Source organism: Gymnodraco acuticeps, unplaced genomic scaffold, assembly GCF_902827175.1.
Source record: "Gymnodraco acuticeps unplaced genomic scaffold, fGymAcu1.1, whole genome shotgun sequence".
Lineage (NCBI taxonomy): Eukaryota > Metazoa > Chordata > Actinopteri > Perciformes > Bathydraconidae > Gymnodraco > Gymnodraco acuticeps.
Genome location: NW_022992090.1, coordinates 2,128,803 through 2,200,435, shown reverse-complemented (window position 1 = coordinate 2,200,435; position 71,633 = coordinate 2,128,803). Strand labels below are relative to the sequence as shown.

Here is a 71,633-nt window from a genome sequence, read left to right as displayed (position 1 = left end):
AAATGTAACAACAAAAAAATATAAAAAATAATATTTAAAATAATTTTTTTTTTTTTAATGTTTTCAAATATTATTTTTTAGAATATCTTAGGCCCTCACAGAGGGCCTAGAGGGCCCTGACGGCTCGCCACTGTTCAACCCCCACTGCACTGCAGTCAGCATGTCGTTGTATCCCGGGCAAGAAACTTCACAACAAATTGCTCCTGTGGGAATTGTCCCCAGTATATTGAGTATGTAAGTCACTTTGGATAAAAGCGTCTAACAAGTAACATCATGTAATAAAAGTAAAGTATTTTTATTTCCAAAATTGGCTGCCTATCACCTAAATCTATTCCAGCGGAGTTGAACTATTTGTCCGCCTCTTATTCAGATCCTGCTGGTTGACATTTTCCAAACACATTCTTGAAGCTGTTTCGGAGCTGAAAATAAGCAGAAACAAAACAAATGTTTGCTGCCTGTATCAAGCTATGGTTCAAAGCACAAGTTTACATCTTTATCAAAGATGTACAAATTATTCAGGAACGATTAAATTGCACTTTATTTTCCAGGTATGAAGTGTGTGTGCGTGTATGTGTGTGTGTGTGTGTGTGTGTGTGTGTGTGTGTGTGTGTGTGTGTGTGTGTGTGTGTGTGTGTGTGTGTGTGTGTGTGTGTGTGTGTGTGTGTGTGTGTGTGTGTTACAGTATATAATTTGTACAGCAAGCAATTCAATATCACTTATTAAATCACACTATTAAATCAATACACAGTTAGAACATCAATTAAAGTACTACATTTTTGAGTGCACATCAACCAATGATTTTGGAAATCAACCACTCTCCATAAGTATAGCCTATATATTATAGAATTATGTATTATTGTTCCATACAGTTTCATAGTCATGTTTTAATCATGTTTATTTATTTGTGTTTTATATTGCTAACTGTGAGTAATAATGTATCTGTTTCTCTTCTATAACTGCAAAAAAAGAAAAAGTTATTAGGATGTCAATATTCACATCGATGACCCTGCACACTGGCCATAAACGTCCTGGAACTGCTGCTCCACTGGGCTTTCAATACGTCAGTTCTCCGACCTCCATTTGAACACCCCTGACCATCTGGCAATACCAAAGGACATTGACATACCTATCCCCCACAACAACAACAAAATATTCTTCAGAAAACTAAAATCTTTTTATTCGCCACCACTTTCAGTAAACTGTCCCCTGATTGGAATATGAGCGCACTAACCACATGAAATCCTTCTCCTCTGTCACAAATACTACTATTTAAAAATGTTTTTCAACACTTCTAAACAATCAAAAGTTTAAATTGTATCTTTATATTGACCCTGGTAAATGCTCATGTTTTTCAAAATGAATCTCCTAATTTTGAGAGACAGATTTTGTCATCTCTAAGCCCAAAAGGATGTGACTTAAAACATGATGTCACTTCTCACAACACAGTGTCACTACCATGGATGTATAATAAGAACGGTTGTCCCTGTCACTACCCGATCTGCAGCTCTGCCCGATCTGCAGTGCGCATGTGCGAGATGGTCCGCCATATTGGACAACTCCGGACGGCAACCCAAGATGGACACTTGACACAGTGGCTTTTAGCAAAGCTCAAAAATAAAACGAGAGAGAGAGATGAGTTATTGTTATTACAACGTGACTTCACTATTATTTAACAACTCTTTTTATTGGGTTCTTTTATTTGGGGTTAAGTACATTGTCAGAATAAGTGAGAAATGGATTTAACTTCTGTTAGACAGCTATCATACTGAATACATATTTACTGTGAATGTGTGCAAAAATGTATGGCATATGGCTGTCTAACAGAAGTTACATTCATTTCTCACTTATTCTGACAATGTACTTAACCCCAAATAAAAGAACCCAATAAAAAGAGTTGTTAAACAATAGTGAAGTCACGTTGTAATAACAATAACTCATCTCTCTCTCTCGTTTTATTTTTGAGCTTTGCTAAAAGCCACTGTGTCAAGTGTCCATCTTGGGTTGCCGTCCGGAGTTGTCCAATATGGCGGACCATCTCGCACATGCGCACTGCAGATCGGGCAGAGCTGCAGATCGGGTAGTGACAGTCACTACCCGATCTGCACCCCTACCCGATCCGCATTGGTCCGCCATATTTGACAACTACATACCGCAACTCAAATAGGCAATTGACACAGTGGCGTTTGGCAAAGCAGAAAAAGAAAAGAAAACAAAACCTGACAATATTAATCTGAACGAGAGAGATGATCTTTTATACAAATATAACCCGGTGTGGGCATGTATTACTCCTTGTGGTACATGACACAGCCTCAATATTACTGTCTCATGTGAACACAGTCACCAGCAACAAGGATCTCACCCACACACAGGCCGTTTCTCAATCGCGAGGTTGCTGGCTTGGTAGTCGCGTACTTCCAAGTCACTTCCTTCAGAAACGAAGCAAGTATACTTCCAAGCCACGGCTACGGAAAACGAAGAAAAATGGAACAAGCTAACAAGTGTGTCACTCTCTCTAACGGTTTCAACATAAACTGTACCAAAAATAAATACCGCACGATGTCTATCTATTTATGAACTTGCTTTACTTTCACGGAACACATTTTTGGTGATAACAAACAAATGTAACAAAGTAACATATTTACCAATGTTCTACGCCACTACATAGGCCTACTTACATTTAAATGTGTGCTGTGTCGGTTCAGCCATTCCCCGCAAGGGTTTTTGAAATTGGTCTGTGCGCAAAGCATTGTGGGGATTTTAAGGACGCGAAGTCTACCCATGTGATTGTGCAGCCTCGAAATTTCCCCCAAACCAAGGACGCGGCCTCGGTGGAATTCCAAGTGTAAAGGCCCTGACACTCCAACCCGATTTTGGGAGTCAGAGGCCGTCAGAGGCTATCGGGCATTCGCGGCGCCGTAGTCAGGTTGGTGTGTCCCGCACCGTCTGCCGTGACACGCCTCATTTGGACTGCCTGACCCGATGCATGGCCGATTCAACCATGCATCGGGTCAGGCAGTCGGACCAAGCAATCACTCTGATTGGCTGTTCAGCTAGCGAATCAGAAGCGAAACGGAAGTGAGGGACGAAAACAAACGATTTAAGAAGTCACACACAGACCAGTGTTGCCAACTTGGCGACTTTGTCGTTAAATTCGGCGGCTTTCCAAACCCTCCGGCTACTTATTTTTGTCAAAAGCGACTAACGACTGATCTAACGACTTGTAATGGTGTTATTAGGGACTTTTCTGGTGTTTGGAGACTCACGTATTGTTCTGCAGTTAACGAGCTGCCGTGAGCCCCTCAGCCCTCCCATAGTACTGACAGGCGCGCAGACTCACAGTTGCCTCCCGCAGCAGCTCAGCTGCAGTCAGAGCAGAGAGGAGACAGCCACACTCTCCCGCGTAGAGACAGCTTCAGTCACTTAATCACCTCGTCCACTGTGTGTGTGCCTCTCTGTGACAAGCTAAACATCCACGTAGGTCATCATGTCACAGTCTAAACTGTATTCACAAAAGTACAGAAAGGAGTGGGAATCAAACCCTGAGTTTAAAGGATGGTTGAAGCCATTTATTGGAGATGACACACGGGCATACTATACTGCCTTTATTGTAAGGGATATTTCTACTAAAAACTACTCAAACTATTTCTACTTTCTACTATAATACATGATAAAATATGTCTTGATTATATTTTGTAGTGTTCGGAATCTTCAAAGTTAACTGAAGTTATCAAATAAATGTAATGTAAAATTGAATCAAACCATAAACAAGGTGGCCTGTTGGGATTACTATATATATATATATATATCTGCATTATTTTATCCCACTTTATGCTTTGCTCTTGCTGCTTATTTTACACTGATTTTATATCTTATTTTTTACTGATGTAAAGCACTTTGAACTGCAATCCCCTGTATGAAAGGTGCGATACAAATAAAGTTATTATTATTATTATTCAGATGGATGTTTCTGCCCCTCTGTTCATTCTCCCATTATCCTCCTCAATCTGCCTAGAAGTATTTTAATGTTGTAGCTGTTACTATAACCAATACTAATGCTAGGGCTGCAACTGACAGTTATGTAGGCACATTGTTATTGTTTCTTATCGCTAACCCCTCTTATGGCTGATAGCTCCAGTGCCGCACGAAACATGTTTTCGATGGACGAGAGGGAAATGGAACCAAGCCCCCAGGAAGTGAGCCGGAGTCTGATGAGAATATTCGTGCTGGTCAAACGGCGGTACTACACTTCCTTTAGGTTGCTGGGCCCGGAAACACTTTTTCCCATTGACTTACATTGGGAAAGAGTGGTCTGTAACTCCTTGGATAATTTGTTTTAAACTAAATAAACAACCCAGTATGAACGTTTGTATAGCCCTTATTAAAAACATTCGTTCCTCAAGTTGTAAAAATGTGCTAATAACGTTATTCTGAGAGTTATTTCCCTCGGCATTATGAACGCGCATCTAACCCACGGGACCGCGCTGCCCGGCACGTTCATGTTACGTGTTCAGTACTACATGAGTTTCTCTTTACCCATGGATGCACAATAAGAACGGACCATATCGCCTTACTGCCAGCCCACGGAGCTGTAATAATGGATATATTGCACATGTTTGCTGTAATTCATCATTTGTAAAATATTATACTACATGGGCTGTATGATGTCAATTAAATTAAATTCAAAACCTTTATTTATCCAGGTAAAATCCCATTGAGATCAATGATCTCTTTTTCAAGGGAGACCTGAGACAATTTGTAAATCTTGTACCGTAAATGTTGTATTAAATAAAGTTAATATTACCGACGTAGATTAACGTTCCTGTAGCTTCTTATTGCACTTGCAATTGTTTTAGTTACTTGTGGGCTACTTAACATGAATAATCACAGTTACTATCCTTTTACTCCATCACATTTAAAAAAGAAATAGGATATTGTTATTTTAACTCCACCACAGTAATCCATCATCAGCTTTACTTTTTAGATAAAGTTTTAACTCACAATTGATCATAACAGGCTTCAACATATACATTTTTATATATTACCAAGTGGTTTCATGTACAACCCACACAAGTATCATGCTAAATGAAGCTCTGTTGCTTGGATATCACTAGATCCTGATGTCAGCGTAATATAAAAGTACATAACGATTGATGTGTTATTTAGCATCATTTACTTTCTAGCTGCTAACTGCCGCCTCGTTAATATAAATCCAGTACCATGCTGTCATGAACGCGCGGTGCTGTTACGTGTACGCAAATTCACGTGCTTAATGTGAACGAGCCTTTTGGGCGGCGTGGTTAAAGTTGCGCATGCTCTATGAGTGCACATACGGGTACTTCTCAGGCATGCCGGGTAATCTGTGACGTTTCGCTCTCTCAAAATGTGGGCCATTTTGTCATCATGCGCCATTGAGCAACTCTCATAGGAATGAATGAGGCCCCGCCTCCCACGATGTATCCAGTTCTTATTATATATCCATGAATGGAACGCACACGCTATTTGTTGTTTGTTTATATCATGCAGTCTGTTCTTCTTCTCTGTTTTCCGGTTGTTGCCTCTTTTGAATGACGAATACACACTACCGCCGCCTGCTGGTAAGGAGAGTTATTGCCACTCATGCACTGAAGTCTTTGTGGTGTGTTCCCGTGCGACACATGGCCAAGACGCAGGAGGACACGGCGACGCAACAGTTGGCGTCGGCTTCGGCGAGTTCTCTGGTGTCTGCTTGGTGTGTCAGGGCCTTTAAGGCCCCAGGGAAACTTCTGTGTAGCAATGCAATGGGAGTCACCGACTCAGGAAGGAGACACGGTAGAGCAGGAGCTTTGATGTCAAACACTGATGATTTATTTGGAGTTACGGCCGGAGGATTCACATCACAAGTCACAGCAGTCACGGTCTGACTGCACGGGTGGTTTGCCACGTCAATTCTCGAGCGCCTCTCTCTCGTTAGCCCATTTAACTGGTTTCACAGAGAGTAATCAACATATTTTGATAAGATAGTTTAAACAGTTGGGCACACTGAGTCACCTGCGTCCGTCACTTATGGCCTCGAAGATGTCATACCTTGGAGTCCACAAGAAACAACAAAGAAGGAAGTGTCCCAGTGCACCCACAACAACAGACCATCTGTGACCTAGTGTTGACCGGTCACAGAATGGGAACAATAACATTATGGCTGAAGCAGCCTATGTCCTTAAAGGAGATAAACAGACGTCAGGGTTGGTCCTGTACGTCATATCTAGGAGTCTAGGACAATTATTTCCCTAACACCAAGTATGCTGGAGATTGGAACCGTCCTTTGGCGGCACTCGATGACGTAGCATCCTTGAAATATTGGCTTGGAAGCCAAAATCCTCGCGATTGAGTAACGGCAACAGACTAACAGGAAAACAGAACCCTAAATACACACAGGACCAATCAAACAAACAAGACACAGGTGAGGGGGGAGGAGACAACACAGGGCACCAGGTGAACACAATTACCAACAATGAAGCTATACAACCCGTAACGGAGGCCGAGATCTATTAGACCCTCCAGAAAAACGCGATTCTGCGATCGCAGAATTTACCGCATAATCAGCAAAATGGCGCAGATTTTTAAAAGGCCGCATATTTATCAAAAGGCCGCATAATCCCCGCATTGTTCCACACAAAGTTGAGGGGAAAAAAAGTTAACTCGTCTTGATGTGAAGTGATGATGATGACGCAACGTCATCAGCTCCCGCATCACAGAAGGTAAACAACACCGTAGAGCAGTGCTTCTCAAAGTGTGGTCCGCGGACTACTGGTGGTCCGTGAGCGCCCCCTAGTGGTCCGTGAGTATATTGGTAAAATTTCACATTTGAAATTAATTAATTAATTAAAGTTTTCCGCACTCTCCCGGGAATATCTCCGCAATGGAGCGAGCTTAAGTTTCACTTTCGATTGCATGATATAGCCCAGATAAACACCTTCATCACACATGTGGCCACTTGTTTGTACCATTTTCAGGCGATTTGCAAAAAACGTTGTGTTTTTGGATATTTGTGGAGTTCGGTGGTCCGCAAGTGTTTTTGTATTGGTTAAGTGGTCCTTGGTATGAAAAAGTTTGAGAAACACTGCCGTAGAGTGAACGTGTGGAGCTCACACGAGAGAGAAAACACAGGACTTGTTTCTTTTTCAGAAACAAGTCCTGTTTCTCTTTTGAAGCCAGGAAAAGGCTAGTCACTGTGACCTTTTTACTTGTGCTGGACTATGGTGATTTGATCTATATGAATGCACCTGCCCATTGCCTGGAAAAGTTAGATGCCGCCTATCACAGTGCCCTGAGATTTGTTACTAACTGTAAAGCACTTACTCATTACTCAACCCTATATGCCAAGGCAGGTCTGCCTTCACTAACTGTACGGAGGCTCTGTCATTGGTACATGTTCATTTACAAAGTCATGTTGGGTAAACTACCTTTTTATATCTGCTCTCTGATCTCTCGACGAATTGAAAGTACATATTGCCTGAGATCTCATGATGTTGTTTTATTAAATGTGCCAAGTGCTAGGACTGTCTTAGGGAAGAAAGCTTTTAGTTGTGCAGCTCCACTAACTTGGAACAGTCTGCAAACATGTTTAAAACTGAGCACTTTCGTTCCCCTGCATCATTTTAAAACTCGGCTGGGTGACATGCTGTTTGATACTCATGGTACCTGTCACTGTAAATAGAGTTTGTAAACTGTACTGTTTTTATGTTACATGTGTCCTGCAGGTCACCCTTGAAAAAGAGATCTTTTGATCTCAAGGGGCTTTCGCCTGGTTAAATAAAGGCTACATACCAAGATGAAAAAATCTAATCCATCTCATTTACCGACGAACATTTCTGCTAAAGACCGGGCAAAGCAGTACCCCGATGTCTTGCACGAAAGTGGGGGGAAACTATTCTACACCCCGTGCAACTGTGTGTTGGAGCATAAGAAAAAATTGACGGTGATGACCCACTTTGATTCATTCAAACATTCGAAAATGCTTTCTGCTGCTGCGGACAAGAAAGCCAAACAACTCACGTTCACCGAGGCATCAAACTCCAAAACCCTTTCGAGGGCTACAAGAAACGAGGTGAGAAGCCTACAAGATTGAAGCTGGTCAGATAACGAACAAGTAAATGAAAACAGAATGAGGCGGAGAAGTGTGTGTGTGTGTGTGTGTGTGTGTGTGTGTGTGTGTGTGTGTGTGTGTGTGTGTGTGTGTGTGTGTGTGTGTGTGTGTGTGTGTGTGTGTGTGTGTGTGTGTGTGTGTGTGTGTGTGTGTGTGTGTGTGTGTGTGTGTGTGTGTGTGTGTGTGTGTGTGTGTGTGTGTGTGTGTGCAGGGTTGGGTTGTAACGGAATACATGTAACGGTGTTACGTAATCAGAATACAAAAATCAAGTAACTGTATTCAGCTCGCGTTACATTTGAAAAACGAGTAATCTGATTACAGTTACTTTCGTAAACCTGAAGTGAATACATTTTGGATTACTTATTGGCAGTGACATGCGGTGAGGTTCATGGCTGGTGAGGCACTGACTCTTTCAGAGTCAGATTTACAAATATTATATTCTGACCTTAATCGAAATATTCTGTTATTTTCAAAAGCTTTTTTGGTCTGATGTTTCGATTCATTTTAAACAGACCGTTCAACAAAAGGATACCCACAATCTAAATATTGGATTGTTCTTTCTTAGTAAGATCCCATTTTCATTACCAATGTGGTCTTACCTTGACTTGAAGATGAAGTCCATGCTATCCTTCTGGACAACAATCTCTATTACTTTTTTGTAAAAGTCCTCCTTATCTTCCTCTAGTTTCAAAAGTCTAGTTTGTTGTTTGCGTCTATACCGTCTCTACGTAGAATAACAGTAGCAACAAGGACCTGTGGGCTCACGTGCGCCCCCTTCAGTGCGGCAGAGGTTATGGCTGCCTCCCCTGGTGCTTTTTTCATTGCCGTTGTACGGCGAGCCTAAATATCATATACGTGAAATAAGTTATTTAGAGACTATGGATGGCGAGGATGAATGTAATAAAGGGATCTACAAACATTACATGGGTGACCTACAGTGAGATGGTAACAGGCAGTGGCGGCTGGTGGAAAATATTTTTGGTGGGGCTTTTGATATAGTGAGTAAAACATTTTTTTTTGGGAGAAATGACCCCTTAAATTAGGACTTCTGGTGATGTAATGGCGCGTTTCCAGTGCAGCGCGGAGCTCGCTTTAATGCTGCGTTCAGACCGGACGCGATGCGAATATTCGCTTCGCTTTAAACCAGGGGTGGGCAAACTTTTTGGCTCGGGGGCCACTATGAGTTTTAAAATTTGACAGACGGGCCGGGCCAGTAGCAGATCGGTGAAAAAATATTTAGCTGTCCACTCCTCATTATACACTCGGCACTCAATGTTGACATTTATTTTCTTTGGTCCACTCATTGTTACAGATGCAGGTTCTGAGGTGAATTATTGCATCATTACGTCATCGTTTACGTCATGACGTAACCGTTTACGTGCCTTCTTATGACCCACACAGCGTTTTACGTCGCTGATTTTCTCCGCAACACCGCTCACAACAACATCAATAGAGGACTGTGTCTGGTAGTTTTTAATTATACGAAGCCAGATTAAATTAAAGAACTACTTCTCCAACCTTATACCTTTCTCCAGAAATGGTTTATTAATGTGGTTCAGCTGCATTACTGCCCGCTGCAGTGCAGCTCGTCTACCGGAGTTACTCTCCCGTTAACTCGCGGCAGCGGCCGCTGTAAAGTTTTCATTGTCTGACTGTCACAAGCAGCTGATAAATATCCCCCATCCCCATAAGTGAATGTGTTTTAGTCTGAAAGCTGTTTGGCATCACAACGCTGTTATGAAAGTTTCTCTGGCATTCTACAGATGTTAGCTAATCAGACTATCTTGACTACTTGTTGCTATCATATTGACGATTGAAGAGGCATCTAGAAGCCCAAAGATTGTAAATTACACAAGCAGCAGACAGGTTATGGTAAACATACAGCAGCACACCGATTCATATAGGTTTTTAAGCACATGCAGGAATATGGTACTTTCGCTAACATAGACACACACACAGCCTTTCACAGTTATGATGAGGATTGTATTTTGTTTTTTTTTACTCTAAAAGAAGCGAAGGGAGACATTTGTAAAATCACTATTATTATTATTCTTTTTTTCTTTTTTTTTTCTTTCCAAGGAAATGGGGAATCAGAAAATAAGCTGTATGTCATGGTTGATATGAAAATCACTGTTTGAAGGGAAATTGACGCCGTACACAATTTGTATCATTGTCTTGTAATGTACTGTTGAATGTCATGTTTTATGTTATGTGTGGACCCCAGGAAGATTAGCTGTTGTTATGCACCAGCTAATGGGGATCCTAATAAAATAAACAAATAAACAAATATTGTGGCATAAGCCGTTTTCTACACGCATATTTTACCGGCGTAGTTTTCGTTATGATTTTATTTGTGATGGCCACATGTAGCCCATGTATTGATTCCATTCGATAGCTGCAATAATACAAAACAACAGGAAAACGTCTTCCTTTTCACAATGGTCAATAACAGTGAACGGATGGTTATTAAAGGTCAAATAAACAGAATCACACTAAGCCTGGTTAGTGTTGCCTGACTTTATATAAATGTTTTTAATAAATGTGTGGTCGCGTTCTAGTCACTTTGCTCAGCGCTACTGCTTGTTACAACTTGTATTCGCCGTACTCGCCATGAACTGTTATTGCTCAGTTTAATCTTGCCCCCTCCAATGTAAGCGTGAAATATTTGGTTCTCTGATCTTGCCGGGTTGCCGAGTAGGGCCAGAGAATAGACCAGACTCCAGCAAAGGTCAATTGTGTCTAGAGTGCGCCATCTAGTGGGATCAACTGAAATGCCGGGTATTGCAGGAAAAAGGCTAAATGAATGCGGTCTTTACTATAATTTGGACAATTTTGTACCAATATTCGGCGGGCCGGATTCAAAAGCCCAACGGGCCGTATATGGCCCGCGGGCCTTAGTTTGCCCATGCCTGCTCTAAACGCTCCTATCGCATCGCTCAAGTCGCTCGAGTTTCACCGCGGCTGCCAGCTGTGTTTACTCGCATCATTCAAACAAGACGCGCTGGCTCGGGAGCGACAACTACAACAAAATGAACATATTTTACCGTGATTAAATTGTAATACACGTTTCTAAATGATGCCGACGTAACAACATACTGATACCGGTTAGTAAAAACCATGAATTAATGCTTTGACAAGTCTGCAGACAGACAGCAGGCGAAAAACCTTTTAGAATGCTTGTTTTCTGAATGGAGCTTGGCTAACCTAACGTTATATATGCTCCGACCGTCCACACTCACAACAACGGCCTATACAGACATAAATAAACCAGCGACTGTATTCTCCATGACACAGACAGTCTGTGGTTTGTACTCGTTTAACTTTTGTCTAGTTTCTGAACAGATCTGCCTGTCCCCGGCTGTTTGAAGAGCAAGAATGGGAAACAAAAGATAGCATTTACCTGTTTGCATCGTTTGCATCCAGCTAGCCTCGTTGATACGTTTTGTCTTTTTCACGAGCTTGCTGTGATATATACAAATCGGGTTGGTCCGGTCCAAGGTCTTTAAGTATCAATTTATCTCCCAAACTTCTCCTTTGGAAAGGATTGGAGAGTAGCTCTTGCACGGAATTGGGTGCGGACCGAGGTCCGGCGACTCCACCTGCACACCATTCTAAATACTGCGTCACCTTGGTCACTCACGAGTCTAAAAAACAACTCACGTCACGTAAGAAACGTGGGCGCCAACGTGAGCGCCCTCGTGACCAAAATATTTGACGCCGCTGATTGGCTGAAATTATGTTTCGGCGGCACAGTTTACTATTGAGACTTTTGCAACGTGCTGGTTGCTGCTGTTTGTCTCGGGGGCTCCGCCCGGTAATGATAAACTAATGCCACGGGCAAGGCCAGGCAGGAAACATGTGACTTATCAGTAACTTTAGACATCGTAACACAATTTTAAACGAGATTTTATTGTAGATTATACATTTTACTGATACCAATTGTATGATATTTACCTTGTTCATTAAAAATAAAAATATAAAATATATATATTTTTTAAATATATATTTTTTTAATATATATTTTTTAATTTAATATATTTTTTTATATATATTTTTTAATGTGGAAAGAGGTGGGGCGGCGCCCCTAGCGCCCCTATGGGCCGGCCGCCACTGGTAACAGGCATGCGCTTAGTGCCCGCTTTCCAGACAGTTTCTGTGAGGTGACGCATTTTGAGGTGAGGCAGAGCTCATCTGTGCCTCACCTTACCTCACAGTAACTGGCTTGAGCGCGCTCACAAAATAAGTGCCCGCGCTAAATTAGTGCCCGCGCTCCAGCAAATTACTGTGGGTTTACGTGAGGCAGAGCTCGTCCCTGCCTCACTTCTCATCGCTACCCGCAGTTGTAGCGGAGATCGGCAAATTTGCTGATTTTGACTATAAAAAGCGATTGGAATCATACATAAATCACATTTACAACACAGATCAGTGGAGACATTTTATTATTATTACTATTTAGTTTTTCTTTAGTTGTTTTTCCGTTACATTGTGTATGGCCAGTCTATGAGTATGACAGGTGAGGCTCTGCCTCCCCTGCCTCCCCTGCCTGCACGTCGCTGCTTATTGGAATTATTGGTGGAAAGATTTCCTCTCAACATTTAATATGCATTACTAAAGGTACAGCCGAATCATCACAGCGCACAAAACCTATTACCGCCGCAGATGGACCAAAAAAGCTTTTGAAAAAAAATCGCGGGTCCGCTCGCTCAGTGAAACAATAACAACGAAACATGGAGGAACACAAGTCTGCGTTTAAATCGCGTGTGTGTGTGTGTATAGGTGTGTGTGGTTAAAACCATAGACTGTATATATAAATGGACGTAGGGTCCGTGACGTCACCCATAGGATTCTGCAGAGTTGCCGTGAAGCCCTTAGTAGGCGGAGTCGGCCACTAACGGCTCGACAGTGACGCCAGAGTTCAACTCCCGCCTTCTCCAGCCTGCTCCAAATAAGGGCAAAGAGGCGGAGCCGAGGCGGGACCTGCTGCCACCGAGCTGGAAGTTCCAGAGCTAGCTGAAGCTACCAAGCTAAGCTAACATTTACGTTTCTAAGGTAAGCGGACATGAAACTATAAATAATAATCTAAGTTATTGAGTTTTTAGCATAATACTTCAGAATCTTAAAACCCCTTAACGTTTGTATGCAATTGTGCTCAATTCAACACTGGAATCAAGCAAATATTAATATGTTTGCATGACATTAGTTATTTATATTTTGATATCACTTAACTATACGTTTAATACATTTAAGTCAAGCTAAGGTACATGTGATGGTAGCTAGTTAGTGCTCTTACCTGTGAGGCCTCCTCCAAACAGCATAATAACCAGACTATATCATTAAAACTAAGTAGGCTACCAGTTCTAGATCATTGACTTTAGACAAACAATTCAAAAGATAAAATGTATTTAAAGACCAATCTTTATTTGAATGTGCCTCTTAACCTGAGATATTAGTTATACAGTAATAGTATTGACAATCTAAAAAAACTGAGCAACTCAACAGTCAACTTTATGTTTCTTATTGTCTAAAGCATTTATTATTTTCATTTTCCCAATCTCATATTCAGTGTGGACGGATTGAGACAGCATGGTGTCCAGAGAGCAGGAGAGACTTCAGGGAGAAACCTCCGTGTGATGGACGTCCAGTCTGTTGGTTTGGAGAGGACTGAGGGTCTTTCCTCTGCGAGGAGGACTGAGGGTCTTTCCTCAGCGAGGAGGACCAGGGCTGATGGAGGAGCCCATGCTGGGCAAAGCTGATACCAACTGCACAGGCCTAGTCTGTCACTTTATTTGACTAAATGTGTTTACTTATACATTTAATAGGTTTACACCTTCTGTCCATATGTGCTTTTGGTTCACATTTCAATAAATTGTATTTGTATTTGCACTCCTTTTGTCCATTATTCTTACTGAAAATGTTAGATTACACATTCACATCTGACTGAAGATTGGCCCCATTTATTTATGACGTTGCAAAACAAGGTACATGTTGTGAAGCTCATAAAGTGAGGCAAATATAAATAATCAGCTGATGGAGTGTAGATGTGAAAATAGCTGCATCAGCTTTTAATGTTCCTCTTGGATGTTCTTCTTGACCCTCAGAGAAGGAGAAAATGTTGTGTCTTTCAGGCATGTCCTTTCCTAACAAAAATGACAGGAAACATAAAACATATTATTGCAGAACAAGTGTGTTATTTATGAAAGTGGTGTGTTTGTGTGTTTAGGGGCTGTAGATATAATTATTTTGTAATTGTAATGTTTTTTTTTTTATTTCAACAATGAGCTACAAAGACAATCAGATTATGAATGAACAGTATGAAGTTCATCAACATTGAAATATATGTTATTATCAAAATAATATTGAACTGTTATCAAAACGTAGTGCAACTGTAGAAGCTTGCTCTGTTGTCTCACTGAAAGAATAACTTTTACCACGTTTTTACAGACAATATTGAGAGATAAATAGTAGCAGTTCTCACTATGTGTTAAATATCTGTGCCTTCAATACATTAAATTAGAAAGCTGACAAAGTCATATTGCTAAATATCTAAATGTAACTTTTTGCATGGAATAAACCCTCAACTTCACAGATGTGTAGGTGATCTAGTATTTAGTATTGTTTAATGGAATGCATATCAGTGTATTCAAGTCAATACTTCATTCATTTAAACCAATATCTTTCTTGATTCTTTGTACAGTATGAAAAAATAGTCTTTGTACCTGAGCTGAAGTTCACTGCTGTGAGGAGTCCAGTTCTGTCTCTCACTCTCTGGTCCAGCCTGTCTGCATCACCTGGACACCTTAAACAAACAGATATATATATATATATATATATGTAAAGTACCATGTGTACAAACAATATAACTGATTCTCTTCTGTTGAACATGTTGGATTGTGTATAGTCCGAGTCAGGGGCCTTTTTATTTTACTGTAACTTTGGAAGTTGTGTTACCAATGCTTACTGTTTATTTGATACCCATTTGGTAATGCAATTAATAAAAACAACAAGGTTTGGGTTCGTTCTTCAGATGACTGTGACGTTAACGTGTAAGCTCAATAATGAACTCCAGCTCAACCAACCATATTGTAATATCTAAGTAATCATCTTGAAATATGACATTAATAATTGTAATTTACACACATCTTATTGTGAGGTTGATTTCACATACACTACTTCGACATTAGCTTGTCTACATACTTGAGCATAGCCAATTTAAATTCACCTTAGATGCATACAGTTCTACCTATATAATACAATATCTCTAAGTTACAAGGATGTAACCTTATTTTATCAACCTCAAACAGAAGCCGTTTGTTCAACAGTATTATCCCACTTAACACTTGTCTATTTAGTTGTAACCTTTATATATACAGTCTATAATTTTAACTTGGAGGCTACGATTACAATCGTTAGCACCGATGTAGCTACCACTAGCTTACATGATAACCCAAGCCTTACCATTCATTACGTAGCTGATTAAAATCATTAACACATAAATAAAGAACTAGAATTTCACTTACCGCAAAACCGCATTCATGCACCGTCTGTTTTAACCGCAGAGCGAGTCACAATAGTCCGATATATAAGCATGAAGAACAAACAACCACGGCCGGCTTCAAGTTGTGTTTCCTGGATGAGCTGAGCAGGCAGAGTCCCTGTAGCTTCACGGAGCAGCTAGCAGAGAGACAAGAAGCTAACAGCGGCAGGCACTTGACAGAGCCGTCACTCAATGTGACCACGCCCTAATTTATGCACAAACTTTAAGACCTAATATAAATAAAAGGGTCGCGTTAGAAAACAATTCACTCACAGATCCATAATCATGAAGGTGGAATCTAACTATATCGTTAATAAAATGTATGGAGCCAGGGGTAGAAACATGTTTTTTTCTGCTGTAAAGTTGGGCATTTTAACATGGGGGTCTATGGAAATTGCTCCTTTCTGCAGCCATCGCCTATCGGCCAATATATGAACTGCAGTGTGTGGCACTTCCGTATTGGCTTCCCGGCTCTACCCCACAGTTTGCCGCTTGGTTAAAACACATCAGCCTCTAATGATTATTTCTGAAGGTATACACAGTGAAGGCGGTGCGTGAAAGGCACTGCGCGGCGCGCTCGTCTGAGTTAACCCTCCCGCTGCCTCCTGGCGCTGCAGAGATTTCATGAAGTGAAGGAGGTTTTCTTTCTATAAAACAGCTGTGGGCTGGGCAGCAAATACTGTGAGTGTCACGGAAATGAATTCATAGATCAAGGCAGACTGGTGCACACACTCTCCTGTTTTGCCAATCCGGTGCTTAAACAAATATAGCTCTACACCCCTGGCCGAAATGTCCTTAAAATGAAGTCCGAGTTTGACATTTTAATTCATGTCCTGCCAACACTGGCAGGACAGAAGGCGACACGCCCTTTCTAAGCCGTGTCCCTCACTCCTCACATCCCAAGCTGCATCCCCAAAAAGTGTATTATGTTGTTACATCGTTTCAGATGTGATGTTTCAGTTGTGCTCTTGATACGCCATTAAAACAGTAAAACAGTTTCCTTTTGCTTTGTGTGTCTCCTGTTCACCAAAACATACCCATCTGTGATGGAAAAAGAAAGTAATCCAAAAGTAATCTAAAAGTAATCTGATTACGTTACTTTTTATGCCACGTAACTGTAACTGTATTCGGATTACTTTCAGAGCCATGTAATCAGTAATCAGTAACTGATTACATTTACAAAGTAACCCTCCCAACCCTGTGTGTGTGTGTGTGTGTGTGTGTGTGTGTGTGTGTGTGTGTGTGTGTGTGTGTGTGTGTGTGTGTGTGTGTGTGTGTGTGTGTGTGTGTGTGTGTGTGTGTGTGTGTGTGTGTGTGTGTGTGTGTGTGTGTGTGCGTGTGTGTGTGAGAGAGTGTGATTAAAATAGCCCTATTGCTTTTACAATAAATAAACATTGAATGTGTTTAATTGAATAGTAAAGGGGTTTAACGTTAGTGGCAGGTTGTGGGTGAGAGAGAATAAATAAGACAGGCCAATATTTAAATAAAAATATTCCGCATATTTCGCAACTAACCGCAATTTCACCGCATAAAATCACATAAAAACCCCGCATGTTTAATCGCATAATCAAGGATTTTTGCCCGCGTTTTTCTGGAGGGTCTAATCTATGGGCCCAGAGATCACCTCCGTTACAATCATAAATACACAAACAACAATGAATACTTACAGGTTGTGTACCCAAATCTCCCGCTGGTCCAAACAAAGTAGGAACAGCATCGTTCTTCAGTGCCCTACGCTGTACATATCCGGCAGGAATCGCTGAAAGGTTTGGGAAGTTTTGTTTCATGAAAGGCTGGCAGAGGGTGCGGCCATAGCTCTGGGCGTGGCTACTGGGTATCCCTACGTCACGATACCCAGGAAGAAAACATTGGAAAATGAGAAATCTCCAACGAGGCATTTTGGGGAGGTATTTTCTGTGTTAGAGTTTTACTCGCTACAGGGTGTACTTTGAGGGTTTGTGACTCTGCAGATCGTTTACATGCAGAAAAACCTTCATAACACACAAGGGGACGGGTAATAACTGGAAAAGCATGACATGGGACCTTTAAGTTCGATCGGGAAGACTGTCTATAGATTCATCCATTCATTCGCTCATTATAGGCATCCAATTTTAACCAATTATATGTTACTACAATCTCCAACAGAAAATCATTGTGCTGCAGTCAAACTTTAAAATTGTGCTCCTCTCTCCTGCAGTCAGCTGTGATTTCAGGCCCGCCTCCACACATTTATTGTCCCAAGAATTGGTCTAAGAGTGATCTTCAGCAATAGGAAATGTAAGTATGTTTACAAACACTCAAACAAATACTCAAACAAGATAAACATGGGAACTTCCAGAGGGTACTTGAGTAGCGAGAAAGTCATAAAGAGATAACAGTAAGTAGCCCTTCAGAAGCTGAATGCACGCAATATAGTCCTCCAAGGGTTTTTAAAGTTCAAATTGGGGTCAATAGACCCATAGTTTTGGTTTTACTAATCCAATCATCTTCGTTATGGCAAAACATATAATAATCTAACTTTCAATATTTGATATTCATGATTTTTTTAAGTTCTTGAAATGTTAAACGTATCTTTCCTTGCATTGGACAAACAATTTGCGAACTGTGAAAACAAAATATTTGTTCTTATTGGTAAAAGTGCTTCAGACCTCTCGTAAATGTAATGTATATCTGAGAGAAGTAAGAATAAATTAGGTACAAACAAAATAAGGACAAGGTAAAAATAAAATAAAAGTAGAAGTGTTCTCTTAACTGCTTACCACCTGAAGCCAATGTCTTTTTTTGTCTGTCCCTAATTTACAGTATATAATACGGATGATGAACAAATGCCAGTTTTAACTTGCATCCTCCATTGGGAGTTTCTCTCCCACACACTCCCCCCCCCTGCCTGAAACGCCTCAATTGTAATTTATTTATTATTTCAGTAACATAGTGACATCACATCACATGCGATTCTATGGGCTAGCGCTCCAACACATAATAGGCAAAAAGGCAGGATATCTCTAAGCTGTTGAACAATCACAGCAGAGCCGGCCAGCTAACCAATCAGAGCAGACTGGGCTCTGGTCTCAGACAGAGGGCGAAAAGAGGTGCAGAAGCACAGGCAGTATGAGAAAAACAAAGACCTTTTCGAACATTAAAGCATGTAAACATGTCCCAAAAGTGGCACAAAATACAAATATAAACCTGAAAAGGAACTCAGCTGTGGACATTTCTTTTTTTATTTAGATATTTCCATCTTTGGAAACCTGAAACTATGTTTTATTATGTTTCTACTAGCAGCGGATGCATTGATTAACCACATTTCATATCATCATTAACCCACTAACATTTCCCTTAAATCAAGGCCCCAGTTGCAGAGGAAGTCCCATTGTGGTTTACTATTTAACATGCTCAAGGAAGTGCTCACTTCCTCTATGTCCCACATGCCACTTGTTGTTTAAGTGGGTCATAAGAGACGTTTCTCACAATTTCTCACAAACAACATTAACCCTGATTGACACAGCAGAGTCAGAGCCATTACAGTGTCTTTAACCCGTGCCTGCATAAGTTGCATCAGGGTCACTAAATGGCATGTGCGAGGTAAGCATTATACCTCCAGAGAAGTTGTTAGTCAGTGAAAGAGAATAAAACATAATGGGAGAAAAATTATTTGAATGCCAACTATAGTCATATATATGTTGTAAGTCCGTTATTGGTTGACTTCTGTATGCTAACACTTTGTATTGATGGTGTATTTTCTCGTCATTGAAAGTTGCACAGCCACAGGTGAACATTTATTTAAAACCCTCCAGAACTCCAGCTAAATACACTAGGATGCATCTGAAAGCCACAGAAAAAGAACAGCATCTATAACCACAAAAATATAATGAATTTCTTAGAGACCAATTCAAACTCATTATTTTGCATAAGATGTCCAACAATCTGTGAAAAAGATGTTTTGTCAATGTTACATGTACACACAAGGACACACAAGTTGACACACGTTTCACATGTAACCTCAGAGTGAACTCTGCTGTGGACATGCTCTACGAATTGATTGGCAAATATTCAGTCCTGTTTATCACTATTCAAACACGTACAATGTTTACTTGCATGCAATTGAGACTCCCCACACATAAACAGAGGAGGGTGTCTTACGTATTAATACACACTCATACACAGATCAAATCTAAGCAGGCAAGAAGCCAAAATGCACACAAAAACAAACGTACAGGAAGTCCCACATGCTGAATCTACCACCATGCATTCACTTTGTACGTTTTAGCAAAAACCCCCAAGGGACTTTTGGATTTACAGAAAGAAACCATGTTCGGATGCAGGTCATGTCACTTTTACTGTCCTCAATGCTTCATTTAAATGTGTATGCAGACTTTAGAGACAAACATACAAGATAAACTTTGCAGTGAAGATTGATAATCAAATATGATAAGCGCACAGAAAATAACACATTTAGGGTTTTATTTACTTTTGCATTTATGATGTTATAATGTCACATTTTGCTATTTCATTTAGTTAGAATTCGTTTTTTGTTTTTTTTATCATTGACTGATTCTAAACAATTGATTGAAAAAACAAATGTAGTCATGCCTTTGGTAATGTGACATCAGCAGTGAGAGAAGGCATTAGCGCAAACAAACAGCACTCTGCTCTTTGTGTTTATGCTGCACCTCTGCAACTGTAGCCTTTAAACCAAACCACAAAGGCAAGGCAAGTTTATTTATATAGCACTTTTCAACACAAGGCAATTCAAAGTGCTTTACAAAAAATGAAAGACATTAAGAAAATGGCATTTAAAATCAGTCATTAAAAAGAAAAGCTAATAAAATAAACATTAAAAGAAAAAATACATGGATAACAGTTACAGTGATAAAAGTTACAGTGATAAAAGTTACAGTGCAGTCTAAGATATGAATAGTTCAATTAAAAGCAGCGACAAAAAGAAAAGTCTTCAGCCTGGATTTACAAAGGGGGTTAACATCTTGCCTACCCGTTAAGGGAAATCTTATGACCATATTTAGCAGATTGGTGTCTGTTATTACAGTACGAACCATTTTAAACTGCAGCCGGTGGATGTTAAGCTTAATTTGACAATCTAATTACACTTTTCATGCAATCAGCTGCAAGGTTCAAGGTTCAAGGTTCAAGGTTCAAGGTTCTTTATTGTCAAACTAACATAGCTACAGAGTAATTATGTCGTTGAAAATCTTAGGTCACAGGCTTCTCCAACAATGCAACACAATAATACAGATAAGCAGACAATATTAAAATATACTATATTAAAAGTAATACAAAAAGAAAAATGTTTTTTTTTTTTAAAGTGAGAAAAAAAAAAGTGGAATAGTGCAATACGAGTCTATATACAAGTTATTGGAATGATATATTAGATAATAGATAAATAATTACTAAGTAGCAGATGAATGTTATGAAATTGTTTCAGCAGATCAGTTGTTTAACAGTCTTATTGCCTGTGGGCGCAACAGCGGTAATTAAAGTTATATGTCTCAAAATGCTACAACTACTGTCACAAACTGGATGAATGTGAAGTATTTTGTTAAAGGAGGATGAAAGCGTAATTAAGGAGCACTATTGGAGTGACTTTGATGGTTATTGGACTCAGGATTAATTCATTTGGATTCCCGCTGTATGAAGAAATTAAAGGACGGCGCAAGTGGAAACAATTCACAAAGGCATTCAACTGTTTAAAACACATTCAATGCTGTATCAGTATTCCAACTAAATGAAAGTAACTGCTTGGTGGACTTCATTGCACCGCAGGAACCTGTTTTAATTTAACTTTTATGCAGACCCTATATGTTGCCAATGGGAGAGGACACATCATGAAAACATGTCAATGGTTATCTTATAAATAGGTGTGATATTGGTCAGACCAAAACAACATTCATGTTAAGTGGGGTTGAGAACCAAAATTCAGTTCAGAGTAAAAACCGATACCAATTCCCAGCACTGGGTGCCAAAAGAAAGACAATGAATTTCAGTGCTCATGAGTTCCTTAACATGAAATGGTGTGCTCTCTCTCTGGACTGGCTGGTGCTTAGCAAGGGAGACATTTTGTCTCTGCACTATGGTAGGATTTATCACTGCTGGGAGGACAGAGACCATGCCCCAGGGATTAATATAAATGAATATACATTTTAGACTCATTTTTACCCTCTGAAAGAACCAGGGGCGATTAAACAGAACCAACGTTGGGGACCGGATTCGTTTAAATCGAGAGACAGTGTTTCAAAAGCACATACCGTATAGCCCCATGAGGCAACCTCAATGGCTCTAAAACAAAACAATGCCCTCAACAAAGAATTTATCTCCCAGTGATAGATACCAGAAACTTTTTCAGCTTACTCATGAACAACTGTTGCTTGCAACTCCAGTGTGCTCCTGCTCGCATCTGACAAATCATAAACTGCAATTATATTCTAAGTGCCAAATACTTGCACGAGTAACTAAGACCTAATATCACAGCCTGCAGAGTGATGCTTGTTTGTGTGTACCTGTACGCCTCATTACAGTTTTGTTTATCATACTGAACGCAGAGAAATGAGACTGCTGGCTCAGAGGCTTTTCCCATGTCTGGTTGGAGCATGCAGGGGCAGAGAGGATTTACGGGAAATGGAGGAGAGGTGAAGAAACAGCGGCTCTGCAACTGCCAGAGCCTACTGCCAAGAAAATCATGGAGGCGTGTTGTGTATGAGGGTGTGTACACTTAATGTCCCTCACTCTGAGAAAAACACCTTTACAGTATCTCATGGTTTACGCACATTCATTCATTATTTTTACTCCCAATCACTTTGTCTCACTGTCGTGCCTCAACAAGACAAAATATAAAAAACATTTGTGTTATACTCACACAGACTGTTTAGCCTGGATCCATGTGCATCAAAATGTGAAATGTCTAATGTATTTTTTCAACAACAAATCATTTATCAAATAAGAAACCTGCACGGCAATGTAAACTCAAAATGTACATCATTTAATGTAATTTATCATTATACATATATACATATATACATTCCACTACATTCCACTAGTGATTTACAGATATTTCACCATATAATAACACACTCTAAAAAAGACAGATTGATACTAAATGTTCAGCAATACATGAATTAACTTCTCCATTCTTATTCATTTTCTTTAAGTTCAATTTCAGGTTTTGACGGTTAACATTTACTTGCTTGCTTTGCTGTAATGGAAAGCAGTGGGTTGATATGGCATAAGATGGAAGACCGCGGTAGAAATACAAAATGCGGAGGAAAATTATTTTTGTCCAATTTCAGTCTCTGCTGGTAACATCTCAATTTTATACATGGTAGTCCCAAAGTCTTCCATCTAAAAAATGGCACCGGACTGATTCAATCAGAGGACAAAGAGCAGCAATGCAGAGGAACCATAGACGAAAATAAAGATGGACGACAAGACAGCTCTATGGATGTATAAAGAGAACTGGATACAGCTCAGCGTACCCAATTGGGATTTGCTTAAGTTCTGCAGAGTCACGGCCGGTCACGGCTCAGTCAAATGAATGGAAAGGTAACATTTTACCTTTCCAACTTTAAGTGAATTTTACAACTATTAGACCCTAATGATTTAAATAAGGCCTAGTGTTGGTCCTGATTCAATAACTTTTTGGGCCCAATGATTTCACAGACTGACACAGAAGTGGTAGTACCACCGTATGGCCACTTTGGACATTTGCTTTAACACTTCCATGGGACTTGCACAGCTCCTCAACAGTGAAGCAGAATATCTTGATGGACGCCTTGTGTCTGGCTGCATTATAGAACATGAATCTGACTACGTTAGCTTATGGGACATGGGCCAAGCCAAATCTCGAATGCATCTAAATAAAGTAGTGTCTTGCGAGATGTAACCTAAACTTTCCATAACCTTCACAGAGTTATAGAGATATTATGTAAAGTTGCTGTGTTTTTCTAAACCAATCTCTACCATGGCGTTAACGTCTAAGTGGTAAATGCTAGCAAGCTTGTGTCATGCTCGGCTTGCGATTGGCTCATTCTTGTATGGGCGGGGCTTCGATACTGTGGCTTCAGCCCCTCCCATCTGATCACTACTGCTCAGATTCTGGCTCAAAATAATGCCAAAATCTCAAGATGGCGTTGCATAATAAATATAAATACATCCTGAAAAACTGAAATTGGTAACTCCTTGGAGTTCTGCACGTGTGTGTGCACTTGTAAAAGACTGAAGATTGCATGCAAAGGGTTGTGCTTATGCACATGTTTGCACAGATGCATTTATATATCTATCTTTTTGTCGTGTATGTGTTCACTTATAGATCTTGTCTGGTTGTCAGACTGGACACCGTCTGAAATTGATCTCCTCCATCCTACTTGACTTGTGTAAGAGCATCATGACTGATTGTTGACCCAGTATCACTGTTGTAGTCTCCTGCCCTGATACCTGAACATAAAGAAACCTGTGTTTAAGAAGTCAGTTTGTAACTTAGCAAAATTCAGTTCTGTCATTTTTATGAATTAAACTTATGAATTAATATGTTGTACTTTTACCCTACATATATGAATGAACAGAGAAGATTGTAGAAGGTTTGAATAAAAGATGAGGTAACTTTATATTAAGGTACACAAATTAACCATCAACTAGTTGTTAATTAACATGCATATTAGCAGTATATTGGCTCTTTATTAGTCATTATAAAACACTTATTAATGCCTTATTCTACATGACCATATTCTACAAGTAATAAGCCATTAGTTGAGAGTTTTTCCTCATTAACCCTCTAATTAGTGCTTATTTATTGCAAGTAAGGAACTTATTGTACATGAGTTTTGGTCTTAATATGCGCTGCTCAATATGGGCCTAATAAGGCCGTAGTACCACAAGAATAGTAATTCTCCCATAATAACACTTAACAAATATAATCTATTCTTATGGAACAAGACATGAAACTATAAGTGTTAATTGTGTCTAAATAACTTAAAATTAGGTATTTATATCTCAGAATATGTTCCTTATTTTAAAGTGAAGTCTTGTTCATAACCAATAAGCTATTAGTTTGACTCTAATTAGGTAGGCTATTTATATCTAAGAACATGTTCCTTATTTTAAAGTGAAGTCTTGTTCATAACCAATAAGCTATTAGTTTGACTCTAATTGACCTGAACAGGTTCCCTATTCTAAAGTTGCCTCCTCTTCACACTTTGTAAATACATTATAGCACACAACTACTGAAATTAACCTCAACAGTACATGAACAAAGTAGGCACACGTTGAAATATCTGTTTTATTAATGAACCACTAAAGAGAGGTCCAGACACATACATGTACCAACACATGTCAAGTTTCTCCAAGGCTGAGAACACATATGCAGCCTGTACTTTTCAATAAAAACAGATTTTTAACAGAGTTTATGTATTTGTGATCATACTGTGTGACCTGCTTGTATGTTCTTACACAATAGGTGTACTGTTCTCTCTCTGTGTTGTCTCAGTGTGAACATAGATTAAACAGCCAGCCAAACTCTTTTGAGAGCCAGGGAATGAGCAGCCATGCTCCTTTATCGACTTATTTGCAGTCCAGTGACATTCAAACGGAGTGAAACTATAAAAAAAGAAGTTACAAGGCACTTAATGATCTCATACATGCAAGTGTAACATACACAGATGAACACATTAGGACCGCTTAGTGTAAACAAGGTAAACATAGCTAATGCTAGCTGTACAATAAGCATGTATACAGGCTAGTATGTCTAACGCTAGCATGTATGCTAACGCTACCGTGTCTGCTAACGCTAGCGCGAATGCTAACGCATTTTCTCATTGAGTTTAAACATCTCCACATGTCATCACATAAACACAATACATGTTACTAATCCTTACAATGTAAGTATAAGGCTCATACTTACACTTACAGTCATTGCTTTCTGACGGACTTGACCCTTTTACTCTTCAGGTTGCATAGTGAAAATTAGTGGCAGTGTACTCATGGATGTCTACTGCCATTATATTCCGTTCACGTTCTCCTACTTCCTGTACCCGGGTCTAACCTTCAGTACACATTTTACAAAAATATAAATGTGCAAATATGAAACATACAGGTCAATATCACCTTGCTATTGGTAGCTGAACTGTCAATACCCCAAAACTTATTATAAGATATAAATACCTAATTTTGAGTTATTTAGACACAATTAACACTTATAGTTTCATGTCTTGTTCCATAAGAATAGATCATATTTGTTAAGTGTTATTATGGGAGAATTACTATTCTTGTGCTACTACTGCCTTATTACGCCCATATTAAGCAGCGCATATTAAGACCAAAACTCATGTAGGCTACAACAACTTCCTTACTTGCAATAAATAAGCACTAATTAGAGGGTTATTGAGGAAAAACTCTCAACTAATGGCTTATTACTTGTAGAATATGGTCATGTAGAATAAGGCATTAATAAGTGTTGTATAATGACTAATAGAGAGCCATTATACTGCTAATATGCATGCTAATTGACAACTAGTTGATGGTTAATTTGTGTACCTTAATATAAAGTGTTACCAAAGATGAAGATAATCTGAAATAATAAACACATGGAAGCTCTCACAAGTAGGATTACTTGTGTAACAGCTCAGCACGTTCAAATCATCTGCTCCATTGACTTTATTTGTGTGTACCTAGTTAATCCTAATGACCACTGATAGAAGACACAGACAACTCTGTGATTCTGTTTGAGCATTAGTATAGAGAGATAACAGGCAACACTAGAAACTGATCAAGTCTGAATGACTCGTATTGAACATCAATCAATTGTAAACAGTAAGCACTACAATCGGGTACGCTGCTTTGATTAAATCTTGATTGGAAGGCTCTCGCCCGATAGAGCAGAGAATGTTAAGATTGAGGCCTGAAGTGATGGCCGCAGGGAGAAAGATTACATCTGAGTTTATGTAGTCATCCATGTCATTGCGTGCAGTCAAACTCAATATGTGGAAAAGAGCCAACCAAACACCGACACACATACACACTGTGAACATGAACAGCAGTTTCCTGCCAGTGAGTTAAACCAACGCACCCCCGTCATTGTTCACAACATTTCTGATGTTGCATAATTACAATTAACTGCCAAAAAACAGCCAAATGACAGCCTGCACCAGGTATCTCTTTAATACAGAGCACAACCAATCCTTTATTTAGGTTTTATTGTCCTGAAATGTTAAGCTGCTAAAACAAACCGTTACCCACTTCCTTTTTTGTATTGTTGGAAGGAAACCAGAGAAGCAAGCAGAGTGACAAAAAAAAAAAAAGAGGGCCGCAAGAGAAATAATAAAAAGTGAAAGTGCAAGAGATTGATGTGACGGGATGCAGTGGTACCAATACCACAGTTCAGAAACACCATTTACTATAAAAAATAATTTACTTTTATTATAGTAATCATCTACTTTTTTGGTTTTTACAACAAAGTGATTACAGAGCAAGTGAAGACATGTGAAGGGAAACTAAATCCAAATGAGTTTATAAAAATAATGAACTCTATTTTCTTAACATGCTTTTGCTCCCTCTCCTTTACAAGTAAGTGCAACATACTCAATTATAATTAAATATATTGCCATCAAAATAATATATAATGGAAAGTTTGAGGTCGTCCAAAGGAGACGATCAATACCCCTTTCCAATCTGCACTATAAATATGAAGGGACAAGCTCAGCTCAAAGCCTGCAAACAGCAGAGAACATCCAGCCTGGCTCTGTCCTCAGGTAAGCACTAACCAGCACATCTAAGGCTCACAATGTACCACTATTTAAGTATAACCTGAACCATGGAAACAACATGTAATTACATTATCAAAAGTAAAAGTATGTATACTTTAGATTTGTATATATTTGAATGTTTTTACTGATGCATTAGCAGCTTTTTTTAATGGTGTAGGTGGGGGAAGTTATACCTAATTTATATATCGCATGTACTGTATAGCAATGCGTTTTATCATCTACACCTACAGTAGTATATGTTTTGAAAAACCTAATCTGTAAAGTCATCAGTAACTGTAGCAGGTTGAGACAGACAGAAGTAAATAGAGGCCTTTAACTTTCTGTCACCTCATCCCCTGTGTGACCTCCAGCCAGATTTAAGGACAGGGACAATGGGCAGGTCAGGTTAATGTGTCAACAACTTTGGCTTTCAGGCCCCATTGTGAAATCCTCATGTGAAAAAGTGCAGGCCACGTTAAGCTGTCATAGCAGAAAGGGAGGGTTTACAGTCTAATCTTAGCGATTGACCCTCTGGTATAAAATGCTGCCGGTCGCAGAGAATTAGTGTGGACATGCTGCTTGATCACTGAGCCTCCAACCATTTCCCCTTTCTCCCAACAGTTTACCATCATCTTCATCAGCCATGGGTGTTGCCTACAGCGTCGTAGAGTAAGTGAATCGAATCATCAAGATAGCGGTGAACATTGTTATGCCAGCTCCTGAATATAGTTGCGTAATCTGGAGTTCAATCAAACGGTACTTTGGTTCACTTGTTTCAACACATTCAAGCAAGAAAATGTAAGCTTAGAACTGCAAAGACCTTTTAATCACAAGAAAGTTTGTAATCCAATCTTCTAATTGTAGCGATCAGTGTTCTTGGTGTTTTGGCAATTGCTACAAATGTGCAGAGAAAGCAGGAGTTAAATAAGTCATTCCAAGGTAGGAAGAGGTTTACTCTGAAATGAGTACTGTAACTGCTATTAACAATGGGATGGATCTCAGCCTCATTTTGCTCTGACGTTGCTCTCTTTTTGGGAAGGCAACATAATTCAAAACAGGGGCTCCTCCTTCCTATTCCTGTAATCAGCTTTCATCAGCCCAGCATGATTAATGCCTGAAAACATTCAAAGCATGCTTCACTTTCCTGCTATTCATGTCCAGGCATGACTCACAAGATAATAGAGGTTTAAGAGTGACATTCTTTAACTTTGAATTTGATTTATTTCTCATGAGAAATAGAGAGGTTGGGCCAACTGTCATTATTGCTCAAAAGTTAAAAGAGCAACATACTGCATGATTGATCTGACCATACTGATCTGAATGTTATAGATGCATTTACTGGATAGCAGATAAGATAATGTAATAGTTATCTGTTTATTTATTTTCTGATACAGTAGGTAATTGTAACCTCTAATATTTCATGATAAAAGCCCTTTGCTTTTCAAGTTCAACACTAATGCTTTTAGCGAAAGCAGGCTGCATACTACACTCTAATCTGTTGAGGTACAATATAAAAATGTAATTTCTTCTTTTGCTTCTACAGGGTGGACCATTTCAACACTTTCTTTGTGCAGTTGTCCCCACAAATCTACACTAAGGGCAACAAGAGGCATCGCAAACCCCGCTTCCTGTTCAGCGAGAAACACCAGAAAGGCTTTCTTGTAGTGGAGAATGAGAAGGCTGCTGTGATCAACAAGCTCCTCAGTGACCCTGTCTACCCCACTGCTAACAACTGGGAGGTAAGATTTGCAAAAATGCACACATGCTGTTAATATGTCACAAAATCCCTCTGTGGCTCTCTGACGGCAGACAATAAACTCCACAAGTTTATAACATTCCTGTGTAGTATCTCTGACTTACAGTAAGTGAGGCCCTAAAGTGCTTGGCCGTTATCCCAGAGGTTGTGGGCAAACCCACTCTCTCTATATATGGACATCCTATCTCTAGTACCCTCCTATAATCCCAGAACCCCGCTTAACTTTCCAGTTCCAAAGAAAGGAAACTGTTAAATGTAAGAGACAACCAATGAGAGGCCCCACAACCACAGTGTCAAACCAATAGGGTTTCTGACACAAAGGGTGGAAGTAGACCGAAGAAAACATAAGTGATGAACACTGCTGGCAGATTTTTGAGAGCAGACATGTGGATTTGCAGAGCACAGAGCTTGAAAGCAGAAACTATGAAGCTGCTGCCAGATAATATCAAGGTGCTTTATTTTGCCAGTGACTATGTGGAGCCGTATGTTGAGGTATGTAATCTTGTTAGATGTACTGCATTTATGATGTAAAATGTTTCTTTACTTTGGGTGGAAAATACATTTTTGTAGTTCCTGATATTATTGCATAATTGATATTACATGTGTTTTGTGAATGGTATTATTATGTTTTATATATCACGGTTATCGCCAATGTCTGTAAATAGATATTTTTCCATGCATCCTTACACAAGTTGTGATCCAGCTATCCAGTTATGAATGATTTTGTGATGAAGTTTGTTAAGGCACCACTACCGGCGCAATAACATGTTGACCCTTCAGCTTTTCAAGTCTGTAATGGCGCATTTCCACTGCAGCGTGTAGCACGGTTTAAGCTTGCCGTGCCAAACCCAGCCCGTTTTTTGTTGCGTTTCCACTAGGGGTAGTTCTGGCTAACGGGTACTGTTTCACAGTTTGTCTGGCCCTCCAAAATCCAGGTTCTTTCCGGGCCAACAACCGGGCTGAGTATGCTAAACTAGAGAGAGAATCGCTGGCAAGGGGGCTACAACTACAACACAATGAACATATTTGACCGTGATTTAATTGTAATACACGTTTCAAAATGATGCCGAAGTAACAACATACTGATACCGGTTAGTAAAAACCATGAATTAATGCTTTGACAAGTCTGCAGACAGACGGCAGGCGAAATACCTTTTTTTAAATGCGTGTTTTCTGAATGGATATCGGCTAAGCTAACGCAGTATATGCTCCGACCGTCCACACTCACAACAACGGCCTACAGACATAAATAAACCAGCGACTGTATTCGCCATGACACAGACAGTCTGTGGTTTGTACTTGTTTAACTTTTGTCTAGTTTCTGAACAGATATGAGGAGCTGTGAGCTCTGAGTGCTAACAGCTAACGGCTGTGTTGTTTTTCTGTGGTTCGCACTGAAGATGACGTCACGGCTCCGCCTACACTGCGTTACTATAGTTACTGCCTCAGCTACTAAACTGTAATGAAAACGCAGCATAAAGTGAGCCTGGCCTACCAAGGCCCTGCAGTGGAAATGCGCCATAAATGAATCACTCAACCACAAGTTTCTGTATGTGGTGTGAAGGAAGCTTTCGTTTAGTTTCATTTTGTGTCCTCCTCCAGATTATCACAGTAAAGGACCCCAAGCGGCGCCTGAGTCTTTGCAGCTCAGGATACTCGGAGGGGCCGGATTACCAGGAGGAAGTTGAAGATGCTCTTCCTGTTCTGAGCGACGACAGCCAGCTGTTTGAAGACCACCACCTGGAGAAAGTACGTTATATCCGGCCTCATTTAGAAATGATCTAAGTACACAATTTAACAACGATTCCTGCCAATTACATATGAGACCATTTAATTAACATCTAATTTTTCCTACAGCTTACTGCTCACATGCCAGTGAGGACCCAGGTCCATCCCTGGCAGCTGGTCTACAGCACGGCCATCCACGGGAGCAGTCTAAAGACTCTGTACAGGAATATGGCGGGTCTGGAAAGCCCTGTGCTGCTGGTCATCAAAGACACACACAAAAAGGTTTGCACCTTAATCTTTACTCGACAAGGCTGTTCTTCAAATAAATGTAGTCAAACTGATTATTAAATATGTGAGTACTCCTTAATGACCCGATGTCTTGGTCCTTGCAGGTGTTTGGGGCTTTTTCTTCCGATCCATTTAAAGTCAGTAAATACTGCTACGGCACGGGAGAAACCTTCCTGTTCAGCTTCAATCCTGACTTCCAGGTAAGAGTGGACTTCCACTTAGTGTGGTTAAATAATCTTATCTATCAGCAAGCCTGATTATTGGTGTATTATTATTACCAGTAAAGTTTGCAACCATTTAAGGCAATTCTCTATAATAGGTGCTTAACAAATTCTCAGGAAATATTATGTGTCAGAAAAAAACATTTTTGAGGAGCAAGAATTGCATTTTACTTTTGAAACATTTTACCAAGATTGAATGTAAGTGTAATGTATTTTCATTTTGTTCAGGCATACAAATGGAGCGGTGAGAATTCCTACTTTGTGGGAGGCAACTTGGAATCTCTGCAGATTGGCGGAGGAGGGTAAGTAATGTGGTTATTGACCGTATATAATAGTAACTTTAAGTGCTACCTATCGGATATCTGAGACTGCAGCATCTAAGAGCATACAACATGATCTGCTTTAAAAGGTTTTGAAATTAAAGTTGTATTATTTCCTCTTCTGTAGGGGTGGATTTGGCCTGTGGCTGGATTCTGATTTGTACCACGGCTCAAGCTTCTCCTGTCCCACCTTCAATAACGAGTCTCTCTCCACCAAGGAAGACTTTATCGTACAAGACCTCGAAGTCTGGACTGTGCAGAGATGATGGTAGAACATCTTAGAAGATGAGCTTAAAACAAAAGCAGAAGCCACTGTCCTGTTTGGAGTTAGAACATGCCAAGACTTCAAGGAGCATGTGTGGTTTAAGCCACTGCTGTAAAAAACCTGCTAGAATAGCTGCTATCATCGGTGTAGCCGGCTCAGATCAGCCCACATACAGTAGAAGCCTGTTCTAGCGCTTCTCTGGCTGTCTGTTTCCGCTGGCTCAACCTGTGCCTGTTAAAGACAAGAGGCAATCCTGCAATCCAGGGTGCTGCTGTCTTAAACGGCAGGCTATTCTGGCTGCTGCTTAGACCAGTTAGCAACTGGCGCTTTAAGCCCTACATGCCATCCTTTTGCTTTGGGAGCATTATAATACAAAGTTCACAGTAACACTGTTGAACAAAAAGTGTCTAACTACTGCAAGCACATTCAGAATTTCAGGGAAAACTATTCCAATTTTCTTTCAGCCATGTGTGTTTGAGACATTTCAAAAAGCGTATTTAAAGTATTTATCTGCGTGAAAGTTGGTGTAAGAATAAGTGTACACATATTCTATTATTATGACAAACAAACTTGAAGACAGAAAGAGACAACAAACTAAACTAAAGGGCACATTTTTCACATCCTGGTAAAACGCTTCAACAGATGCACTCTGGAATATGTTTGTAATTTGTTGTTTTCTATCTTAAAAAGGCTTGTTTTAAATGTTGTCGTTTTTGAAAACTATACTGCTGCAGTTCGAACCACTCAGGTTAAGAAAAGTTAATGATAGAGTTGCCCAACAAACTTCTTTACTTTCTGTGAGGTGTGTGGTTATACATATAAATAAAGGAAGAGACCTCAACTGTTAACTGTCACTTCCGTTTTTGGAAAGTCTCACCTGTCTGCCTATTTGCATACATAGACAATATTTTACATGCTTTTATGTGAATGTTATTTAAGTAAAATCTAAAAAGTAAAGCAAGCTACATTTTTGGGCTGTTTGTTTGTTTTTAAATTGTTTGTATGTAAACCAGAAGGTGCTGGTACTGCATGTGTCATTTTGTGGAACCACATAACAATTTTGGCTATCCTTGCAACAAACAATGTGTTCATAGCTTTCATAGTTTATTATGAATACATCTTTAAAACAACATCATCTTTTCCACTGAGTAGCCTACGCTGTTTTTAATGCAAAAACAGGATTGGACTATACTGTATTTGAATTGTCATAGTTTTGTGACTCTCATCCTTTATACAGTCTATGCTCTCATCACACACTGATGCTGCGATAAAGAAAACAACCACATTGGCCTTTTCCTGATAAATAATCACACAAAAACGTAAAAAGGGGATGTAGTAGACTGTAGAGAACAATTGTGAATTGTGAACTTGCAAACAACATGTTTGCTGTAAATGTTCAGGCAGCTGAAAGCCTACTCACCCATCAAAGCTGCAATGCCACAAGCTTACAGGACAGGACACCATGCATGGAAATGACCCCGTTCAATGACCTGCACACAAATGGAACAACCTAAATTGAGATATTAATACAGTACAATTCAGAAGAAAAGAGGTGGTTCTATGCCTTAAATGTCACTGTTCATTGGGGCCTTGCTAGCCCTGGAAGCTTCACAAATAAACACAACACAAGCCAATTTGACAACAATTGCACAGCATTAAAACAAATAAAAAGTACCTTAAAAAGAAAACATAACAAACTACACAGTTGGGACAACGGGAGCTGTCCCTGAGGGAAAAAGCGTGTATTTTTTCAGATAATTAGCAAAAGGCTAATGCTAGGTCAAACAAAAGGACCATCATTCCAAAAAAGAGGGAGCGAAAAGTTAGAAAGAACTGTAAAATAAGTCACCATACGTTATATATTGAACCACGTCGCTCTCTGGTGGCAGCATTCGTCCCTTACAATTGCAATCTGTAGCGACACTCCTTTAGTTTCCCTTGTGAGCTCGATGAGCTCCGGGATAGACTGCAGGACTTTCTGTTGACAGTTCACAACAATGGCAGAAATCGAAGCAGCACAACCGGCTCAGGTTGATGTTTCCAAAAGTAGCAACGACCCAGCTGAAGGATATGAGAAGAAATGTATTTTCTGCAAGATTGTAAACAAAGAAATGGGAACGGAGCTTCTTCACTGTGTGAGAATATGGCAATGATTAAATAATGTTGAGTGTCAAGCTAGCTAGCTTTAGCCTGCTGCCTTTGCAAAACACTTGTGTTAATAAGCAGCCCTGTGACAAATAGTGACTTTGTGAATATATAGCTAGAGTCGAAGTGTGATTTTCTCTGAGACCATCTTAGTTTACTGAGCAATTATTTTATATAATTAATGCTATTGATTATAATAATAATAATAATAATTCCTTACATTTATTATAGCGCTTTTCCAGATGCTAAAAGCGCTTTACAAATACACATTACACATATCATACATGCAATGGTCATGTACTGTGGACAATACCCACAGGAGCAAGTTCAGGTGAAGTGTCTTGCCCAAGGACAATATAGTTGTCTGCTTGTGTTTCCCCTAAGGTTATTGTGAACGTATACATTAATTGTGTCTACTCTCAGTGGAGCTTTCCATTTTAAAACCACAGCTGTAGGAGAGATAAAGCTTAAACGACATTTACCCGGGTAACTGACATGTAGTCAAAAACTAAGGTTGGTTCTTCAGTAAACACTTTAGTTTCACCCTACTACGCTGCTTCTATTCATGAAGCTGATCCATTCATCTGTATTTGATGACTTGATTATTTCTCTCTGCTGCAGGATGAGGAGATCTCATGTTTCAGAGACATCAAACCTGGAGCTCCTCACCATTATCTGATCGTACCAACCAAACATGTAGGAAACTGTAAATCACTCCGCAAAGAAAACGTGCCTTTGGGTAAGGTTTAGCTACACTACTACTGCTACTATTGCTTATGCCTGTGTAAGGGTTGCTCTTGTAACTATTTACAGACTGCTGCACTTTATAGCTAACTAATAATGTGAAGTGGAACTTTTAACTTGTGTTAACTATTTGCCACTAAATTAAATATGTTGCTGTGCTGTATTTTTAATGGGAAAGTGTATTATGTTCAAAAAGTAACACAAGCTTTGGTTGTCATACCCAGTGAAGCGCATGGTCGAGACAGGGAAGGAGATCCTCCAGAAAAACAACATAACAGACCTCAATGATGTCAGGTAAGCTCGACTCAGTGGTACTTAGTTGCTACAATGGGACTATGGGAAAACATTCCTTAAAAGCTTTTGTCACTTGATCAGCAGGTCATGGTCCAGGTCAGTATGTCTGTTATCAAATAGCATTATTTAAGGTTTATTTTCCCTTTACAACCAACCACCACAATAATCATCACTGTGACTGTCAAATGAACAAATCAACAGTCTGATACAGCTCAAAGATAACAAACATTATACTATCAGTACACCCTAACAGTATCCCAATGGAAATGGATCATCTTCTAAAATAAATAGATAACATATCTTAAAGGGGCACTTAAACTGTGTAAACTTTTAAAACTTGTCATATCTTAAGCTAGTGAGCATGTGTGCAATACAGCTCTTTCCTTTGTCTGCAGGTTTGGTTTCCACTGGCCCCCCTTCTGTTCTGTCACACACCTACACCTTCATGTCCTGGCGCCTGCCAGTCAGATGGGCTTCATGTCCCGCCTCTTCTACAGACTCAACTCCTATTGGTTCATCACAGTAAGTTCCACCTTCAAAAACCTGAATCTGCAAATATTGGAATCAGCAGTTCAGACTTTAATTAAATCAGACATTTTAATATTTTGCAGGCGGACCAGCTGATTGAGCTTCTCAACTCTAAAGGAGACACAAACTGATCACACACCTTCAATACTTACAGTTCTTGACTTTTAACTTCTTTCTTCTTGAAGATGCCATGTTTGATGATACACGCTAACATTTATGTTAATTTATGTTAACATTTATGGCTTGTAATGACAGTATTTTAAACTGGTGACATATTAGTAATGGAAGCCGAATCGTGTTTCTTGCTACTTGAGATGTGTTAGATATGACACACGTTTTTTTTTCAAATGTTTTTACAGAAGAAGATCATTCAATCTTTTTTAATATCGGACGTAATAAAAATGCACGTATTGTATGGACCAAGGAGCAAACGGTGATATTCACCTGTTTCAACTATTAACACCAAAGGAGGCATTCTTATTTTTTTAACTGAATGTGAATGTGTGTTGAGTACAAGAATATAAAGCCCATATGAATAACAAGCTTTTTTGATACCTTGATATGCTTAATGATTTGGAAATCAGATTTGATGCATGTATAACTGAGAAAAAGTATAAGTAAGGAAAATGAACTAGTGTTATTCATATATTGATATAACATTTTGGACAGCTGTGAGTTCCTCAGCTATGTTAATGTATTTATTTAATGATGTAGAGAGTAACATCTTCATTAACTATGTACTGTAGGGCTCCTTTACAACAAAAGCAGCTACATATTAATGAGCTTGACAAAAAAACGAGGCATTTGTTTAAAAATGACATTTGATTTCATGAAATTCTGAGGATTTTTGAAGTTAATGATTTGAACTAACCTGTTGGTGAATGAAGTGAATATGTATGCTATGACGAAACTGCTGTATACTAGGGAATGTAAAGAATAAACATCATACTGTATATACTGTATGATGTTGTATGCACTTTAAGAATTAATTTAACTAAGAATAAATAATAAATTGCCAGCTCTCAGTGTGTTCCTAATGCAGTGAGTCCTTGGTATCCGTTTACTCCTCTCTTCAGTCATTAGTTTAACTACAGCAGCCAGTGCTTACAGTTCACAACGCACCCACAGTAACAGCATAACAGACAGGGCACTACTCATTTCTTTATTATAATACCGAAAGCAGTTATTGCAAATTTAACAATCTACTACTGCCTTAAGAAATAACTTTTACAAGCAGCATTTAATATGGCATTTATCAGTCAGTGCATAGCTTATAGTGCATTTCATTTGAGCAGCATTTGTAGTTTATCTATCTCAGTGTGGTGCAGGTGTACGAAATTTCAAACCGGAAAGGGTTAAATTACAAAGCACACTTGTAATAAATTCATGCTCTCAAGCACGCTGGGATCAAGTTCATCCTATAGCACCATATTGTCTGTCACAGGCAGCCTCATGTTCTCTTTTGCTTTAGTTCAGGCTCATCAACCAAATTAGAAACCTAGCAAAGGGAATATAGTGAAAGGTATTTGTTTGGCAAAGATTTGATAAAGCAACACAGAGAAATGTAGTCAGTGAAATTGTGTAAACATGAAAATTGTAAACATTTTGAAGCCACTTAGAATACATATTAGGTTGATTTGGTTACAATATCTTAGCTGTGTCATCGTCACTCTGTTTCTCTTTATTTGTGTTTTTTATATTTGTATTTTATAATTTTGAATAACTCTTGTTCCAGAGTTTTCTTTTTCTGTACTTTTTACATTTTTAGAAGATTGTTTGTAGCATGAGGAGAAAATATGTCTCATATACTAATGTAGGTGTTTTCCTTGTGTGAGCAACTCAAATCAAACATGTCTGTCTTAATAAGAGCATCATTACATAACTTAAATACAAATATTGCAATCTTTCTGATATCTGAATACCACAATGAGTGCTGCCATGAAGTAGCTCTATACTTGCCACTCAATATACTGCATGAAAGTTGAATGAAGGCATAAATGTTCTGATCACGGCAACAGAGTGATAACTGCATGGTCATCCTTCCCCTGCCAAAGCATCTCCCCCTCGAAGTCCACCAGCCTCTGCTTCCTCGCTCGTAGAAGAACCCCCACCAGTTTATTAGAGATGGTCACATAATGCTCGAACAGTTTCCTAAATTCTACGGTCACCACCTTTCCATCGCCTCCTCCATCCCCGTCTTTGTCTCCTGGCTCCCCAATGTTCCTGATCACCTCACACAGCTCCTCAACTTCTCTGCTTATATGTGTGTGAGCATCCTTCCCCCTCTGCTCTGTCATGGAGCCCTGCAGGGGTTTCCCGTAGTCGTCCTGGCCTCTCTGGGGGGCCGCCACACTGGGCCTGGTGCCGTGGCTGAAGGGGTTGAGCTTCTGATACTCCCGGTGCTCATTGGACCACTTCTGCCAGTTCTCTTTCAAGCCTTTCACAGATACAATGCACATTGCAGCTTCATCGCAAAACTGATTGGAATTGGGGACGTCATCTTCAGTTTCTATGATGGTGGTGCTCTGGCTGCTCGTCCCCATCACTGTCTCTAATGAAGAGAATATTACAAAGCTTTAACTGGTATGGTATACACACATTACTGCAATGTTATCACTCAATGAATATTAGCCAATTGCTGTTTTCATTCAATTGTTATTTAAAAATCAACTTCCTTAAATAATCTACTAAAAGAAGAGAAAAAAAATTCTATGAATTTAAAGCTTTACATTATTTACCTAATTATTGACGTTGTCCTGTTTGCTGGGTTTTTATGGGGAGTATTGACAGATTTAACCCATAACAACAACAACAATACAATTCATTTAAACTAAAGAAAATGAAGATCAAGAATTATACAATCTGCTTATAACATAACCTATGTCTTTACAACCTATCAGAGATTTGGAGTAAACAATTATAAAACATACTTCGACTCAAATATCACTCACTGCCTCGATCCTCACTTCATCTGCAATGAGGTTTTATGTTATCCGAAGTGCAAACAACACATTCATACTGGAGTACCGCTGACAGAAGTAAGAGTGCCGATACTTCTCTCTCCTGAGGCAAAAACCGCTCTGATGAACATCTGTCTCAACCAATGGCGTGTTTGAGAAGCTTCGAACAGCCAATCACTGGCCAGATAGGGCGGCAACGACAAGGTGTCAAGTAAAGCGAGTTTATCCTAGGAAGGAATAGATGATATAGCGCATACGACTGAGTGAATGTTGACAAACAAATGATTATAGGCGCGACGGTTACTCTTTTGGTAAATCACGCGAACCAACCAACTTTTTTACAGTAACATTTTCGACCAGTCTACCCAATTTCATTAAACAGCTCAAATGTACAGCAGCAACAGTACACATATTGGTTCAACCGCCTGTAGTGTAGACAGTATACTATTACGCACATAACACATTCCACAACATAATGTCATACAACGTAGTTACACTGAAAGAAAATAACATGCCTTTCCATTTATGGTAATTTGGTCCCCAATCGGTACTATTCTTTCGCAGCCCTGGTTTCAAGCCGGACGTATTTTGAATCCGCAACAAATATGGCGACCTCCGCCCGTCAATCATGCCTCAAGTATTTGTTACATCTTGCCCAAGATAATCTGGACTTCAGGTTGCCGGTAATTTATATAATTACTCTCAGTTTCTGTCTGACTATTACGAATGTTTATAGTTCTTTGTTTGTAAAATCTGTCAGAGAAGAGTCCCTCCTCACGTGGTTTGCTGCGTTAGCTACATGCTAATCATATATCACTGTATATAGATGCTAACTGTCAAATCAGTGTGATAACGTTTAAGATTTGATGTCACGCAAGAATAACACACTTACACACTGTTTTTCCAGCTGGAACTACATATGTGCGCCTGTGTTATTTGGTTAATTCTACAGGAATCCCCACTGATATTACTCATGAAATAATATAATTACTCATGAAGATTATATTGAATTGATTGTGATTTGTGATCTTGCAGGAGATTAAGTCCTTGCTGGCTCTCAGAGGAAAGCCGTTCCATCATAGTGGAAACTTCCAAGAAAAGGTTTGCAGATCAAAAGCACCTATTACAAATCTCTATTTTCCAAAAACCCAACTGATACATTTATTGGCTTTGATGATTTATGATGAAGGTTTCTTCTTGTCTCTTATCTCAAGACTCCTTTCTGGTGTCTGGATGGGTTGTCCGAGGAGGATGTCCGCGGCGTCATGGCCAGATCTGTTTGTGCAAAGTACGTTTTAATTGTTAAGTTAGTTTATTTTTGCTTTATGGTCTTGCACCCGTAGTAATGCAACAGCCTAAACATGCAGCATATAATGACATCCATCTGAACATGTGCCACAGTAGTCAAGATGTAGCTGTAATTTGTGCATTATCCTTGCTTTCAGGTCTGCCTTTGAACTTTGGGGCCACGGAAAAACGCACAGTGAGCTCAAAACATCCCTCTTGAAGTACCCAACAGAGAACATGGTTTGTGTTGCTATGGTGTTGGACAGACCCTGCTGTTGATATACAAACAAACATGTTGTAAGCTAATATGTTTATTTTCTATCTGTGCTCTTCTCCTTATAGTCACCATTCATGTGCAAAGACTCAACTTACAGAATCAATGTGTACACTTTCAACAAGACTCTGGAGTTTGAGGACAGAATCAAAAGGATTGATGTGAGTATTTAGATGTATCTTTGATTGCCTTCATGTATTTATATGTGTGTGCAGGATGTCATGTTTTGTATTTTTCCGCCAGTCCATGGACTATCTTCCGTTTGAAGGGACAGTGAACCTGAAGAGCCCTCAGCACATCTTCTGTTTGTTGGAAGATTACGGCACAGACCCCAACGACATCCCCGAGCATCCTAACTACATCTATTTTGGTCGATGGGTGAGATACATTTGACATTTGTTTGCATTCAACTGATAAGAGGTGATCTGCAACTAACCACTGTTCATCTTTACACCCTGCTGCGACAGATAGTGGATGGACAGCGGGAATTGATTCGCTCCCACAGCGTGAAGAACAGACACTTCATAGGAAACACCAGTATGGATGCTGGACTATCATTCATCATGGCCAACCACGCCAAGGTCAATAAGAATGACCTTGTCTTTGACCCGTTTGTTGGCACAGGTGAGATGATCCAGTCAATGACTCTCACTCAAATAAATAGATATATAAATAATCACTTATTAAGAGATATCTTTGCAAATTAATTTTTTTTGTCTTTTGATCTGTTTTCAGGGAGCCTGTTGGTAGCATGTTCTCATTTTAGAGCCTACGTCTGTGGAACGGATATAGATTACAACACTATTCATGGTAGAGGTAAATCTACTCTGAGCTTATTTTCTTTTCTGGCTTCATCTTAGGTTATGTTTTAATTGAAGCTTGCAGATAAAACCTGTTCAATTATTCATGCAATAGTTTGGTTTCATCATTCATATCTTTATAACACTAATATACCACTGTATCTATTGTTATACACGTGTTTACATTTGTATTGTTGTAGTACAATGTGCACCATTTGACTTAGCTTCCTTTACCTTCTTTTTGCTTATTTAAATGTAACTTGTTATGTTTGTATAAAATACAAATATTATTATTCTGTTTTTTTATAGATTACATATTTAAATAAAGTGTTCTGATTCTGAGATATTGTATCAGGTAATTTCTCCGTTCACAACCAACAGTGGCCGGAACCTGCTCTGAATTTCTGATGCTATCCAACATTTCTCAAAGTGCCTTCCTCTTTCAGGTCGGTCAAGCCGTAAAAACAAGACGTGGCGAGGACCTGACGAGAACATCAGAGCCAACCTGCGGCAGTATGGAACAGAGGACATGTATATAGACGTCATGGTGTCTGATGCGTCCAAGCATGTGTGGAGGGAGGCGGCCCTGTTTGATGCCATCATCACTGATCGTAGGTCTTTAGTATTACAAACTTGTGATAAATCAATAGGTTTTTTTTCACTGAAGCAGAGTTGCAGCAAGCATGTACTCTAGCTACACAAGTGCAAACATATTAAATTGGCTATCATAATGGGATAAACAATTTTTTTCTGACCTCAGCTCCGTATGGTATCCGTGAGTCCACAAGGAGAACGGGCTCTCACAAAGACGTGATCAAACCCCAAGATGCCATGTAAGTTCACTTGATGCTCAAAACATACCAACATTTGTTCCTCTGCATTAAGTATCACTTATTTACTCTAGTTGGACTGTATTGTAATCTAGTAAGTAAAATTGCCTAATTAGGTGGACTTAAAAATAGGAAACACTTTGAAATGTTTTGTATCTTTTGTTAATGTTGTGTTTTTTTTGCCCTGGTCCAAACTTGTTTGTGTTTCTTTGATTCTTCTGCCCAGCTATGAAGAGTCTCACGTCCCTGTCACTCAGGCGTACCACCTGAGTGACATCTTCACAGATCTGTTGAACTTCTCTGCCCACCACCTGGTTTTGGGCGGGAGGCTGGTCTATTGGCTGCCTGTCTACAGACCAGAGTGAGTATGCAGACTTAAAATACCTTATTTAGATTTATTGGGTTTCCCTTTCCTGTAGTATGTTGTAGGTTTTTGTGCATGTAAATGGTCTGCAAAGGCTAAAATCCCAAAGTGCACGCCAGAAGATGTTTCTCTCCCACACACCCTCCCTCCCGCCTGAAACGCCTTGATTGAACTCCTTTGATTTCGGCGACATAGTGGCTGCATCTCACTTCTCTTAACTTCAATCCTTGCGTCCCTCACTTGCGTATTTTCCTTGGGAAAACCACGAGAAGGGAGAAGAAGCAGGGAAATGAGTTTTAAGAGCAATGGGATGTCCTTTCCTCGGAGGTCCGTTTGTGATGACGCCGCACAGCTGATCGTCTGACAGCAGCCAGCTCTGTCCCCGTTTTTTTCAAACACCCCCGCCTCTGTTAGTACACATTTACTGACATAAACATTTGTATCATCTGTTGTAGACCCAAATAAATAAAATAAGAACTCATTCTCAAAAAAGATAAACGCCATTCTTAAAATGTATAAACGAACAATAGTTTGATTAATATTAATTAGAGTGCACAATATAAATACAATTATTGAGAGAAGAAAAAGAGATATGTTATCTATCAAAACCATTTGGATTAACATTCATTGGATTGCACACTTTGTTGTTCAGATATATCACATATTTGTAACTAAATGATACATTAATTGAAACAAAACACGGTATAAACTGAGGAGTGTCTCCCGTGAGGTTCATGTATTTTCTTCACTCCGCTGGGAAACTGCTGTCATGTCAAGAAGCAACAGATCAGTGCATGTGCTGCATCGTCCAATCAGTGAGCGATACACAGTAGGGGGCGGGGCGAGTGGCTGAGGATTTCACCGGAGGATGGTCTGGTGGTTCCTCGATTATTGGTCCTCCGTTATCGCTCCTCGATCCTCCGGCACAAATAAGGGCAATGGGACGCTACTCAAGATGGAGCAGAAAAATCAACTTCCGGTGGGACAGAGGAGTGAGGAAATGAAAAATAAGAGAAGTGAGATGCAGCCAGTGACATCACTAAGTAGCACTTGCACTTCTATTGGCTAGCTCTCCAACACATGTATGTTATAGAGTAAGGGGCGGGACATCTCTAACGGCCCGTCCACACAGCGGCGTGCGTTGACGCTTGCCGGCGGGCGTGTCTGACACTCGACCAACAACCAATCACATGAATCTCCCGCCCCAGACACACAAGCACGCGGTTTGATTGGCTAGAGCTTGTACTGGCATATGATTCGATTGGCTGACGCCTCCGTTGAAGCTTTAAAAGTAGAACATTGCTCAACTTTTGAAGCGAGCAATGTCAGCAACGCTCCACGTTGCTTCCCAAAATGCAGTCCGGCTAAAAGTGACGTCACCCCATTCAAAGTGAATGGGCAGAAGTGTTGGAAGCTTAAACGCACGCCGCTGTGTGGACGGGCCGTAAGTGGTTGATCAATCACAACAGAGCCGGCCAGCTAACCAATCAGAGCAGACTGGGCTCTGATTTCAGACAGAGGTTGAAACGAGGTGCTGCAGCACAGGCAGTATGAGAAAAATAAAGACCTTTTGAACATCAAAGCATGTAGAGGCACAAAATACAAATATATGATCCTGAAAATACGCATAATAAGGCCCTTTTATAGTTTGCTGTCATTGGCTATCACAGTGCCATCCAGCACTTTAAAGCTTATTCATTTCTGTTATAAGTAAAGTCAAACTGGGTCTTTGACGAATGTAGCTGTATATTTCATTACTAAATTGGACGTTTATTGTGTCCTTATTGGTTTATATTGAGAACTCCTCCTGCTGGTGCCTCTCTCAAAATATCAATTTGCATCAATAGGGGGCAGGCATAAACCAGAACTGCACGAAACAGGCTTCTAGAAAGGGCAACATACAACATTGAAAATCTTTTTTTTGGCCGGATTAATTCCCACAATTTTGAACAAAGACTTATTATAATGTAAACATGGTTAGTTGAAAGACGATTAATTTATAGGGTAGTGTAAATTAAACACATACAGTAACGGATGTCTATGTATGAATTAGTTGAATAATGAGAAACTAGTTAATGAGCTGCTTAGTGCTTTTAAAGACCTGGCGCTGTGTAGATGTTTCAGTCCAGCAGACTGGCACACAAGGACTTTTCCACCCTACTTTTCCACTTTCTAGCCTCCAGCATTTCCCCTCTAGCTGTAGAAATCTTCCATTCCCGCTCCTATAAAACCTCGTCCACCTGTGTGAATGACGGTGTTTATACAGAGAAGTATACAGGTGTGTTGAGGTTTCCCCGCTCGTACAGCTGCTTCCCAGTAAACCACAACTGTCGGCTCCTTTGTATGTGGGCTCCATGAGACGGCTCTTCTGAAACAAAGTTGTGCATTGTTAAATGTTCTGTGCACTATAGCACCAAGTGAAGTGCTGACTCGGAGTACAGGTGTTTGACTGTAAAGGTGTAAACCACAACACACAGCGGATGTTTGGGGAAGGAACAAAAATCCCTGCTGGGCTTGAGTTACTTCTGGTCGCTGATTATAAGACCAGGAGGAGATGAGATAACCATTCATACTCTAGTTTTATAGTATGTGAGAGGAAAAGCAAGCAGACTGTATCTACTCACACCTTGCAGATATTATTCCCTTTGTCTCTGTATGTAAGCATCGGAACACATGTGTGTGTGGTCTTGCGTATGGGCCCATGCATACATTTGTGTCATCATGTTCACACATTTGTCTTTGCTACTCATCTACCAGTGCCTGTCAGAGCGCTGTGCCAAAATAAACGTCTGAGGTCAGGCAAGTCAGATATGTGAACTATCTGTCTCTGCAGTCTGGTGTGTGTGTGTGTGTGTGTGGTGTGTGTGTGTGTGTGTGTGTGTGTGTGTGGTGTGTGTGTGTGTGTGTGTGTGTGTGTGTGTGTGTGTGTGTGTGTGTGTGTGTGTGTGTGTGTGTGTGTGTGTGTGTGTGTGTGTGTGTGTGTGTGTGTGTGTGTGTGGTGTGTGTGTGTGTGTGTGTGTGTGTGTGTGTGTGTGTGTGTGTGTGTGGTGTGTGTGTGTGTGTGTCTTTGCACAATCACATGTGTGTGTTCTCATATAGTTGTGAGTGTGTAAGCCCAGACGTAGCCTGTCTCCTGGGTCTAATCTGGGGCTCTGCGGGGGAGATATCGTGTTTCTGTCACCCCCACATTTATGTGTATCTGCGTCCATCGCTGTGGTAGAAACAGTGGGGATTGTGTGTGTCTGTCTGATTCAAGAGAATGGGGAGGTTTGTGTGTGTGCGCGATGACAGGTGACACAAAGTCCTGTCAGCAAACAACGTCGTCTAGACCAGACCAGGCCCCTTAAACTCTCTTCCCTTTCTCCCTTTTTTAAAATTTTTAAATGAAAGAGGAAAAAGTATCAAGACAGATGATGTTAAATCAGTCATCGCAGCCATAAAATTACCTAATTACAACATAAACAAGTGAAGAGAAGAAATGAAGCGCTTGTATTGTCAGGAGTAAGGGGATATATGTGAATGAGTCTAAATGAGCCATGTTCTTTATTTTTAGATCATCATTTTTCACCTTAGTATAAATGTCTGGATGTTTTTGAATTGTTTTTGAATTAATCTAATGATACTGGACATAGATGCTGCATGCCACTGCTTTTTTATCAGAATATTCATGTGTTAAAATTGAGAGCATAAATGTGCTTGATTTTGAAATACTATGGGACTAATGATATCAATTTAACATTAATTTGATCAATTTTAAACCTTCTGTGTTGTGTAAATACAGTATACATCCTATAACTATTTAAATGTGTCCTGTGGGATAATAACCTCTAAATTATTGGACAAAGCAAAGGCAGTTGCAAGTAAGTGTGACAAATAAAGCTGTGAGCTGAGTTCTGGACAATAACGGTAATGCTGGAATTCACAGTAGTTGCGACCACAGCTGTGCATGCATCTCCATTCTGCACCGTATCTTTTTTTCGCTGTTCAAGTTTACCAGTGGCGAACCGTGTCTATCACAACTGGACCATCTGTAGACACACCCAACCGGATTCCAAAATACGGCAGTCACTTTGCGTTGGACGGCCTTTTTTTATAATGTCCATATTTTCACTGAATGATTGTCTTGAAAAGGGTACTAACTAGGGCTGCACGCACGGTATTGAAAAAAACTGACATCGCGATTGTTCCCCCCCCATGCGGTATATATTGCGGTTTTTTTAACCTGTTAAATAAACCCCAAAGTCCCGGCGGGTACTTTACTTTTTTTTTTCACGACAGTGTCTCAGAGGATCGTAATATTTAAGAATTTATTAATGTGTTATACCAGATTAACGGAAATAATCTCAGCTAACTGACGATATAAACCATGTTTACCAAAACAAAACACAAGTCTCATAAGAAGCATCTAAATGACCCCTGAGCGAAAAATGCTAACGCACTTTGGCACAGAACTCAAGATAAAAGTACCCTTATTATTACTTATCGTAGCTGCACTTACAAGATATCCGATTAAAGCTGAGGTTCCACAGATTATTTAGCTATATAGTATCATCACTGAGTGATCTGAACTTGGACAGGGGAAGCAAACACAGACATCACAACATGTACCTTTACGTAGCTTCTAGGGGAGATGTCTCACCGTAGCTGTCAATCTGATCAAAAGACGTGTCATTAATGGCATTAAAACGAGAAAGAAAAAACGCGGCTGAATCGGTTAATCCATAGGTTTTTAACGTCTCTGTATACAAAAATGATTTAATTTATAATCCATAATTCCATTTGTATGTAAATATCGCAGAGCAAAAGTTAGCTACTAATGGTAGCTACTAGAGTGGCTGCTGCTTCCGGTCTAGGCTATGCGGCAGTCCAGCGCAGTCTAACACACACACATTACAAAATAAGGAGTGAGAGTGACGCGTAGCCAAAACCGGAAGCTGCATACACTCTGGTGGCTACCATTAGCAGCTAACTGTGGTGCTCCGATTTTTACATAAAAATGGAATTATGGATTATAAACAATTGGTTCAAAGCCACAGATACATTATCAACCTATGGATCAACCGATTCAGCCGCGTTTTTTCTTTCTCGTTTTAATGCCATTGAACGTCTTTTGATCAGATTGACAGCTACGGTGAGACGATCTCCCGTAAAAGCTCCGTAAAAGGTACGTGTTGTGATGTATGTGTTTGCCTCCCCTGTTGCGAGATCGGATCGCTTAGATACTATACTTAAATAATCTGTGGAGTCTCAGCTTTAATCGGATATATTGTATGTGCAGTTTCGATAAGTAATAAGGGTATCTTTATTTAGAATTCTGTGCTAAAGTGCGTTAGCATTTTTTTTTTAAATGAATAAAACCGCACGTCCCTGCGGTGTGAATACCGCGCATGCGCATACCGCGGTTATCGCCATGACATGGTATATCGTTCAGCCCTAGTACTAACAACAATTCCGCAACAACATCGTCTTCACCTGTTGCCATTTCGACGTAAAAACCAATACAACTTCAAATGAATTGCTACGTTGCATTTATCTAGATCCTCTGTCTCGAGCCAGTGAACTTACGGGCCTTCTAGAGTAGGGGTTCCCAACCTTTTTTCACAAGAGCCCCCCCAAATGACTCCTGTTGGAAGTTGCGGCCCCCCCCACACAGACACACACACACACAAGGGGGGGGGGGGGGGGCGCAACAGCGGTAATTCAAGTTTAAAAGTTGTAAAAATGCTACAACTACTGTCACAAACTGGATGAATGTGAAGTATTTTGTTAAAGGAGGATAAAAGCGTAATTAAGGAGCACTATTGGAGTGACTTTGATGGTTATTGGACTCAGGATTAATTCATTTGGATTCCCGCTGTATGAAGAAATTAAAGGACGGCGCAAGTGGAAACAATTCACAAAGGGATTAAACTGTTTAAAACACATGCTCAAAGTAACCCGGATTTTGCCGATGTGTTTATGTGGATTCAAAAGTCGTAAATAATCTACAAAATGGAGGAGACTGATCTGATCGGAGCAACTAAGACAAATAATCCAACTGAAACCGGCATGGACAATGACTATGTTTTAAAATGCGCTTATCCAGACAAGCCCGGTTTGGACACTTTACGGGCAGAAGAAACATTTCTATTAAAGAAAAAATGCCTATAATAGCAATTAACTTGAATTTGTATTCAAATTAATTAATCAATTATTTTTTATATTTTATTGTAATGTAAAAAATAAAATCTAAATATGATATTTGGCCTCAAATCATCTGAGGCCTGGCGCCCCCCCCCTCTGCGATCTTTGGCACCCCCCCAAGGGGGGCGCGCCCCCCAGGTTGGGAACCACTGTTCTAGAGTACCCTGGAACCGAGGGAAACTGAAAGAATACGCCCATTGGCTACAAATCAATATATGATTGGTTGATCAAACTGTCAATCAAAACGTACGCTCTCATTCAGTGTAAGGGCCAGGGCATTCTATCAAGGATATAGAATACCTTGGTTGAAGGACATTCTTCCCAGAGACTCAGAACAATATCTGATTGGTTGCTTTTTTTTCTAACACAAAACCACTGAAATGCATAGTGCATGGACCAAGGAAGACAAACAAATCAACGTAACACTGTAATATTACAGATCAACAACACAGATACGATTCTCATTTATTCATTTTATTTATATAATTAATTTGATGATTTATCTGAGTGTTCCATGGTATTCTCTGAATACCTTGAAGGCCCTGACGGTTCACCACTGTTGTTTGCAGTCAGATTAGCAACTTGAACATCTATAATGTAGAGGTTCAATAATTGATGTCTATGCCTGGATTCTTTCACAAGTAGCCAGGTATCAAGCTAATGTTCAGCTTATAACTAATATAATTGGTACCTAGTGTGTTCTGCCTCTTTCGCTTCCTGTTCAAATCTGCTCAAGACTGATTGGTCAGTATTGTTCCGACAACAAACGGAAATAAAAATTCCTACCATGCTAAATGTGAGCCTCCAAGGGTACAAACTGTGTCTGCAAAAAGGTGGGGAATATTTGGCGACCAACACGCAGCTCCAAAGGAAGATCTGAAGGTGAAAGACAACCTGGCCTCGGCTACATGTTAACACTAGCTCAACATGTCGGGCTCTTCACTAATGACTTATGAATTATCACCTGACTGCATTGCCGTTGGTCACCCTGGCGACCAAACATCCTGTCGCGGCAGAGGCCCACATGTGGCCATGGCAACAGGGCAGACAAACAGTGACTGGCAAATCTGGCCGTGAGTTGCTCTGCTGCTACTGTGATGGCGGCTAGGAGAAAGTGCTATTGACACAAATATGCAAACACATACATCATCCGCTGTTAATAGGCCCTAACCTTGCCTAGCTAGTGATGACAGAGCCAGCAGTCAACCTGTCAGCCCAGAGTCACTTTTTCCACCTTCATCTTCGCAATAAATGAGCTATTTGATTGTTGGGAGAGAAACGGAAATAGACACGGAGGGAGAAAGGAGAGCCCTTGGAATGAGTGGCAAAGACAGTTGACAAAATTAGGTAGTCATTTTGACAGGATTAGTCTGTCTGTATCCAAGCAGCCAGTTTATGGCCTCCAGACAGAAAGGAAGTTCATTGTTTTTACATTAAACATTCCTCTCATTTAGCTTTTAGGTGTTATTGAAATAGATTTTTTTTTCTGATCCTTTGTTTTTGGACACTTGTGTTTAACTGTGAGTGTGCATGTTGTCCCCTGTCTAGATACTGTGTTGAGATGGTGCCTCTGAACCCATGTCTCCGGATCATCAGCAACTGTGAGCAGACGCTCTCCAGCCATACCTCACGCCGCCTGATCACCATGGAGAAGATCAAAAACCCTGAGGTGTGTACCTTTGCATTTGAGGGGAAACAGTTGATCAATGAGTTGGCAACTATTTTGATAAAGTTATTACATTGCTTATTTTTTCAAGAAAATACTGTGAAAGTTCCAGTTTCTCTTATACAGGCATTTGTTGCTTTTCTTTGTTTCACAATAAACTGATTATCCTGCAACAGAGAAAAACAAGCACTTTCAATAGTTGTACAATATACAATTATTATTATTACCCTAACATATTGAGTAATAATAATTAATAGAAAAAATAACTGGTAATCATGAATAAATAATACAAAATTAAGGACTCATCATACATTTCCAACCAAGTTTTCATGAATGCTAGTGTTTGACTTTGTTAGGTTAATTTACATACACTGTAACATATCTGTTTAATAACTCTAATTCTTCCTAAAGGAATTGTCTTTTTTTTGGCAGCACAGTGGCACAAAAGTAGCATATATATATATTTTTTTTTTTGTAGAAAAAAAAATAACATTTTGTGTTTTTCATTTGTATGTGTTTAAAGCTGTAAAATGGACTTGTATCTCATTTTATTCGTACATCAAATTGGAAGCACGGCTTTTAAATGTACTATACTGTTATAAGTTGAGGTTCCATAATATTGGAGATCTACACAGTACAGCACAGTGTGTGTTTGTTTGTGTGAGCATGAACAGATATGATTCAGTTTCTGTAAAATGCTAGCATGTGAACCGGCCAGTTCATGCATGTTTTTTTTTCATGTGCACTTTATATAATTATTTGTACACGCAACCACGAAAGTATGTGTCATGTGCATGTATGCAGTACGCACATCTGTGTGTTTTTTATCATCTCGATGGAAGTGATGGTGTCTCTATGTCTCTATGTCTGGGGTAAATCCTCGCCATCTGGCTGTAATTGACTCATTTATTTTATACTGGAACCCTAAATGGTTTAATCACACATCGTATGGAAAACAATCCATCTTTGGATCTGACATCTATTCCACTTCAAAACCCCAAATTGCTCCCATAAAGGGCCCTGTATGACACGCACACACAAACACACAGCTATTTGATCTTATCTGACTGCTGTCTCTCTCAGGTTGCACAGTTTTCCCTTTCAATCCGCATTCCGCCCCTCTCCGCACTCAATCACCAGTGTTCACAGCTTGGTGTTTGTGAACACCTAAATGTGTTTGAATGCCTACGATGAACGTGCATGTGTCCGCACTGTTTCTTGACTATAGCGGGGCACGCCTAATTGCTGTAAGACGTTTCCTGTTAAACTAGTGCAGAAAAACATCTCAGAAACCTCACATTTCCTTATTTATAGGGTGTGACAAAATGTGTTTGGTGGCCATACTCGTTTGTCCATTTTATACTAAATGTGTGTAATCCTACACCTGTATGGCTAATTGGTTATTCCGAATGTTAGCAGTTGTTTGTCCTTTTGTCCCTCTGTCCTTATTCATTTGGGGTTGCGTTGTCAGTTTCGTTACCCCGAGTTCTCCCGCAGAGTGGTTATGGAAATAGTTTCCAGGTTGCTTGGCAGCATCAGCAAGCAAAAGAGAGGTGTTGCTGACAAATTACAGGCCCAGCATCGGAGTCGTCACGTCCAACTCAACTCACTTCATTATTCCTCTTCCCAGCATCTCTCTTCCTCCCTTCAACCCTCCGCTGACCAGCAGCTACCTTACAGCCAAGACAAACTGTCTCTCTGAAGGGATTCATAACAGTTCATATACAGTACATGGTTCATATTCACCAGCAGTCTTGTTCCCATATACAAACAGTGGAAATGTATGGAAACCATGTGATGCCAATATGATACTGAGCTTGTGTAAATTGCTTCATTAACTGGAAAAGTTAAATTGTTTAACTTGACCCCTAAATAACCTTTGTAATAGTATAATGTCAATTATTTTGACTCAGTACATGCTTCTTTTGGCGGGAAAATCTGTACCTTTTTTTTTTAATAACGTTTTTTTTTTCATCAGAGTATTTAACAAGCTGTCAATCTCAATAGCATATATATATTTGTAGATGAGAATACATACATGTATTCCACACTTAATATGATGTGTGAGAAGTTCTCTGTTTCCTTTCTAATAACTAGGGCAGTTTGGTACAATAACCTGTATTTGTCTGTCTCTTTACAGGAACTTGACAGCCTGGCTTATCTAGCAGACCCACGCTTCAGCCCTTACCAGGGACACAACGCCTTCAGAGAGAAGTATTTTAGCGGAGTAAACAAGAGGTCTGGCAAGGAGGACAACAAAGCTGCTGTCAATGGAGAGTGAATTAAGCGATTTCCTCAACATGAAGTGTGAGTGTCTTTTTATAGATTAGAGAAAACAAGTCAACACCAGTGGACTCAAATATGGGAACAAACTCCTCACTTATTTCTTATCATTTTTAAAAACCTTTTTCACGATTTTAATTATGGTAATGTTTTATGCCTGTACTTATTGCTTTGCAAATAAATTGTTAAAATACTAGTGTCATTTGACTGCCTGAATGCAGCCTTTGTTCATTTGTAAATAAGTACCATTCAATGGGAATATGGGGTACACATTTATTATTATTTGTTACTTGTTAGATGCTTTTATCCAAAGCGACTTACATACTCAATACTGGACAATCCCCACAGGAGCAATTTGGGGTGAATTGAATTGAACCTGTGACCCCCTGATCTGAACACCAAGGCTCTATCCACTGCGCCACACGCCTTCCCATTTAAGGTTAAGAAGTGCACTTCCATAAAGTGCCTTTACGTTTCTAATATAAAGGTTAAACTACAAAAACAATGGATCCTAAACTTCCCATAATGCAACTCAAGGGTGGCTATCATTACTCCCTCTGTGCTTGCAACACGTGGCTGACATAACAAGTTTTCTCTGTCTGAGTCGTTCTCCCCATTTTTATATTATGGAAAGTTAAAGGGGACCTATCATGCAAAATGCACTTTTGTACGTCTTTTATACATGAATATGTGTCCCCGGTGTGTCAGGGAACTCACCAAGTGTCAGAAAACACAACCCTCTCTTTTCCTCCATACCCAAATCTCTAAAAACGGGGCTGCAACGGATCTGATACAGACTGATATAGATTTGAATTTTTCTGACGTCAGAAACGGGGTGCTACGCCTATATGGGCATCTCTCCACCTATCAGGGGAATGAGAGGTTACGTGGCATGGTAACAGCATGGTAACATGATGCTCGTGCCTCGCCCCCCTGCAAAGGAGCTGCAGCTCATTTGCCACAGAAATGGAATAGAGCGAAATGAGGCATGGCTAAAATGCATGATCTGTTTGGTATTTTGAAAAGAAAACTTCACAGACATGTTTTATATAGGTATGGCCCTACAATATATTATTCAAATATAGCATGATAGGTCCACATTAAGGAAACATTTTGAATAAAATGTATTCAACATTTATTTTGCGGGGCCATACAAGGGTTCTATCTAATTGTATACTCAAAGATAAAGAGACTGAGACCAATATTATTTTCTTTCACCCTAAAAATATAATACGAATAATGATTTCTTTAAATGACTGAAAACTAAACCAAAGGTTGCTAAATAAGCTTAGAAATTCTATTGTAGAACATATCATTACATCATCTGAAAAAACGATCTTAGTTTCCTAAAATATTTTGTTAAATGTTAAATGTGTAGGTAGAATGAGGGTTTATGTGTCTCTTACTTAGCTTGAGTGACCTGGACTTAATTTATATTGATCGGATTAAGCTTCAAATTCTGTTATTTTTTCTATCTTTACTTGGATACAACCCCGTAGCAGTGCTTGAATACCCTAAAACAGAATGTAAAGCGGCATTTAGAGCCACAGTCTTGCTTTATTCAGACAAAGGCAGCATGTTTAGGCGAGTGAGGCCTCCCTGCACAGGCAGGACCCTAAACTACAGGGCGTCCCCCCCTCACCACTACAGTTAGTCAGCAGCTTTTGTTGTTTTCCGACCACAGTTTACATGCAGCCCGGTTCATTATTCATCTCATGAGCGACGCAGCCGGCCTTTATGTACATTACCCCTTTGCTTTGTTTATCAGTTGGGCCCCTGCCTTTCCACCACATTTCCCCGTTCTCCCTGTTTCACCGACAGTGAGTTCCAGGCACCATCACATGATACCCCGCTCGCCATCGTTTGCGGTGTGCTTTGTTTACAGTTCCCACAGTGCCCTTTTGTTGTCTAACATCATCAAGCAAAATCAAATGATTCCGCAAGACATTTAGAAACGTGGCCCCTCTTTACTCACCACTGCTCTCCTCTCACCCTTTAGCATTTCATAGCATGTCTCATGTAAATGAGAAACGTGACAGATGACCCTCTCTGTGTTGAGGATAGTCGTTTTAACACAGTCTCTCTATTACTGTTTAATGAGTGTTGCGTGTGTGCATTCACTCTGCAACAATATGGTGATAAACCATGTTTTCAAAGCTCTCGATGTCAAGCGAAGTAGACTATAATTAGAGAGGGGTGGGGGAGTTCCTCTACGAGATGTAATGCCGTCCAGACGTCGTGAAAATTGTGTGTGTGTGTTCTGGTCTAATTGTCTTGGTTTTATGTTTGCAGTTTCCCAGTGTAATTCGGTAGAAATAAAATAATAGTCTCTTTCTTTAATACTCACTGTAATATCGTTAATATATTTTAACATTTACTAAGTCATATTTTTTGCAACGGAGGCTCAATTTATTAAGCTTCCTGACTTTACACCGAATCCTTAATAATTGCATTTGTCCACCTTACCTCCACCAGTTCTCCCCCACCCTCCTCTTCCTCTCCTCACCCGCCTCACCTCTGCCCTCTCAATGGAACAATGGTTCCTGATTAAACTCCCTTCAGAATGCTGTATCAGCTTCTTCACTATGAGAATCTCAACACACATTTTATTTCTCCCTGTTGTGATTTTATTTGTTGCTCACATGCAGGGTTGCCAACTCTCACGCATCTGGCGTGTGACACGCGCGTTCACTCTCAATCTCACGCTCTCACGCTGCCCATGCCCAAACTATTCTCACGCTAAAAACAAGATGAACCGGCGATCGTTTTTGGTTGGTTATTTACAATGTTGAGTTGACAGCTGCTCAAGATGTCGATCCGCTCCCTCCCCGCCCCCACCACTCTTAACAACGTTAACAGACAGCAGAGCAGTGGGAGCCGGTTGGTCAATCCCCGACCCGTATTGTGCATGCGCAGAATCCAGTATAAATGATAAAAAAGTAAAAGTCTGCTGCTTATTGTTCTACTAGGCCAAAATAGAGTCAGAGTGTGTTAATTAATATATTTGGCAGTTTGGAGTAAGTCTATAGATTTGTTTGTGTGTGTGTGTTTCATGTATAGGCCTCTCACGATAATACATTTTGTTCGATACATTTTCCCGGAAATTATTGCGATAAACGATAATATTGTCGGCACCGTTGTATGACCATTTTAGACCACTGACATAATGATAATATATAATAATAATTCAAGTACATCCTTTCAAACTGCTAGTCACATCCTCATGTAAATGGCAATTTATCGAGTTCATTTTTATTTATCGTACGATAAGTCATTTAATTGCTTATAGACAGGCCTATGTACACAATAAAACAGTGGAAACAAACATGTGTTTGACTTTCATTAGTGAATGATACTTTGTTCCCTTTATAGTCTGTACAATATTGTGTATTTGTATATATTGTATATATATCCTATATATATATGCTAAGGTCCCGCTGCTGACACGATGGCAGTCATTTAGTGCGCATATGTGTAATTAAACCCATGATATCAAAATCTCACTCCAGCCAGACCCAAAGTTGGCAACCCTGTGCACATGCATGAGAACAAAAAACGAATTCAAAACCGCACCACACCTGGTATCAATAGAAAAATAAATAGTGCAACATGTTGGTAATTAGATTATTTGCTTTGAGACCGTAAATGAGATGAGAAGATCGATACAGTCTGTATCAGAGATGGAGTACTCGAGTCCCGGACTCGGACTCGAGTGCCGATTTTCGGGACTCGTGACTTGACTCGGACTCGCACACTGATTGACGCGACTCGGACTTGTACTCGTGAATTCTCGCGCACGATGACTTGGACTCAATCAATCAATCAATGTTTATTTATATAGCCCAATATCACAAATGTTACATTTGTCTCAGTGGTCTTCACAGTTTGTACAGAATATCAGTATGACAATACGACACCCTCTGTCCTTAGACCCTCACATCGTACAAGGAAAAACTTCCAGAGAAAACCCACAGTTTAAAGGGGAAAATGGGAGAAACCTCAGGGAGAGCCACAGAGGAGGGATCCCTCTTCCAGGACGGACAGACGTGCAATAGATGCCGTGTGTAAATCGAAAAGTTAATACATTTACTACATAGGTAGACCAAATGTTTGGAAATGCATGTGTCTATAATAAGAAGATGAATCCACGAGGATGTCAGCAATCTTGTGGGAGCCATCAGGGAAGTAGTATGATGAGAGTCAGGCAGGACCGCAGATACAGGTTCAGCCAGGACTCGAAGTCCAGGACTCAGATCCAGTACTCAGGATAGAGGATCCAGGACACACGACCACAGCAACAGGATTAGCCTCGACTCAGGATCCCGGCGTATGACACAAAAAAGAGATTTGGGGGAAGCTGGGTTAATCGGAACATGAGAGTACACAGGTACAAACAGACAGAAAGACGGAGTAAGGTGCCCCCCCCCCCCCAACAGTCCAAGCCTATAGCAGCTAAACTAACGTGTCTACATACATGCACTCCCTTAGGATAGGTTGAGGGAAAGGGGTAGCAAGTAGGAAGTAAGGAACACAACGTGTCTACGTACATGCACTCCCTTAGGATAGGTTGAGGGAAAAGGGTAGCAAGTAAGAAGTAGGAAACAGAGGTGGAGAGGCACAGGCAGGGAGAAAGGTTCCCACTGGAATCTGAATTGGTTAGAGGTAAGGAGTACGTCTGGCTACGTTCCACACTCCCCGGCCGGGCTAGGCCTTCTTTGCAACCTGTTACCCTCTAATGGCGCGTTTCCACTGCAGGCCTCGCTCGGCCTCGCTCGGTTTGGTTAGGCCTTATTAGGCCCGGCTCACTTTAATGCTGCGCTTCCATTACAGTTTAGGAACTGGGGTAGTTACTATAGTAACGCAGTGTAGGCGGAGCCGTGACGTCATCTTCAATGAGCGCTCCAGAAAAACAACACAGCCGTTAGCTCTTAGCACTCAGAGCTCACAGCTCTTCATATCTGTTCAGAAACTAGACAAAAGTTAAACAAGTACAAACCAAAGACTGCCTGTGTCATGGCGAATACAGTCGCTGGTTTATTTATGTCTGTATAGGCCGTTGTTGTGAGTGTGGACGGTCGGAGCATATATAACGTTAGCTTAGCCAAGCTCCATTTAGAAACCACACATTTTAAAAGGGTTTTTCGCCTGTTGTCTGTCTGCAGACTTTTCAAAGCATTAATTCATGGTTTTTACTAACCGGTATCAGTATGTTGTTACTTCGGCATCATTTTGAAACGTGTATTACAATTAAATCACGGTCAAATATGTTCATCTTGTTGTAGTTGTAGCCCCCTTGCCAGCGATTCTCTCTCTAGTTTAGCATACTCAGCCCGACTCAGCCTGGTTGTGTCACAAAGTGAATAAAGTCAGTATGTTAGACAGTGGAACGGATGGTTAAACCTTTTATATAATTGTTGCATGTTACATAATAGTGTTGTGATTTTAATGTTGTGCGCTATTTAGCGATGAACTATTTTTATTTACATGCTTGTTTAACCTCCTCAACGAACTGTCACAACAAAGACACAGACACTGCTGATTGACACACCAGCACCCAGTGAAAATCAGCGATCTCATTCGCCAGTTGCCAAATCCACTCCCCCATAAATACGCCGACTACCTGCTAGACGGCGGCTATTCTTCTCTTGACAGTTGCTGCCTCACCTCGCCGCAGATCGGACCGGATCGGATCCCTCCTGCTCCTCCTCACCTCGCAGAAAATCGGACCGGATCGGATCCCTCCTGCTCCTCCTTACCTCGCCGCAGATCGGACCGGACCCTCCTCTAACCATCGGATTCAACGCTGAAACAAACTCCAGATAAAGGGAAGTGGGATTTCTCCTGCTTTTGGGCGTCTAGTTTTACGTCACGAAAGTTACATTGTTGTCTCCTCCCCTGAGTTGCCTTTTGTTGTTTACCGAGGGCTCTGCGACCAGAGGCTGACGGACAGAGTGCGGCGGGCCGGCAACGTGGAAATCCTGGCACTGGATTTCCTGGAAGGGACTTGAACCTTGCACTTCTGCCTGGCAAAAACCCGGAGTTTAGTTCGCTTCCAAGCGGACAGGACTTTCAGGATTTTATTAACCCCTGCTAGAACTGTAATTCTTAAGTAACTGGTTTATATTTATTGAATATTATTTTAACCTTAAGTTATTTTAAGTATTTATCAAAGGAGTGTTTTTAAGGTAACTTTGTACAAATAAACTATTTTACACCTATTGTGCTGTCCTTCTCGCTGTATTGGTGTGGCCGGGAATCCGAATCTTTTAATATAAATTTGATGTTAACAAGCGTCATACTAGGCTGTTACAGTTGTTCCTGGCCCTAGAACCACGATTTTATGGGGCCAGAAAAACTGTGAATTAGGACCCACTAGCCGGTACTAGGCCAAGTGGAAACGCAACCAAAAAAGGGCCCCGCACGGCTCGGCACGCTTAAAGCGAGCTACCCGCTGCATAGCCGCAGGAAGTAGGGGTGCTGGGGGTGCTGGGGGTGCTGCAGCACCCCCGGTTGGCGAGTGGTGCACATTTGAAAAACTGAGTGACCACCTAAATAAAAATGATTAAACAACATAAAATAGTTATGATTTTACTTAAAATAAAATTAGCTGTATACAGTAGCATATAATAGTCATAGTATATATTTGTATATATCAGGTGGCTTGAATTTATTTTCCAAATAAGTAAAATCCGAGTCATCTAGGTCGTAGGTCTTGGGAGAGTGACGTAATTGATGCGACACACACACTGCAGAGTGACAACTTTCTAGAATGGCGCAAAAAAGGATTTTGGATTTTTTTTTTTCTCCAACAAACAACCCAATAAAAAGAGTGGATCACCAGCTACTCCTCAGCCCACCACCTCTACAACTAGAGTAATATGACACAGAAGAGACTGACACATCTGACTTTGATGCATGTCCATAGTAACATTTTGGACAATGTGGATGTATCTGCTCTAATGAGGGTCTTCATTAGTGCCACCCCAGGCTAAATTTGGAGTTTTGTGAAGCCCCAACACAAGGTAAGACGATTTTTTTCCCTTTAATGCTGCTGCCGCTGTGCAGTGTTTTGCCTTGTCAATCAGTTAAAATTGAATTCATACTTTTATTAATATTGTAAATAATATTTTCTGACTATTTGTAATGTTATGTAGGTTTGTAAGACCCATAGTTAGCATGTGGGCATGTGCAGCTGTTGCTAAGTGATGTAGGTCTATAATGGTTTATTAAGCCTAGTTAAGGCGAGACACCCCAGGTGAATAGGGTAATTTCTCCAGTTAATTACCTACAATAAGGCAATTGTTCATTATATTACAAGTTTTCTGAATATGCAAATTATCCATTATCTCATTACATTTGCGCATATTTTAACACATTTTAGGAACCGAAATCTGAACTTTGGATAAAGCCAAGTTCAAAATTCTCGTTTCATTTTGTAGTCATATTAGCATCTAAGGCTTTCACAGAAGGGATTTTGGATATCTCTCTTTATCACTCCATAAATCAGAAAATATTATCAACAGCCCTAAAATATCAATTTTCGCCATGTTTCTAGGTATACAATCTTATATAATTCAGGCTATGAATGATATATGAACAAACCCTTCTGTAAAAGCCTTCATAATATTGATAGGAATATAACTGGAAGGTTTGGTGTATGTAAGTGCAACTGAAGTGGAAATTACGGACTCAGAGTAGGAGAAAAAACTCATTTTGAGAAAACGAACTTCAAAGATTGCAGTGAGGCGCTAGCTAAACCCTCTGTTCTTTGGATGACAGCTTGCGCCTCGACGCACTCCGTGAAGGTATTTCATGTTCGGGGTCATTTGTGTTTTGTATAACCTTGCTTCGTGCAAGTGACAATTGTTGTCTTCTCTGTGAACGTCTTTTTCGCCGTTCTTTTGCCATTTTGAGATTTAAATTTCTAGCGGAAAGCTAACCAGGAAGTGTTTTAGCACACCACGTGATGCATCTGAACGAATCATGTTGTCAGAAATTGACACCAGCCAATGAGATTTCGTTTCTTGGTTTAAGATCCTTTTGTGCTTTCACGATTGGTTGCTGATACAAAGGAAATGACCATATTTGGATCCGATGAGATCATTGTGCAGGAGAGACGGAGCTTTTCCAACGATGACATTGTGCAAACAGCGATCGCGGTACTTTATGTTACGTTAGAAATGCTAACTTTTGGTGAATTTAGGAGAAATATACAGATGCAAATAGACAAACTATAGTAAAAATGAACACTTAAATGTGTATTTTGTACGTTTTCCTTCCAAAAGCCTGAAAGAAAACATGTTATGGAATCAAAATAGCACAACATCTAAAAATTGACCAGTGCATGAAAAACGATGTTTTTGCCTGCCGTGTCTCGCCTTTAACAAACAATTTATGCGGCTCGTATCGCTGACAGCCGGCCCGGCACCGCCTTTTTTTTCTTTTTTTTTAAGCGGCTCCATCCCCACTTTTGGCAGCACCCCCTGAGCAAAATGACTTCCCGCGTCTATGACCCGCTGCAGTGGAAACGCGCCATAATAGAACCTCGAGAGGTCAGAGAGGGGAAAGGTTTTGGATAAAGTTTTAAATATAAGATCTAAGTTTTTAGGATTTAAGTGAAAGAGTAAGAACTAAAATGTATAGGTGAAGAGGCTCAACATATCTACGTCAATGCACTCTTATTAGATTATTTTATTTTATCACTATAAGCTTTATCAAAAAGGAAGGTCTTAAGCATACTCTTAAAAACGGATAGGCTGTCTGCTACCCGAACACAAACTGAAGCTGATTCCACAAATGTGGAGCTTGATAAGAAAATGCTCTGGCTCCCATTGTACTTTTAGAGACTCTAGGAACAACCAACAACCGTGCATTCTTGGAATGCAATAACCTAGTAGGACAGTAGGGTATAATGAGTTATTTAAGGTAAGATGGTGCCTGCCCATTAAGGGCTTTGTAGGCGAGAAGAAGAAGAATTTTAAATGCTATCCTGTGTTCTATAGGGAGCCAGTGTAAGGCAGCCAGAATAGGAGTAATGTGGTCCCTTTTCCTAACTCTAGTTAGTACACGTGCTGCAGCATTTTGAATCAGCTGAAGCGACTTAACTGACTTCTTGGTACACCCTGATAATAAAGAGTTACAATAATCCAGCCTAGAAGTACAAAATGGACTAGTTTCTCTGCATCGTTTTGAGGCAAGATATGCCTAATTTTGGCAATGTTGCATAGATGGAAGTAGACGGTCCTTGAGATTGATTTTATGTGGGCGTTAAAGGATAACTCCTGATCAAATATAACATCAAGATTCCTTACAGTCTCACTGGAGGCCAAATTAATGCCATCCATAACTAGTATATCTTTAGATAGTTTGTTTCGTAGATTCTTTGGGCCGAGTACAATAACTTTCACGTTTTAGCCGTGTTTAACATTAAAAAGTTTAAGGTCATCCACGTTTTTAAGTCCTTGAGGTAGTCTTGAATTTGATTTAGGTGATTGGTTTCATCAGGCTTGATGGATAAATATAGTTGAGTATCATCCGCATAACAGTGGAAATTTACAGAATGATTCCTTATAATATTGCCTAGCGGAAGCATATATAGTGTGAACAAAATAGGTCCAAGCACTGAGCCCTGTGGCACTCCATGGCTAACTTTGGTTTGCATGGAAGATTCATCGTTGACACGTACAAACTGAGAGCGTTCAGATAGATAGGACCTAAACCAGCCTAAAGCAGTTCCCTTAATGCCAACTAAGTGCTCTAGTCTTTGCAATAAGATATCATGGTCGATAGTATCAAATGCAGCACTGAGATCGAGCAAAACAAGAATAGAGACGAGTCCCTTGTCAGATTAGAAGGTAATTTGTGACTTTAACCAGAGCTGTCTCTGTGCTATGATGTGTTCTAAAGCCAGACTGAAAATCTTCAAATAAATCATTGTTTTTTAAGTAATCACACAACTGTTTTGCGAGCGCTTTCTCAAGAATTTTTGAGAGGAACGGAAGATTGGAAATAGGTCTATAATTGGCTAAAACCTCTGGATCGAGGTTGTGCTTTTTAAGAAGTGGTTTTATCACTGCTACTTTGAATGATTGTGGAACATAGCCTGATAATAAAGACATATTTATAATATTTAATAAAGAAGTGCTAATTAATGGAAAAACTTCCTTAACAGCTTAGTTGGAATCGGGTCTAAAATACACGTTGATGGTTTAGAAGAAAGAATCATTGAATTTAATTGTTCAAGGTTAATGGCTGAAAATCATTCTAGTTTACTATCTAGTGTAATATTAGAGCTTACATTTCCGGGAGCTGTTGATAACACTATACTGGTCAAAGGCAAGAGGTCATTGATTTTGTTTCTAAGAGTAACAATTGTATCATTAAAAAAGCACATAAAATCATTGCTACTGAGTGCTATGGGAATAGAAGGCTCAATCGAGCTATGGCTCTCTGTCAGCCTGGCTACAGTGCTGAAAAGAAATCTTGCATTATTCTTATTCTCATCTATTAATGAAGAGTAGTAAGCTGCTCTCGCTTTACGCAGTGCTTTCTTATATTCATTGAGAGTAATATGCCAAATTAAATGAGATTCTTCAAGTTTAGTGGAACGCCATATCCTTTCAAGTTGTCTCGACTTTTGCTTTATTTTATGGGTTTCGGCATTATGCCATGGAGCTAGTCTATGTTTTATTTTCTTCTTTTTCATAGGAGCAACAGAGTCCAATTTTATTCGCAGCGCATCTGTAGCACTATCAACAACAATTTGGGGTGGTGTACATTTTGTATAAGTTTCCTCCCCTACATGCAGACATGCTATCAAGTTAAGTATTGATGGAATCTCTACCTTAAATGTGGCTATAGCACTAACAGATAGGTTTCTGCTGCAGGTGCTTTTGACTAATGGCCTGTAGTCCAGTAACAGTACTTCAAAAGTTACCAAAAAATGGATTATGCGGTTCGACTAATAGTTGCTCAATTTCAATACCATAAGTCAGAACAAGGTCGAGAGTGTGATTATAACAGTGGGTTGGTTTATTTACACTCTGACGGAAACCATATAATCTAATATAGAGTTAAATATAGAGTTAAATGCAATAGTAAGACTATTTTTATCGTCGTCAACATGAATATTAAAGTCACCTACGATAATTACTTTATCTGTTTTAAGTACCAAAGTTCATAAAAACTCAGAGAATTCTGATAACAATTCTGAATAAGGATCTGGTGGACGGTACACTGTCACAAATAAGATTGGCTGCAAAGTTTTCCAGGTCGGATGCGTAAGACTAAAAACAAGGCTTTCAAAGGAGGTATAATTTAATTTTGGTTTAGTATTGATAAGTACATTTGAGTCAAAGATTGCTGCAACTCCACCTCCTCGGCCTGTGTCTCGAGCAATATGAGTATTGATATGGCTGGGTGGAGTGGCTTCATTTATGTTGACATATTCTTCATGTCTCAACCAAGTTTCAGTGAGACAGCATATATCAATATTATAATCTGATATTAAATCATTTATCAATATTGCTTTAGATGCTAAAGATCTTATGTTTAAGAGTCCACATTTAATCTTCCTGTTTTGTTGCACTGTAGTAGTTGTTTACATTTACTTTTATTAAGTTATTATGTGTGACACCTCTATTAGGTTTTACTTTGAATTGTCCTTGGACAGACGCACACACCGTTAATATTGGGTATTTTATTGGAGAGAGCGCAGAGAAACATATAAAACTGGGACTCCTCCTCCTGGTCTCAACTCCAGTTGGTCATGGATTACGTCCACAAAGCTCTGAAATGTTTGCTGAAATGAGATCTGCACCTTCCAAAGTAGGATGAATGTCGTCTCTCTTAATCAGATCAGGTTTTCCCCAGAAGGCTGTCCAATTATTTACGAAGCCCACATTATTTGCTGGGCACCACCGAGACAACCAGCGCTGAAATGATGACATGCGGCTATACAGTTGGGCAAAAAAGTATTTAGTCAGCCACCAATTGTGCAAGTTCTCCCACTTAAAAAGATGAGAGAGGCCTGTAATTTTCATCCTAGGTATACCTCAACTATGAGAGACAAAATGAGGAAAAAAAAAATCCAGAAAATCACATTTTCTGATTTTTAAAGAATTGTTTGCAAATTATGGTGGAAAATAAGTATTTGGGCGATAACAAAAGTTAATTTCAATACTTTGTTATATACCCTTTGTTGGCAATGACAGAGGTCAAACGTTTTCTGTAAGTCTTCACAAGGTTTTCACACACTGTTGCTGGTATTTTGTTCCATTCTTCCATGCAGATCTCCTCTAGAGCAGTGATGTTTTGGGTCTGTCGCTGGGCAACACGGACTTTCAACTCCCTCCAAAGATTTTCGATGGGGTTGAGATCTGGAGACTGGCTAGGCCACTCCAGGACCTTGAAATGCTTCTTACGAAGCCACTCCTTCATTGCCCGGGCGGTGTGTTTGGGATCATTGTCATGCTGAAAGACCCAGCCACGTTTCATCTTCAATGCCCTTGCTGATGGAAGGAGGTTGTCACTCAAAATCTCACGATACATGGCCCCATTCATTCTTTCCTTTACACGGATCAGTCGTCCTGGTCCCTTTGCAGAAAAACAGCCCCAAAGCATGATGTTTCCACCCCCATGTTTCACAGTAGGTATGGTGTTCTTTGGATGCAACTCAGCATTCTTTCTCCTCCAAACACGTCTAGTTGAGTTTTTACCAAAAAGTTCTATTTTGGTTTCATCTGACCATATGACATTCTCCCAATCTTCTTCTGGATCATCTAAATGCTCTCTAGCAAACTTCCGACGGGCCTGGACATGTACTGGCTTAAGCAGGGGGACACGTCTGGCACTGCAGGATTTGAGTCCCTGGCGGCGTAGTGTGTTACTGATGGTAGCCTTTGTTACTTTGGTCCCAGCTCTCTGCAGGTCATTGACTAGGTCCCCCCGTGTGGTTCTGGGATTTTTGCTCCGTTCTTGTGATCATTTTGACCCCACGGGGTGAGATCTTGCGTGGAGCCCCAGATCGAGGGAGATTATCAGTGGTCTTGTATGTCTTCCATTTTCTAATAATTGCTCCCACAGTTGATTTCTTCACACCAAGCTGCTCACCTATTGCAGATTCAGTCTTCCCAGCCTGGTGCAGGTCTACCATTTTGTTTCTGGTGTCCTTTGACAGCTCTTTGGTCTTGGCCATAGTGGAGTTTGGAGTGTGACTGTTTGAGGTTGTGGACAGGTGTCTTTTATACTGATAACGAGTTCAAACAGGTGCCATTAATACAGTTAACAAGTGGAGGACAGAGGAGGCAGAGGAGGCTCTTAAAGAAGTTTGTTTGTAGGTGACCAAATACTTATTTTACCGAGGAATTTATCAATTACTTCATTAAAAATCCTACAACGTGATTTCCTGGATTCTTTCCCCCCATTCTGTCTCTCATAGTTGAAGTGTACCTCAGATGAAAATTCCAGGCCTCTCTCATCTTTTTAAGTGGGAGAACTTGCACAATTGGTGGCTGACTAAATACTTTTTTGCCCCACTGTACATGTCGTCATTGATCAGATTGGGGAGGGGACCAGAGAAAATTACGCTGTCCGACTCGGACTCGTGAATTATCGCGTACGCTGACTTGGACTCGTGAATTTTCCCCCCCACAATGACTCGGACACGACTTGTACATTGACGCTCCGACTTGGACTCGGACTCCAGCAAATTTGCTCTGGAGTCTGATGTCTTCTATCCTGGCGTGTGCACCTGCGAGGCGAGTTCACGTACTGGGCCCCGCTATTCCAGTCTAAAGATGTCTATAGAGACACACCCCGCATCTGCTGTATGCTTTCACACATTCTGCTTCTACATTGGAAAAGAGCAGCGCAAAATGCTCGTTATGTGGAAACAATATTGAAGAGAAGGCTCCGTAACACATTACTCTAAGGATCGAGTTCAGACATATAGGCTGTCTTGAACACTATCATCAGAGTAACTTGATCTAATCAATAAATAAAGATTCAGCTGATAACATGAAAGCACATGGCTACTTAACATTTTTGCATGCTAAGTAGCCATGTGCTTTCTGGGGCTAAATCTTTATCAGTAAACCGATTTAACCGATAAAAGTTCCTTCAAAATAAGAGTCCCGATCTTATTACTATCAAAATAAAAGTGCAAAAGGAAAACTTTAATTCAACTTCAATAGTCAGATTAGTATAACATAACAGGATAAAAGCAATGTAGAGGAGCAGCTGCATTTCAACACATATATCCACGAAGATTAATACATGAAGACTTGTGACTAGGACTTGACTTGGACTCTTCTTGGGTGACTCGGACTTGGACTCGGACTCGAACACAGGTAATGATGACTCGGATTCGACTCGGACACTCCTTGGGTGACTCGGACTTGGACTCGGACTCGACTACGACTCTCCCTTGGTGACTCGGACTTGGACTCGGATTCGAAGAGTGGTGACTCGAGAGTGACTTGGACTTGTGAATTGGTGACTTGACTACAACACTGGTCTGTATGCTTGATATGAAACAAGGCAACAGCCAATTAGCGTACATAACTTAGCATAACAAAGACCAACAGGGCAACAGGGACGTACAAAAACTACAATTTTTACACTTCATCTGCAATTTGCCATAACATACACATTGAGTGAGTGTAGGAGGATTTTGTGACCTTCGCAAAGAGCCAGGCTGTTTGTAGTCTTTAATGCTAAGCTAACCAGCAACTAGCTGTAGCTTCGTAAAAGCTGTATCCATATTCTCAACTAACTCTCTGCATGAAACTGAAAAGAGGTTGTGCAACAGTTTATACCTTTAACAACTAGCAGAAGTTGACATCACATGCACAAAACACGAAAGAGTCAGAGGAAGAGGTGTATCTAGCATTTATCAAGATGTGATTCTTGACCTGAAACACATGTGTGGCACCTGATGGAGTCTGGCACAGGGAGATTGTATCTTTTGTTAAGACGGTGTGTGTGTTTTTAGGAGGCGGTGGTGTGTGAAGTCCAGAGAGAGAGACTTGTGCACAGATGGTATTCAGGTGTTTCCACACACACACACACACACACACACACACACACACACACACACACACACACACACACACACACACACACACACACACACACACACACACTGTGACGGAGCGGATCACAGAGTGACTGACTCCGCCACTGACAGCCGTAGCGGCCACACACACACACACACATACACACCAAACATTTCCTGCTCTCTTCCGTTCATCAATAAATCAGGTTAAATCATCACTAAAACGTCCACCTTTTCCCCTTCCTTTCTGTAGCGTGACCAAGTGCACGCTTGTGAGTCTACAATTATTTCAACATACATTTAACTATATTACACCATACTTACGTGGGGAGCGGCGGGCGGAGTTTCACCGCCGTCTCCCCAGCAAAGGGAAGGTGGAAAAGACGGAGGCGCATCACTTCCGTGATTTAAATAGGATGCAATTTATTATTTATTTTGTGTTTATTAATTATGGGGAATGACTGTTAAGAGGTATAACCTGTGTATGTTTGGTGCAGGTAGTTTCCTCATGTTTGAGGAAATTACATTTATGTTGACAATGTGGTTTGGAGAGAATTGTGTAACCGGTTGACGGTAAGCCTGTGGGGAGGGGCTATGGGTACAAAAGGGACGGTGTTGGCCCTGGAAGAATCATTCGGGAGATTGTTGCAGTGAAGGCAACAGCTAGAATGTGTTTACTCCAAGAGTAATAGACAACCAAATTTGGTAACTTTGATTTTGTTTATTTAAGTTATACTGTTTCACTTTTATCAAACAGTATATATTCTTTTGTTGCTGTTATAAATAAACTTTTGGAGCTTAAATCATCCGACTAAGCCTATGTTTTCAACGGACAAATAGAACCCCGTCACATATGGTGTCAGAAGTGGGATGGCTAGTCGGAAAGTGCTGGGCCGCGTTGCGAAGCAGCGCACAGGACGGCGTCAGCAGCAGGAGGAGGCTGCCAAATCAGAGCGGAGGTCTCCATGGGAGACAGATGAAGAGGATGAAGACAGGTCTGGGACGGCCCCAGCAGCTCCTATGGCCTCATGGTCAACCAGTGAACCAGGGGCAGAACTACTCTCACTGATGAAAGACTTTCTATCAGGGCAGCAAAGGCGAGAGGAGTTCCTGTTGGCAGAGCTCCGAGACCTGCGGACTTCTGGTCCAGCTGATAATCCGTTGCCTCAATCAGACGCCGATAGCCAGCCTGATCAGCCAACGCCTGAGTGGAGGCATTATGCGGAGCCAAAAATCCCACCGTACCAGTGCGGTGAGGACATTGAGAACTATTTATTGCGGTTTGAGCGCATTGCCAAAACGTGGAGGTGGCCAGAAAGGGAGTGGGCATGCCGGCTCGTTCCACTGCTGTCAGGGAAGGCATTGGAGGCCTATACTGCAATGGACGAGGAGAGAGCCCACTGCTACAGAGACCTGAGAGAAGCGTTGCTGACAAAGTTCGACATCTCCCCAGAGACGTATCGGCAGCAGTTCCGATCCATGGTGGTACCGTCTGAAGAGAGCCCCATTGAGACCTACCATCGCCTTAAAGGTCTCTACCGGCGCTGGATTCAGCCAGAGCAGCACACCAAGGAGGAAATTGCAGAGGCCATCATCGTGGAGCAGATGCTTCGGATACTCCCACCGGAGGTGAGGACCTGGGTGAAAGAGCATGAGCCTACAGAGGGTCTTGCGGCTGCCAAGCTGGCGCGCCACTACATCAACGCTCACAGAGGAGGACCACCTGCACGCTCAACCACTTTCACACCCCAACCAGCATTCCAGCCCAGGCCGGCAAAAAGAGAGAATCGACCAGAGTTCTCCGGATATCCTAGCACTGCCCCAAACCAACAAGGAGCTGGTAAGGATTTCATTTGCTATTACTGCCAGCAGCCAGGCCACATAGCTTCTGTGTGTCCCCTACGCAAAGCTAAGGTCACAGGCGCTTGCTATGCACCCCGGGCAGAGTTGGGGCCCATTGGGGATCAAGAGGAACGTGTTCAACGTTATAAAGCTGTCACTGTTAATGGCCAGCAGGTCACTGCTTTGTTGGATACTGGTAGCTTCATGTCTCTAGTGAAGCAAAGTCTTGTGCCAATTGGAACTATGGACTACAGCAGACAAACAGACATTTTGTGTGTTCACGGTGATAAGCATCCGTATCCCAAAGCGGACGTTTCCGTGATCATTGATGGACAGTCGTACCTGTTGAGTGTGGGGGTGGTACAGAATTTGCCTGTTGATGCAATCCTGGGATGGGATTTACCAGTACTCTTGGACTTGCTGCATGAAAAAGAACTCTCTGTGAAAACTGACTCTGGGGAAGATGGGAATGTAAATGTTAATGTTTCTGGCCCAATGGTAACTAGAGCCCAAGCTAAAGCTGGAGTCCAACCACTCCCAGACTTAGACAGTAGTCTGTGTGAGGGTGGCACTAAGGGGCCAAGAAAATCACGTCGCCAACGTCCCTACCGTGTCCCACAACAACTGGTAGAAGAACTGCAGAAAGAGGTAGAAGAGATGATAAAACTTGGAGTGATTGAGCCATCCAACTCAGAGTGGTGCAGCCCGGTGGTCATCGTCTTCAAAAAGGATGGGTCTCTATGGATCTGCATGGATTTCCGGAAGCTCAACTCCATCTCAGAGTTCGACGCCTATCCCATGCCAAGAATTGATGACTTGCTGGAGCGGGTTGGAGCTGCCAAGTACATCACCACCCTGGATCTGTGTAAAGGGTACTGGCAAGTGCCGCTGGAGAAGTCAAGCAGACCATACACAGCCTTCAGAACACCAACAGGGCTGTTCCAGTTTACGGTGATGCCTTTTGGACTTCATGGAGCACCAGCTACTTTCCAGAGGCTGATGGACAGAGTCCTCCAGGGTTGTGAGAACTGCAGCTCTGCTTACCTCGATGATGTGGTGATCTTCAGCAACTCGTGGGAGGAGCATGTCCAACACCTTTCAGAGATACTGGGTAGGATCCACAAAGCTGGGTTGACACTCAACGCTTCAAAATGTGAGTGGGCACGACGGGAGACACGGTACCTAGGCTACCAACTGGGACGAGGAGAGGTACGGCCACAAGTGGATAAGGTTGAAGCTATCCGAAGCTGCCCTCAACCTCGCACCAAAAAGGAGGTCCGGTCTTTCCTTGGATTGGCTGGATGGTACAGGAGATTTGTGCCTCAGTTTGCCACCATCGCAGCGCCACTCACAGCACTGACCAACAAGGATCAGAGGAACCCAGTAACCTGGTCAGAAGACTGTGAAACAGCCTTCCGCACCTTAAAAGACTACCTGTGTTCTTCACCTGTCCTTAAAAGTCCAGACTTCACCAAAAGGTTTCTGGTACAGGTGGACGCCTCTGCAGTAGGCCTTGGAGCAGTCTTGGTCCAAGGGGACCTTGGAGATGAACAACCAATCCTGTACCTGAGTTGTAAGATGCTACCCTGTGAGACCAGATATTCCACTGTAGAGAAGGAGGGTCTAGCCATTAAGTGGGCCCTAGAGAGTCTGCAGTACTATCTGCTTGGGCGTGAGTTTGACCTGGAAACCGACCACCGGGCCCTCACCTGGATCAACTCCATGAAAGATCACAACAGCCGTCTTACCCGTTGGTACCTCTCACTCCAACCGTTCAAATTCATTATCCGTCACCGATCTGGCAAATCGAATGTAGTGGCGGATTACCTTTCCAGGTTGCCGCACATCGCCAACCTCGGGGAGGGGGAGAATAATGTGACGGAGCGGATCACAGAGTGACTGACTCCGCCACTGACAGCCGTAGCGGCCACACACACACACACACCAAACATTTCCTGCTCTCTTCCGTTCATCAATAAATCAGGTTAAATCATCACTAAAACGTCCACCTTTTCCCCTTCCTTTCTGTAGCGTGACCAAGTGCACGCTTGTGAGTCTACAATTATTTCAACATACATTTAACTATATTACACCATACTTACGTGGGGAGCGGCGGGCGGAGTTTCACCGCCGTCTCCCCAGCAAAGGGAAGGTGGAAAAGACGGAGGCGCATCACTTCCGTGATTTAAATAGGATGCAATTTATTATTTATTTTGTGTTTATTAATTATGGGGAATGACTGTTAAGAGGTATAACCTGTGTATGTTTGGTGCAGGTAGTTTCCTCATGTTTGAGGAAATTACATTTATGTTGACAATGTGGTTTGGAGAGAATTGTGTAACCGGTTGACGGTAAGCCTGTGGGGAGGGGCTATGGGTACAAAAGGGACGGTGTTGTCCC

General features: G+C 40.7%; 4 protein-coding genes across 10 annotated transcripts; 3 read left to right on the top strand and 1 right to left on the bottom strand.

Annotated features, from left to right (window-relative positions):
* The first annotated feature begins 27,390 nt into the window (after positions 1-27,390).
* Positions 27,391-32,826, top strand: LOC117537458 (nuclear receptor coactivator 7). 4 transcript variants are annotated; one of them, XM_034202685.1, is made up of 8 exons: positions 27,391-27,406; positions 28,022-28,069; positions 28,944-29,139; positions 30,759-30,905; positions 31,014-31,166; positions 31,277-31,372; positions 31,622-31,695; positions 31,841-32,826. In XM_034202685.1, exons 2-8 carry the CDS (start codon positions 28,044-28,046, stop codon positions 31,977-31,979), a joined length of 831 nt encoding a protein of 276 aa, XP_034058576.1. In that variant the 5' UTR covers positions 27,391-27,406; positions 28,022-28,043; the 3' UTR covers positions 31,980-32,826. The 4 variants fall into 4 exon arrangements, with proteins under 4 accessions (XP_034058576.1, XP_034058575.1, XP_034058574.1 ...); XM_034202684.1 differs by lacking the exon at positions 27,391-27,406 and having other exon boundaries at positions 27,940-28,069; XM_034202683.1 differs by lacking the exon at positions 27,391-27,406 and having other exon boundaries at positions 28,054-28,156.
* Positions 32,827-33,114: 288 nt separating this feature from the next.
* On the top strand, positions 33,115-36,710 carry hint3 (histidine triad nucleotide binding protein 3). 2 transcript variants are annotated; one of them, XM_034202690.1, is made up of 5 exons: positions 33,115-34,113; positions 34,745-34,862; positions 35,092-35,161; positions 35,557-35,683; positions 35,754-36,710. In XM_034202690.1, exons 1-5 carry the CDS (start codon positions 33,976-33,978, stop codon positions 35,760-35,762), a joined length of 462 nt encoding a protein of 153 aa, XP_034058581.1. In that variant the 5' UTR covers positions 33,115-33,975; the 3' UTR covers positions 35,763-36,710. The 2 variants fall into 2 exon arrangements, with proteins under 2 accessions (XP_034058581.1, XP_034058580.1); XM_034202689.1 differs by having other exon boundaries at positions 33,561-34,113; positions 35,773-36,710.
* Positions 36,711-36,837: 127 nt separating this feature from the next.
* Positions 36,838-39,242, bottom strand: LOC117537459 (actin-binding Rho-activating protein). 2 transcript variants are annotated; one of them, XM_034202687.1, is made up of 2 exons: positions 38,620-39,242; positions 36,838-38,240 (listed from the first exon to the last, which is right to left on the bottom strand). In XM_034202687.1, the coding sequence occupies exon 2, from the start codon at positions 38,230-38,232 to the stop codon at positions 37,696-37,698; it is 537 nt and encodes a 178-aa protein (XP_034058578.1). In that variant the 5' UTR covers positions 38,233-38,240; positions 38,620-39,242; the 3' UTR covers positions 36,838-37,695. The 2 variants fall into 2 exon arrangements, with proteins under 2 accessions (XP_034058578.1, XP_034058579.1); XM_034202688.1 differs by having other exon boundaries at positions 38,641-39,242.
* Positions 39,084-52,532, top strand: trmt11 (tRNA methyltransferase 11 homolog). Of its 2 annotated transcripts, none has more exons than XM_034202682.1 (13): positions 39,084-39,332; positions 39,685-39,750; positions 39,864-39,937; positions 40,095-40,176; positions 40,279-40,371; positions 40,454-40,588; positions 40,678-40,834; positions 40,946-41,020; positions 41,457-41,621; positions 41,771-41,843; positions 42,067-42,201; positions 49,936-50,056; positions 52,194-52,532. In XM_034202682.1, exons 1-13 carry the CDS (start codon positions 39,255-39,257, stop codon positions 52,332-52,334), a joined length of 1,395 nt encoding a protein of 464 aa, XP_034058573.1. In that variant the 5' UTR covers positions 39,084-39,254; the 3' UTR covers positions 52,335-52,532. The 2 variants fall into 2 exon arrangements, with proteins under 2 accessions (XP_034058573.1, XP_034058572.1); XM_034202681.1 differs by having other exon boundaries at positions 39,085-39,332; positions 40,946-41,026.
* Positions 52,533-71,633: the final 19,101 nt, after the last annotated feature.

Excerpts from the sequence above, each read along its gene's own strand:
- LOC117537458 (XM_034202683.1), top strand. The coding sequence starts at position 28,110 with ATGCCAGCTCCTGAATATAGTTGCGTAATCTGGAGTTCAATCAAACG. Across the intron at positions 30,906-31,013 it reads AAGACCACCACCTGGAGAAA|CTTACTGCTCACATGCCAGT; the intron begins GTACGTTATATC and ends TTTTTCCTACAG. Across the intron at positions 31,373-31,621 it reads GCTTCAATCCTGACTTCCAG|GCATACAAATGGAGCGGTGA; the intron begins GTAAGAGTGGAC and ends CATTTTGTTCAG.
- hint3 (XM_034202689.1), top strand. The coding sequence starts at position 33,976 with ATGGCAGAAATCGAAGCAGCACAACCGGCTCAGGTTGATGTTTCCAAA. Across the intron at positions 34,114-34,744 it reads GAACGGAGCTTCTTCACTGT|GATGAGGAGATCTCATGTTT; the intron begins GTGAGAATATGG and ends TCTCTGCTGCAG. Across the intron at positions 35,684-35,772 it reads ACTCCTATTGGTTCATCACA|GCGGACCAGCTGATTGAGCT; the intron begins GTAAGTTCCACC and ends AATATTTTGCAG.
- LOC117537459 (XM_034202687.1), bottom strand. The coding sequence starts at position 38,232 with ATGGGGACGAGCAGCCAGAGCACCACCATCATAGAAACTGAAGATGAC.
- trmt11 (XM_034202681.1), top strand. The coding sequence starts at position 39,255 with ATGGCGACCTCCGCCCGTCAATCATGCCTCAAGTATTTGTTACATCTT. Across the intron at positions 39,333-39,684 it reads ATCTGGACTTCAGGTTGCCG|GAGATTAAGTCCTTGCTGGC; the intron begins GTAATTTATATA and ends GTGATCTTGCAG. Across the intron at positions 40,177-40,278 it reads AGTACCCAACAGAGAACATG|TCACCATTCATGTGCAAAGA; the intron begins GTTTGTGTTGCT and ends TTCTCCTTATAG.